Below are 60,948 nucleotides of genomic sequence, written 5' to 3' on the forward strand. Positions count from 1 at the left end.
TGTTTACCAACGACAAACTCGTTGGGTTTAAACTTCTGGCTGGCCACGTCTGAGGGTCGTCACTGCCCCACTAGGGGGGGAGTGATCTGTAGCGGTAAATAAATCCCCAAAATAAATAGCTCTGTAAGTTTTCGACATTGGATGCTGACCATATGTTTTAGTGGACTCATCTAGCTGAAGGCGCTCGGTCAGGCATCCGCACCAGATCACGTGTGGTAACGCCGTGCTCAACATCAACCGCAATCGCTAGCCAGATTAGATCAGAGAATTCCGATATAATGGTCATCGCCAAATATACTCTTCCGGTCTCCTCGACTCTGTCTTTTGATTTCTCTTGGTGGGAACGAAATATATTAGAAGGTGTTACTGGTAGAAGCGTTGTCAAACACTGAATACCTGTGACATCAACACCACCATTGTCGGATGTCGATAAGTATGCCTGTGTTCTAGAATCTGACGAATGGTGAATATGTGGTCGATGCAGCCACGACCAGGTCTAAAGCCAGCTTGGTTCTCTTGTGTTTGCAGTTCACGAGTCTTAGTTAGGCGTCTGATAATTATCGAGGCTAGTATTTTAGATACTATATTAGTTAAACTAATCCCTCTATGGTTGTCACAGGATGATTTTGACCCTTTCTTATATATTGGGACGATAAGTGATTGTGACCAGTTAGATGGGATAACGTCTAACTCCCAGATCTTAGCTAAAATATTAGTCAACCTAATCGCTAAAATTGGACCACCATCCTTAAAGACCTCTGGAGCCAATCCATCTGGACCAGCTGCCCTTCTCCGTTTCAGATTAACTATAGCCTTTTGAACTTCTGCTAGAGTTGGGGGACCTACTTCAATGTTCCATTCACGCTGTCTGGGAATGGAGGGTAGTTGTAGAGTAACTGAAGACCAGCTGAACTGTTTCCTAAAATGTTCCGCCCATCATTCTAAACATCTGGACTGGGAGCAGATGAGAGTATCGTCTTTTTCCGATATAATCTCACTTACACTAGACTTATTAGTTCCAGTTTCTTTTGTTAGTCTGTAAAGCTGTCTTGTGTTCCCTATAGTCGCCGCCTTTTCCATCTCTTGCTTTCGTTGCCCACCACTGCTCACGGTCGTTCCCTAGACTTTTTCTTAACCTAGATCTGATTTGTTGTCGCTCTTCATCATGTTCGGAACCTGATGGGACGAGTTTGCGAGAATCCATCTGTGTGATAGACTTTGAAGAAATCCACTGGTTCTTTGTAACCCTGTGGTTTAAATCACTGATAGATGTCACTGCTGTTTCCACAGCTGTTTGTATGGCTTTCCAAGCAACAACTGGGTCAACCTCGTTTTCAGAACTACCTAATTGTGACCTCAGTTGTTCCTGGAACCTACTTTTGGTTTCCTCGCTACTCAGTTTGGTTCTAATGGGTCTTTTCACTGTGGCTTTTTTGCTTCCAGTGAGGCGCAAGCAGATGCGTGCCCGTATTAGGGCATGGTCGGAGTCCAAGCAGGTACTCCAGAATGAGCGACAATCTTGTACCGACCCTCTCCCACGATGACTGATGGCAATATGGTCTATTTGAGTCCATCGTTGGTTTGGTGTAGGGGGTCGCCATGTTAGACGATGTCTCTCCTTATGCTTAAAATTTGTGTTTGCTAAAAATAAGCGATTGTCTGATCATAGTTGCAGCAGACGATCACCATTATCTGTTCGCTGCGCCGGTATATTGAAATACCCACCTAAATGCCTTTCTGTTTGGTTTAAACTACCTATCTGGGCATTAAAGTCACATGCTACGAGTACTATGTCTGAACGTTTAGCTTTCTGAAGTTCACATAGCTTTCTGTAAAATTCATCTTTCACATCATCTGAGCTGCAGTCGGTGGGAGCGTAGGCAGAAACGACAAAAAGGCAACGACGTGTGTCCCTATCCTTCTGAGTTCTTAAGGAGCCGTTTGGCAAAAAACAGCACATAGACGACTGTTGACGGCGATCCACTCTAACAGTGCTTGTTCCACCCTCATGCTTAGTGCTATCACTACTCCTGCCAGTCCACGAGAGCTGGCCATCGGGTCACCAGATACATGGAGGATGTATCTCGTTGACCCTCCGTTTTGCCGAGGTGAGGTCAAGTGAATGACCACACTGGGATCCTGTATGCGTGTCTCAGAGACACAGCATACATCAATGGTACGAGATTCTAGGGTTCTAGCCAAGGAAGCCTGTTGACCGATTTGACATAGGGTGCGTACATTGAAGGCTCCAATGTGTAGTTTGGAGCGAGGTTTCAGTGGAACTGGGACAGTGTTTGGAGCACTATAATCGTTGGCTATGGTGACACTTGAGGGGGAAGTCGAAAAAAAAGTTTAAGGTTTGAAGTCGATGTAGGAGGAATAATATGAATTGAAGAGGGAGGTTGATTATGAATACAGTGGTCTCGAGTGCTGTTAGGGTTATGAAGGCGGTTATCACTTCCCAGTTGCCCACACCGAGGAAGGGTTCTTCTGGAGGTACCTGAAAAGGAAATTGGATTAGAGGTGGTCTTAGTGGCCTGAGAGCGTGACCGCCGTGCCCAAGAGACAACTGCTTGAGGCCGGTCGCGCACGGCTTTTTCGTGGGAGGTTTTTGACGTATTAGCTCTTTTCTTCAAGGGGCCTTACCGCCGGAGACGGAAATCCGTGAGGTAAGGTGAGGTGTGCATTTTTAGGGTCGACCTTTTCTGACCCCACCCCTCCATGTGGGAAGGCAGCATCGCTGTCATGCTGGTTGTCTGAAGGAAACACCTTACTGCTGTCACACCTCTGTACAGTCAGCAGTACGACTTCGCCTTCGGACTTTGGGTTTGTTGCTTTTAGTCTTACCGCTCTTCAACCGATCTGTCTGACATGGTAGAACCTTGAGGAACGGTTGTTCCAGCCAGTATAGCTCGGTTGCTTCATCACGATGGGCAAGCCCGACCACCACGTCAAGGTGACAACAACGGTCGGGTAACGACTACTCACAAAAACTCTGTGTATCTATAACTTTTTACGTTAGCTAATCCTCTTTATGTCGTTTTCTGGACCTTATCAACAAATTATATAAAGGTGTTGACGTTTACTACAGCAATCGGGACCACGGATCAAGTTACGAAGTAACAACAGAGCTACCGTGTACACTACAAAACAGATAATGCGACTCAACACACCCACAGCAATTGAAATACGGAATGACCGCCTTTAGTCAGGCCGTTCAAGGTCGTTGAAACGAAACGGCGGACAGATTTGAAGGGGACTACCGTTTTTACCCTGCCGTTTCACATCTTTATTGGAATAATTAATTAAATAAATCAAAGTGGAAGTGATTGATATTATTTACAATTATCATTAAATTTTAAATTGTTGTTTACATAATTTTTCATACCCAGCAATACGTGAGATTGTTCACAGGTATAGAATGGGATATTATAAACGTTTATATCCATCAATTAGTCGTCAGAAGTCATATGTTGCATATCACTGAACATAAGGATAGGTTTCCAGTTTAATCAATGCTATTCTATGGAACGACAAAGAACTTATAAAACAAACGGTTAAAATTCATGATGTATCAAACTCAGTGTGTAAATAGAATAACAGCCAACAGGATGTAGAAACGAGTGCCCCCCTTTTGTGAACAATTCAGTTGATCTTCCAAGTGTCCTTGGGTTTTAACCAACCATCTCTTGTTATCAAACAAATTGTATACACCAAATAAACTTATTCATAAACCTCGAGTATTTCTTTGATATTTGGGGAGAATCTAGAATTGAAATTCATAAAACTGAAATTGGTTCATGATTTACGTACAGTAAGAACTCATGAGAAAATAATGGTTAAGTCTCACTCATCCATATGCATTAAATCTCTTCATAATTTTGTCATCAGTTGCATATGTTGTCAACAGAATTAAATTCCTCTTCTCTATAACAGACGTACAGTAAGTTAGCATTAACTAGCAACATGGTTGTAGCGATGCTGCACAGTTTATAATTTCTCGTAAAATCCTTAACCCCCTAATTCCATATAAAAACACAAAATCCACCCCAAACCTAACACCTTGTCAACGTCGCACAAGACGATGTAAATTGATCGGGCTGTATGATCATGCTACGAGGGATAATCATCCAGAGACAGTTTAAAATAATGGAAGCGCATTTATAATGAGCATGATGTTATCACACAATTTAAAGATCATTCGGTAGATCTAGATGAGTGTGAGGATCAAAAATCTTTGAACAAGATACAGACTAATGACATCAGGAAACATAACGACATCTAATTACAATCCAGGCTATTCGCGTAGCTAAGCACCTGGATGTTAGTCGTGTGGTGGAACACATCCAACTGAAACTAATCACGCAAAAACCAGTCCACCCAAATTTATTCCACGAGATGACGCTGTAGCGGTAAATAAATCCCCAAAATAAATAGCTCTGTAAGTTTTCGACATTGGATGCTGACCACGTGTTTTAGTGGACTCGTCTAGCTGAAGGCGCTCGGTCATGCATCCGCACCAGACCGCGTGAGGGAACGCTGTGCTCAACAACTCCTGCAATCGCTAGCCAGATTAGATCAGACAATTATGACATATTGGTTACCGCCAAATACACTCTTCCGATCTCCTCGACTCTGCCTTTTGATTTCTCTTGGTGGGTACGAATTATATTAGAAGGTGTTACTGGTAAAAGCGTTGTCAAACACTGAATACCTGCGCCATCTTCAACGCAAATGAACTTGAATTCATCCCACGAATGTAAAGTAACTATCTAGCTGTGGCAATAAAGGGTAGGAAGACAAAATTCACGATACCAAACGGGAAACACGTAAGATTGAACCCAACTCTTCTATGGGCATCTCGATTTTGGTGAACAGATCCTTCCCGCTGATGTCATGTAACTAACCCACAACACAGCAAAGCAGCAAAAGTTGTGATATACTTGAGTGTAACAAATCTTATAACACACAGACTAAGAAAAATTATCATGTTACTACTCATTCCACTCACCTCCTAAAGCCTAGAACCATTAACAAGCATGGCAATAAAAGCTTTATCACAACATACTTCATCTCTAATCACCAGGGCCATGCACCTTGACCAAGTCTTTTTAAACCACATGCAAAATATGATGTCGCTTCTCCAGCGCAGCTTCTATCAGAGAGTATTCACATCCCTCTCTACTGGCTAAACTCTCTAAACACCTTTGCTAGCTCACCTTATATACACCGTTCTAAGCCATGTTATTAACAAAATGAACCATCAAAATAGAAACATTCGGTTGCTTTAGGACAATTCTAGCTCTCTACCTTTGTTGCAATAGCTCCATGACAGTACATTCGTGCAGATGTCTTCGAGCGTTAACGATTCCGTTTATGCGTCAGTATTGCACTTAGTATAACCTTTAAAATATTTTCCAAGGTAGCATCGCGTACACATCACAAACCAGATCCAATATTGACATAGTTGTGTTAGAATTCTGGTCGCGATAAGTATTTAAGCAATGCAACATTTTAAGTTCGTAGTTGGTATAAAGTAGAATTGCAGAGCGCTTGATGTGAACTATGACGTTGAGGAAACGCGTACGTCAAGTCTGTTCCAGACGCCAGAAGTTCCCTAACTGTTTCTTAGAGCAAGATTCTGAAAAAATAGGAATGGAGGAGCAGTAAGGCACTTGGATATTAACACTGGACAGTGCATACAGAGAGTAAAGTGTAAAAATACTAATTTTTTTAGTTGTTTCAAATGTTTTTTATCCGATGCCAGTCACACAGTCCTAGTGTAAAAGTCCGAGTTAGCATGTTATACGTCATCGTTGTAGAATAGATATTCCAGCATAAAATTGGAAACATGAGTCTGAATAGTGAGCGTAGGGTGACAACCTCAATATCACGGAATGATTGACTTGTTTTCAATCATAAAGAGGCTGATACAAACAAAGTGTTCTGTCACACAAACATGGATGGATTGAAGTCATCGCCCTCACCATCAATGCTTGCTAGTCAGTAACTCCACCTCCCCTCGTTTTGTGAAGTTAAGCTTATTTGAGCTTCTTTTTGGATACATATCATACCTCGCACAAAGTTCTGTGTTCCACATACTGTTGAAAAACATTACTTCCATAAGTGCCATTTTACAAGCTTATCAGGCAGTTACAAATTATGGACTGTGGGTAAAGCATCAATGCAATGCATTAATTGACCATAATATAAAGGATGCTTTTCCAATCAGAGTACAAGCATTAGGAAAGTATAATGTATAATAGTTGTTTATTAAAGCGGGTGGAAAAGTATGGAAATATATTAGTAATAGATAAGGTAACGAGTTGTGAAATAAAATTAATGGCAAGTCGACATAGTGTACAGGAGAGAAAGGCGCTAATGAGGAATAGTCAAGAAGGAACTCACATTAACTTGGTGCTGATGTTATTTTGTCCCATGCTAACCGGCTGACGGGTTATAGGCTCCATAGATGCAAGACAACTGGTAGTGAACGGTCGATTGTGTAGTGCTCTTGACTTTTAGTTGTAGTAGCACCCATTAGCAATTTGTAATAGGTTGTGTTTATGGACCTACAGATACCGCTCCTGAACGGTGGATGCAGGTGGTAAAAATAATAGGATACTCCTCCGACCCTCAGCAAACTGTAAGTGGTGATTTCCAGGGTTCAGCCACTTGCATTGCTTATCATGTATATTTATGACATATGCAATTGCTTTACACATGGAAAGACATTTATGTTTACCGACGACTACAAAGTAGTATATGTATTCCAACCAAGTCCCAGTTTAAATTTCAGCTGTATAATGTAAAAAGGTCAGGATAAACTTCATTGTATGTGTTCGAACTCGACTGGAGTAGTCCCCATTTATACTCAATCACTTGCGTTCTGTAGGCAGACATAAAGTTGGGAAAATACAATGCCATTTTACAAGACTTTACACGCCTGTATCCCTTATGGTTGGGACGAATTAAACTGCTTTATGGACCGATTCGGAGTTTCCCACACGTTTCATAGAGCCTAACTAAGACAAGCTACATTTAACAATGGGGCATCCAACATCCTACATTGTGAATAAGTAACCGATTGACACTTAGTGGTCATATAAATATTCACCCCCCAAATAGCCTCTGTAATTTCATATTTTACATGTCGTGGTAACAAAGAAGTGCTCCCTTCATTTTTTTGTAATATACTTCGCATTCCCTTTTTATAACTATTAAATAACCATGTTACTTGAGTTTCTTTTAAGCCACATAAATATTGATTGTGTTTCATACATTGAGACTTCGAAACATGTTGTTCCACGACACAATAAAGCAATGCAACTGGAGGATAGTGTGGTGTTCGAATGAACTGATGATTCTTTTGTGCTTGTTGAATGCTTGATTTCGAACTCTAAACATAGTACATTCGTTTGTGATTATCTAGTACTTGATCCGATTACGTTATTTCTGGGATTCTTAGTTTATACTTTAGTTCAAATACTTATAACTATCACATTGGCGTCGCGATGGAGCCTGTGATGGAACGTTGGACATACATCCAGATTTTGACGCTTTTGAGGATTACTTTGAAAGTTTCGAAATCTGGGCTATGACCAAGGAAGATGATGAGGATGCTAATATTAAAGCACATTTTGTCACATTCATCGAAAAAGAAGCAATTAGCTTATTAAAAATTCTGGCTATGCCGAAAAAGCCCATTTCGCTTCCTTATACAACTCTCAAGGATCTACTGCTAGACTATGTTAAGTATACAACTTTCGAATGTGGTAAAGGAGGAAGAGTTCGTAGAATGATTAGTGAGGATATAAAAAATTCCACTGCATTTCGTCATCCCAACCCAGTGCATACTCAAGGTTTGGCAGATAATTCATTGAGGAGTTGCGATGCAGTTCACGAAGATGGGCACAAACTTGGTCAATCTTTGTCCTGTGGCAGGTTCCACTCTTTCAATTCTTGTGAATTTCGTAATTCTAAGTGCTTTAAATGTGGTGATATTGGACATATTCAGTCAGTTTATAATACTACTGTTTATCTTGCTGCAACTAATGTCTTGTAGTTCTGATTCTATTAAGTTGAGTATTTATAATGATCATTTATCCTTATCAACGATTTTAAGAGACAGTGTAGAGTCATATAGCAGTTCAGACTTAATTGAAACTCATAATCCTTGCGAGACAACAGTTCCTAATTAATCAACTTATCAGATTTCTCATGTTATTGTATCAGATATGGTTTTTCCTAATGAATCACTTATTTCTAAAGAAATTCCTTGCAAATCTGAGGAAAATATGTTGAGTGAACACAATTATGATCGAAAATCTGAGGCAGTCTTGATAGATGCTGATTTTTCTAATGAGTCTCTACTCTGCAATGACATTCTTAATAAATTCGGGGAAACTATTACAGAAGAGTCAAAGATTGATGTCATACCAAATATTATTTGTCCTGATAGTTCATTTGTTTCTTGTGAAAAACTTGTTCAATGCGAAGCACGAGTACTAAAAGAGCTCGATTTTGATTACAATTTGGATGATTTCATATCAACTACTGTTTATCTTTATCACAAAAACACTTCTAATGTTTGCTCTAGTCAATGTGAGAAATATGTTTTAAATGAAGCCACATCATTCATAAATTGGGGATGTTAGGATCCAACATTATTTCGTGGAGGGAGATAGTATTGGGAAATCTGTGCTTTAATGTCTACATAGTTGTTTTGGTACACAACTGACACGGCGATTGTACACAATCCCAGGGACCAAGTGAGCTTGTTTCGATTTCGGTTGTTAATTCCAATACTAGTGAGCACATTCTAGATAATACAGAGTTTTCATCAAATACAATGTCGGACAGACGCAGGATGAACTTAAGAAGAAGACGTACAGTTGATTACAGACACTTATACTCCTATTTAAGCTGTGGCGGATGTGGTGTTTGAATGAACTGATGATTCTTTTGTACTTGTTGAATGCTTGATTTCGAATTCTAAATATAGTACATTCATTTGTGATTATCTAGTACTTCCTGATCCGATTACGTCTTTTCTGGGATTCTTAGTGCACATTATAATTCAACTACTCCTATTCATCATAGATAGTCCGGTGGAAAGTCAGAAACTGCCCATAAGAGCGAAAATCGACCATGACAGTAATTCGCTCAGATCACTCAACTGCTTTCTCACGTTTGTTTCTCCTCCTGGAGGAGCATGGGCCAACCACCAGCACTCTTTATCCAAACCTGTCCTAAGCAATCCTATCCGGCTCTTTCAAGTTGTTATCCATCCTTTTCATATCTGCTCAGATTATAACAGATTCTTTTCTCTTGAAATTCTGAAAGATAAATCCTTTTATAAACATCTGGTTATACGCAATATATTTTTACTGTATGATAAAAATGTCAAAGAGAATATCGCAATCAGTGGTCTTGCATATTTGGAGCAGGTAAGCCATCAGATGTTTAGTATAGCACATTGTCTAACCAGCACCCAAATCTCATTATCTTGAGGACATTTTCAGGGCGGTTGTGTAAATTTTGAGGTTTCCACCGAATTCGCAAGAAGTATGGTAGTTTTGATCAATGTTTGGGGAGAACCCCAAAAGTGTTATGAGGTTCTGTGGAAACACTGAGGGAAACTCAAATTTTAACCAAATGTTTTGGAGATTTTCTCCAGACGTAGGGGAATTTTGAAGTTTTCTTGCCATTTCCCCAAAGTTTTCAATAACGGTCTTCGCAAAATCTACCCAAACTGGACAAAAGTTTCCTCAAAATAATTAGGTAAGGACCAGGTAAATGTGAATCGCTTTTTATCAATTTTTCATCAGCTTTCGACTTTTTCATTATTCTGCGTGTAGACGGGTTTGTCACACTCAAGCCTACCACCAGTTTTCTACTTAGAGGTTCTGACAGCAAGTTATTTGATATTAACTAGGAGAATCTGTTTACTGTTTCTGTGATACCCATAGAAGAGTTGGGTTCAGTTTTACGAGTCTCATTATTCCGTATCGTGGTTTCGGTCTCCCCGCACTTTTGTCAGGGCTAGAGGTTTTCTTCATCCTTATGAGATGAATTCACGTCATCTTGTGCAATACATTTCAGAAGACTGATTTTAAAGTGAATAGGTTTAGTTGGATGTGTTCCGTCACACGGACCACATTTTAGTACTTTACTGAGCTAACATCCGGGATTAGAAATGTTTTAATGCTTTTTGGTGAAATTGCAATCCGTATTTTATTCAAAGGTTTCTGATCTGCGGACACATCGGGATCTACAGAGTGATCAGCGTTTGTGGGATGATATCGTGCTTAGTATTCACGCGCTTCAAACTATTTACTATGTTGCGAATTGTCGCCAGCTGGTTATTTGCTGTAACGCTATCATGCAATTCTATCGCTTCACGTCTTCATACAAGACGTTGACAGGACGATCGGACTGGAGTGACTTTTATGCTCTTGTATGGAATTAGTGAGCTAATATTCTTGCTTGAATCAGTAGACTGTTTAGCATCATTGCAACAGCCAAACTAAGACAGGTGGAGGCATGTGGAATTAGTCGACAATTTTCTAAGGCGGGTGACTTGGCAGTTGACGTTCAGTATACCGCATGCTCCAAGGCAAATATCCCTTGACTTAGTTGGATGTGTGAGGTTGGAGGATTGTACGCGACTGCATTGTAGGACGGTAGCATTCTTTCTGCCATTTCTCCAGCCATGAACTCTAAAGTACTTTCAGGCTCAGTGGGTTGTTCAAGATTTTTACCAGTATTAAGGCCCCATATATATATAAGGGGTGATAATTGGTTAATTATACCTTTAGTTTCAGATAGAGAGTTTTGTAGCCGACGGATGTTAGTACTATATCCATCAGTACTTTGGTATGTATGAGACAAACTATGAGGCCCTTTGGTTTCTAAAGTTTTGAATTTCGGCCTTAGTAAAACATGCACTCCGGTAAACTGTGTTGACTTTGCGATACGCGTGGGTTAATTGCCTTTTTTGTCAACCAGTATTACCATAGGCGTACCGCACCAAGAGATATACGGGTTGTTGCATGGATAATCAGGTATTGGTAGTGATAGTTGTGGATTAAACGCACAGAGTTCAGAAGATGAAGGTTTGACATTATCAGGTACTAGATCGTAAGATATGGGGGGTAAAGATCATCACTTTTTAGTTGACCTGCAATTTGGTGAAATGTCTCTTTTTCTAGAGTTCTTGGCCGTAAGTTGAAGTTCGGTGAGTAGAGAGCTCGGTTAGCTAAATATGATGCAGGTGTATGTAGTTATTATTAAGCATTAACCGGGTTAATACTAGGATCGGAGACTACTGCTTACGCCTGTCACTCTTCGTGAAGGAGCATAGGCCGCTCACCAGCATTCTTCATCCAACCCTGTCCTGGGCAATCCTTTCCAGCTCCTTCCAGTTGTTATTCATCCTTTTCATAGCTGATTACATTTCCCAACGTAATGTGTTCTTTGGCCTTCCTCTTTTACGCTTCCCTTCAGGATTTTAAGTTAGGACTTGCCTCGTGATGCAATTCGATGATTTGCGTAATGTATGTCCTATTCATTTCCATCGTTTTTTCCTGATTTCCTCTTCAGCTGGAAGCTGGTATATTCACCCTCGGAGAAGGCTGTTGCCGAAAGTATCCGGCCAATTGATGTTGAGTATCTTGCATAGAAAACTATTTATTAATACTCGTACCACCTTGACGGTGGTTGTGGCAGTTCTTCAAGTTTTAGCTCCGTACATTAGGACTGCTTTGATGTTAGTAGTGAAGATTCTGACCTTGATATCGGTTGAAAGTTGTTTTGAGTTCCGTATGTTCCTCAGTTGTAGGAATGCGACCCTTGATTTGCCAATCCTCATCTTTACTTCTTCATAGGAACAAAGACTACGGGTATATAATGTATTTCAAATATACGGCGCTCAGATATAACGTGAGAAAGTAACGCTCAATAGCATATTTGTATCGCAAATAGTATAACCTAAAGATAAAGACGTGTCAATGTCAACTGCTGGAGGCTTATATAATATACGTAGGAAACGAAGTTCGCGATAGGCATTTATTAACTCGTAAGTGTCCGTCAAAATTATTTTCCCGTAGTAAAATGTACCCGGTATACAAGGTATGATGATAATCTCTTCATAATACAACCTACAAATGAACAAGTCAAGGAATTCCCAAACCACGTGAAGAAATGTTACCACTCTCAAATTTCGTGGTTGCTTGTATAACATGTTTACTAATCATCAATCTTATTACGTTACTCATCGCCTTTATGTGACTAATATAATCCTACGCTTTACGGCCTATGTCACTCAACACTTATCTTGCGTTATACGCTTCTCAACGCTTACACGTTGTTTACGAACCCATAATTTCTACTATGGTCAATTAAAACATTGCATCGATGCATTACCCACAGGCCACAATGTGTAACCAACTGATAGGCTTGTAAGATGACAATTATAGAAATGCTGATTCTCAACAGTATATAAAACACAGATCAACATCTAAGACGTAATATTCTGCCAAAAAATAAACTTCAATGAGCCCAACATCACAAAGGGGGGATTACTGATCAACAAATATTGACGGTGAGAGCGATGACCTCAATCCAGACATTTTTGTAGGGCAGAATATTTTGTTTGTTTCGGGCTCATTGTGACTGAGATCGAGACAACTGAACAGTGAAACTGAGGCTGTCCTCCAAGGCTCGTTGTTCAGACTCGTGTCTCCAGTTCAATGTTGAGTTTGTTAATCTACTAAGATAAACTTCAACATGCTAAGATAGATTTTACATTATGGAAAAGTGGGTGGCACCTGATGAAAAAGAGAAGTAGGAAACAGAAAATAAAAGATATAGTTATTAGCGTTCCTTGAGGCCTCACCAGCTTGATTCACTTTTTATCCTTAATTCCGCTATTTTATGGTAAAATTTGTCTGCGTTTGGGGAAGCCGCTATTAATAATTTGGAGAAATAGCACAAAAACTCAAAAGTGTCGAGGCTATTATATATTGACAAGCCAATCAGGTATAAGGCTACAGGTCCCAGATTTTGGCGCAAAATTCACTCATCCATTTGGTGAAATATACTTTCGGCATTACAGCTTATGTCAGTTCGTGATGAAAACCCTAAATCTAATTCCTCACCTTAATTTTCAAATGCAAATCATGATTCTAATTCCTCACACTAATTTACAGCCCTCATTTGGTCAAACTTATTAAGTGAACACTATTGAGGTCACTCTGGCGCCGCTCAAATATCGTCCACAAATAACAAGCTCATTCCTGGAATTTCTTCAGGATTTTGGGCAACATTAGAAAACCCATCTACGTTCTGTGATCAAACACCGATATTTTTCCGCATTTTGAGAACATTCTTCATGATATCGGGTAATTCCCGAAACACTTGATTATACAGAATGATCTATCGGATTAATAACATGTACCGAAGAGTTATTGTGCATTTACTCAAATGGTTTTAGTTAACTTCGCAAAGTGAACGCATTTCTAAAGCAAATAAATCACAGTTAGTAACCAAAACCGTTCTGTCGCGATAGATTAGCAATTATCGATTAGATTGCTGTAATTAAAAGACATGCGTTATAAACGAGAATGTTTAATAAATTTTAAAAATAGTACAGACTGTCCACTAATAAATAACTTCATCCAATTCTTAACAAATTCCCATGCGTTTCAGTCAAGCACATCAGGTTGATGTTGCATTGTAAGAAACAGCCTTCTTTATTCTAACTTCGGTTTCCCTTCCGACGTTTGAACCCACTCCACACTGTTAAATATCACAATCCATTGTTCTCCATTATTATTTTCTTCCATTTGAAGGCTTTAACCATATTTTACTTAAGCAACAGTAGCTGGTATGCGTATTATCTACTAGATTATCAAACCTCTGTTTGCTCAACTACTAGCTGTTAAGCACTGTTTACGGTTTATACTCGAATGCCTTGCTGATCCTTCATTTCCACTCTTCAAAATCACGCTCTCAGTGGATAAGAATTGAGGTTCTTACGCCTGAAGCAAACTCAAGTTTAGGACGTATGAACATTGTATACAAAGTCAAAAACGTTTTAGCGTCGACATGACTAAAAGCCCTACGTACTGACCATAACGTCCTAAAACCTTTGGCGGCTATTGCATGGCAGTGTGCAGTAGTCTTAAAGTCTTGGTTAACGATGACTCCTAAGTCATTATGTGTCTGGAAGACAGGTAGCTCAGTGTTATTCATCGTGTATGTACCTGTACCTTGATGACCGATATGCATCACAACACACTTGGAAGTATTTATCGGCAACTGCCATGTTTGAGACCATTCAGATAACTTCTTCAGGTCATTTTGAAGTTCTAAGCTATCACTCTTACATCGTATCGTTCTCCATATCTTGACATCGTCAGCATATAGCAAGACTGATGATGATGATAGGAGACAAGGAAGGTCATTTACATACAAGAGGATAGCACTGACCCCAAAACTGTACCCTGGGGCACTCCATTAAGCACAGTTTCCTAGCTAGATAACTTTGAGTTTACCTGTGTTCTTTGTTGGCGCCCAACTAGGAAGTGTTTTATACACATCAATAGAATGCCTCCAATTCCGACATTTCTTAGCTTCTATAACTGCAGGTTATGCGGAACTTTGTCAAAAGCTTTGCTGAAATCAATGTAGGCTACGTCGACAGGTAACTTTTGGTCTTTAAGAGCGCACTAGCTTTCACGAGCGACTAATAAGTTAGTGAGACAAGAATAACCTATTCTGAAACCGTGCTGCTTCTCCGAAAGGATCCGGTTTTCATTGAGGTAATTAAACTGCTCTTTCCGAATAATCTTTTCTAAGATTTTAATAACCACACTAGTTAGGCTAACGGGTCAGTAATTCTCAGATTTATGTTTCGTACCTGTTTTAAAGACAAGACTTACTATGGCGTTCGTCTAGTCTTTTGGTAAAAGACCCTGCGTTGTGGATAGATTAAAGTATATACTTAAAGGGTTCGCAACGAAGTTAGATAATTCCTTTAGTAGCCTAGGATGCAATTCATCGGGCCCCATGGATTTACCTATGTCAAGCTTCTTTAGCAGACCGAAGACATCGAGTTCTTTGATTGTCACGCTATCTAGTGTATGTGTGGGGGATTTGTATGCGCTGACGGGAAGGGTGCTTCTATGGTATTTATATTACTAAAGTAGTTTGGGAACACTCGAGCCTTACCAAAGTCATCTTCCACTAATGATGCGGTAGTACTGTCTCCCCATAGTGCAGGAATATTTCCCCTCCTTTTTGTCCTTTGGTTTATATAGGAATACAAGCGTTTAGGACATTCCATGGATTCCTTAACAGTTTTTTTCTTCGTACAACTTTCTAGATTTACAGAGAGTCGAGGCACAGGTATTCCGAGCTTTTCGAAACTGAGATTTTGTCCCATCAGTCCCCACTAACCTAAATCTATCACACATTTTTCTTCTCTTACGGAGAAGGATGCAGACCCCCCTAATAAACCATGGTGGAGAGTTCGCAGATTTTCTCAGCCTACCGTTGGTGAAATAAAGTCCCATAGGATTTATCTGATTTTCTGTTCGACAAGTTGATATGCGCTGCAGTGACGTATTTTGCCGATGTTAATAGCTTTCGATAAACAAAATGAAGTGTTCAATAAAAATAACCATTTTGTATTCAGCTTTGTAGAACAATGATAATAGAAATACATCATGGCATTGGTACTTACCATAGCAACCAAACAAAGACAAACCGTTACGACCTGGTGTGCGATATTTTCCGCACCTCTTTCTTAGACAGGATGCTGATTATTTCGGCAAACGCCCATGGCGCAAGCGTAGACCATCTGGAATCAGTGGTCAAGTAGATAGCCCGTTGGGATATAAAACTAAAAGCATTGAGATGTAATTGGGAATCCACCATCATGTAGCCTATGAGTTTCGAGTAAGACCAAACGAGTGTCCCGAATTTCACGAGTAGCAAAATTATATATATTCTGCACGATACTTATAATAAAATACAGATATTTACACATACAGCCTGACAAACCCAGCTGGACTTATTTTCTTCATCTATGTTTAGGTTTTCTGGCTATCATAGATGAGATAAAGCCCTATTCTTACATATTCCTTGCAATCAGAGATTCCAACTTGTTGTCATTTTGATTGTTTGTTTTTTCACTACGTAGTCGCCATTGCATTTGCAAACGAAATTTTTGTCTGAATTTGTAATAACTTGTGGCCGTTTTTGCCCTGTTGATATGTCACGCCATAAGACCACCAATTAGGGTCACCGACTCACTGAACGGACCACTGACAGACAAACCAATATGACCAGCCTAGAGTTTGTGTTGGCCATTGAGATGGCAGCTTCTCGCGTAACCCAGCCGATTTAGTTAAGGACGCAAATACATGTCCCCGCTACATGAATTATACATTTTCAAAGATACTTGGTTTATGTACAGGAAAATTCAGACCACATCACACCACAAAGCAGATAATAACATTTGTACAAGATCAGGTCGAAAAGTGACTATGAATGTGAGAAGCTGTAACTAGTAGATTGAGAATATCATGAGGATAGTAAATCAAAAGTCAAATGAAAGGTTATAGTGGGAGAAATGTAACTATTTATAGTTTAGTTTCCTGGCTCTTATACATTACGAATATATGTATGATATTAGTCCATGAATAGTTCTAACAAGTTGCCCATAATTTAAGTTTCTCTGTGATATAACATAAGCACTTTTCCAACCACCAAGAAGCAAATAAACGTTTGTCGGAAATACTGTTTAAGATATATGAAAAAATTTCCAACAAACTCTACTTGGTTTTTCTGTGCTTTTCGTGTTTTTGTAAGTTATCACTCCGTCTTGTTAGGTAGTTAATTGATATTTTATAAAAACCTTGAACCCACCTGAATTCGATATCTCATTATATGATAGAGGTAGGCTTTTCAATAATGTAATACTGCGTGACAGTGTACGGAAGTGGAAGCATTACCCTCCAGGCACAATATTAATGTGTGTTTTAATTTTTTTGGACAATATCCTGAGTTCTTTACTCATACACATAAGACGTCTTCACAATAAATAAAATAATATTACGTACTAATCTCCGCCTCCAAAATTCTCTGAGTTGTGAAAAAGTAACCATTGAACCTCAGTTTATTTTCTTTTGAGATTTTTCAGTTGTTGTCAAGTGCTATTCATGATCGTGGTGTTCGCTCCGAGTTCATATAGAGATATATCCTTTGGCCTGCAACTATCTCTTTTGACTTAAGGATTCTAAGTCACAACTTATCTTTCGGTCCAGTGTATTGGTTTCTTCACTGTATGTTTTATCCACCCTTGCTCTCATTTTTTCTTCCCTATCAAATGACTGCGAATTTATCTTCGGACAAAGAGGGTTACTTTTGATTCAGTGGACCTCACTCGATCGTCCTGTGGCGCGTTGCGACGAAATATGATTTATTAATCTTAATCTTTTCATCTGTAGAAACTTTCTTTTTCAGTAATATTTTTCAAAACTGCGCCTGACATTGTTGGCAGTGAGATATTTCTGTGCTTCTCACGTGTACAACTGAAATCTTTCCTTTGTATTTTGATGGATTATTTTTTTCCAGTCTGTTAGTACTCATTATTCAGCCAATTTTAATGACTCTAGCAACTAACAAGTTGTCTTTTTATTGCTCTGTGGCTATTCGAACGTCTCTCTCGGTCTTTAGGTTTTGCCAGATAGCCCACATACCCAAAAGGAATGCCGCTATTATTGCATGAAGTCGAGCTAGCCTTGCACAAACACAGCAATACCGACTTTTATCTTATGGAATCACTACACTCACATGAGTTTTTTGTCAATCAGTTTAGCGGTCATCTCTCGTAGGCCAATACACAACCGGGGTTTTTCAGACGCTGGGCTCGTCAACCATACACCGAAACCTCGTTTTTTTGCTAGGGCCTGGGACTTACAGAAGACAGAGTCCATCCTGTGATAGAGTTGTCGAAAAACAGATGCGATGAAATAGTTGCTTTCATAATACTATTCGAGGATTTAATTAAGTTGGCAGTACATATTACAGATTTGTATGTTAATTCCTGAATTCTTATGGGCTTTTTAGCATCATACAGTCCACTTCCACATCCACATGTTCAGTTTACTGTGATGTCGGATGATGAAAGCAATTTCATATCATCTTGTCTATACCGTTAAGGTGATACAACGGTAAGGTTTCAGGTGATGTCTTGTCAGAAGACTCCAGCGAACGTCGTCCTACCTAAAACAAAGTAGTTATTGAGAATACCAAAAGTAATATGAATGAACGTATTCTGGTAAGTTAGATTTCGTTGTCTTAAGGATTTCACAGATATTCGGAGTTCGTCAACACCTTTACATATCACACCTTTATAACAGAAGTATGCCAATCCATCCAAACCAGAATTAGGAAACGAGGTGTTTTAAAGATTTATTTGGAGCGCTATCGACATTTAAGAACCGTTTAATCTCGGCTGGTTAACAAATGCAAGAGAAGCATAGCGCCACGTACATATTCGAGATCTGGTGCGGGTGCGTGATCAAGCGTCTTCAACTAGGTGTTTTTAGTAAGACATATGACGTCGGCATCAAAGTCGAAAAGTTACAGAAGTATTTATACTGGGTATCAATTAACACTGCGGCTTGTGGGGGTACCGATTTCTAATCACACGATCTTTGAAGCCGTGCATATAATTGCTGAGAAGACTTACATTGAATATTTAATAATTAGGGAAGGCCAAACATTTTATAAGCGAGAACAAGCGGGCGTGGTCGCTCTATGTAACCTCCTGCTGTTTGCATTGAATTTATTGCCTTCTTACCAGCCCAAACGTGTTCTTCAGAAGTCGTCTTATAACGTCATATAACTGATTGTCACAATAATTTGGGTTATTGTAAACTGTGATGTGGCTTCCACATAGAATCTCATGGATTGGGTGGTCAGACTTTGAAAATCCACGATTTTGAGATTATGCCAAATATTATAGTAACCAAGGCAAACGTGTCAATGCCGAATTAGACCACAAATACACAGTAACACCCCTTTTATTAAGGTAGTGATGGTTTTAGGACGCTGTCATACAGCTGTTCATGTACAACAAGCTTCACGTTGGTAAACACTCTTCTGACAGCTTGCTACGTTCAGAAGTACTCCATCCTTTTTATCTGATATAAGGAACTACGTACTACTATATGACGATGAAACATTTTTATGATGAAAATTTCTATTCATCATATTCTTTTTCGGTTTTCCATCATTTCCACTCGTTCTGGAAAAGAAACTTATAAATGCATGTCAAGATGCACCTGTGTGTGTGTAAGGACACAAAACAGTCTGTATATGAGTGCTGCTAACATGCGTTAGTGTAGAAACAATTTTCGTGCAATGCTTTTTCTGATGTTTTTAGGAACGAAAAAATTATACACATACATATGACCACATTAGAAAGAATCATGTTTGTTTTTTTGAAACAATAATACAAGCAAACGAGATGAGGCGAAATTTCAACCAGTATCCTGCACGAAGTTATCGTTAATGTGTTACGGAAACATCACCCTTATTCCTGAATGCCTCGTTTTAGGTCGATTTTCGGATGCCAGCCGAGTTTAGTCGTAATGAATGAGTTTCGAGGAATGTATGGTAACTGTGAGGTTTGCGTGGTTCGAATCTACATGAGGAAAATCAACATTGCTGACGTTATCGTTTGTTCCATTTTTATCAGTTACATAGTATTTGGATTTGCAGTGAAGGACTTCAAAGGGTCCTTCTTATGCCACTTCGAGAGGCCGTCAAAAAGAGTCGCGACGTGCAAAAACATGTGTACTATATCGTAAGGCACGTTGAACAAAAGCACCAGTTGACTGAGGTCGAGTAGAACGAAGTTTGATAAAACGCTAAAAAATAAAGTTTGCTTAAGAACGCATAAAATCTACGAAAAAAGGGCTCAAATAGCTTCGACAAAAAAGGAGACGGCCATTTATGTATCAGAATACTGTTTTCAGCACTATATTTTATAATGACACATAATCCCATACTCCCAGCTACTTTCTGAACCACCTCCACATGGATCAATTTTCAACCATCAATTGCACGTCTCAACGTAACCTTCATAAAGCGCGCCAACTATGATGCCTGCAAACTGGCTTGCCTCATGTAACAAACTTTTATTTGAGAATAAATTATTATTATTACTGTAACACATCGTTTGTAAGCCTGCGCGTGTAAGTGTGTAGATCCATATTCAATGAAGAAGATAAAGAACCCACAACTCCTCCTAGAAGTCTGAACGTCGTTCCGAAAACGAGTTGTAATGCAGTGCTTTCAATATCAGCTTCCACTGCATTGAGAATGTCGAGTAAAATGAGTGGAAGAGCGATAACTCATTATGAAACATATATAACTGAGAGCGAAACCTTAAATTGTCGGTGTAATCAGTCTATTAACCCGTTAGCTTGTTGGTGATTTGAACTAGCGTCCACAGTCTGTAGTGCTAGCCAGAGAGGCAGCCAAAATTTGCTACCCATCCTTCGATGAAGAAGCGAGTTGATGCCACAGTAGTCGTGTCCTTGTTAGCTGATGTTTCTAGTCATCGTGTGAAACGATATGCACACGTTAAGGGGTTAGAGCATCCATTCGAATCTGGAAAGAGTCTCATCTAATTCAGATGAACATGGTCGAAATGAGATTCCGGAGTTTTTAAAGAACCTAGAGGACACTTGTTGTGCCTAATCACCTGAGGTTTGTGGCACCTCACATGTGAGCGTACCCAATCTCTCTCGTCATTATTCATGTCAGGCCAAGAAAGTCGTGTCGCCATAAGCCTGATCGTTGCTCGAACGCTTGGAAGAGGAATCCTGTGTAGTTTATCGAAAATATCGCTTCGATAACGTTTTGGTACGGCCGGACGATCCTTACCCGTAGATGTGTCACATAGTAAAGTTTCTGCACCTGTTTCCACCTGTTTGATCCGTAGGTACAGGGGTTTTGAAGGTAACTGGTGCTGAAGATCAGTGTTTTCTTTCCAAAGGTGGACGACCTTTAGAAGGTCGATTTCTTGGCAACTGTCCAAGGACATAATACGAGAAAAAGCGCCTGCCACCACATTGTTGCCCCAGAAATGTTTTGTAGTTCTGACTTAAACTGCTAAATATAGGCTAATTGTTGGGACTCTCGAAAAGAGTACCTGCCCGAAGACAGGCTGAGAAAAAAGTAAAACGGTTACGGGCGGCTATTAGGGTGAATTCTTAGCCTCCCACTGGGTATCGAAAATGCCGTATAGCAAAGCACATGGCTAGGATTTCCTTTCTGAAATCGCCATACTTCAACTAAGAGTTTTGAATCCGTCTCAAGAAGATTGTCTAAGGTTGTCAGATGATGTTTACCCACTGTTGACGGATTGCGTCTACGGCGATGTTATGGGTGCAAGCATTGTTGATTTCACAATCTGTAGCGGTTTTCGTATTTAGTAAGCAGTTAGACGCTAGTCGCTGATGTCCTTTTCAAGGGCCATGTGCAGTGGAAATGTAAAAGGGTATTTAGATAAACGGATAATTCCCAATTCTATCGTGTGACTGAATCCGCTTTTTGCTATCCATAGCATTACAGAAGCTAGACGGCGCGCTTTCGGGAATACAGGTCGTTTTAGAGTCGTAGTGTGGTGCGTAGCATTGCTGGTTACGTAAGGTAGTCTTGATCGCGATTTGTACATTTCGGGGTGATCTTCGGCTATCTGTTGATAGTAAGGGTATGTTATGTACCTGACAATGACTGAGGAGAATCTGCAACAAGAAAGTGAAGCTACACAAACAGACAATTCAGTTTTGTTATCTACTAACCTCTGTTTGAGTTTCCATGAATAGATGATTGCGTTGTTGCTGCTGTTCAAATGATGGGGATAGAAACATCTGCATGAACCAAAATCTACTGAATGTATTTGCGCTTACACACGTTAAGATAAACGTATCGTTTTTCGTATACGCAATCGGTTTCCCATTCGACACTTGTGGGTTGAAGATCGGTCCATTCACACGTTTGTTACAGTTTGCGGAGACAGCACTATCTTCTGCGACAGTTTCGACGAGCAAGTGAACTTTTGTCGTAACATCAGCGATTTGCAGTAGATAGCTGTGATCGCTAGGTACGATCACCCCTGAAACCTGATGGAGAGGAAAATTCTTGAGAGGTTTCCCGTATTGGACAGTTTAAAGATAGGTAAACTCGAAGCGTTCTGCAACTTCCACAAGACTCGTTACACTTGGTGCGTTATCTGCCTTTCATAATCTGTAGACAGATCGTTCTCGTGAAGAACTCCTCCCACGAGTTCAGGAGAGTCTACAATTATGATAATATTAAGGCAATGAGTTAGAGTATGACAAAAATCTGTGATGTCAAGAAAGCCTAAAAAAGGAGAGCCGTTTTAACAAGCCCTCGTCGAAGGTTTGCTGTCAGTCAACGTTTGCATCCATAGAAACATTTCTGTGGCTGAGCCTTTTTGCTACTTGCTGTCGTTGAAAAATTTGTATAACCTCCTTTAAAGTGACGTAAGGTTGGGAAGCATCACCAGGTGTGACATACCTGTTAAAATAGCGCTGTGATGCCTTTACTGCTGCAGGAAATTGTGCACGTGAGTCTGTGCCCGTGGAAGTCTACTGAACCGGTCTCCTATATCATTGGGCCAGAATGGCATTGACTGAGTATTGGGAGGCGAAAGAGCCTTAATCTGAACAAGTTGATAATCTGTTCAGTCATAATAAAGAGAAGATATACAAATGAGCGAAAAAATATAAAAAGTACAAAATTAATGCCAGAATATATAAAATTCCAACAAGTAACAGACCAGTGGTTTGTTGTTTGGTGTACCAGATCACGTTGAGTCCACTGCCAAGGGTTTCAAAGGTATGCGGAGTTTGACAATGTCTTTACACGTGACACCATAATAATAGGAGTATGTCAACGTAGTCAAGCCGGAAGTCTTTGGTGAAGTGGTTCAAAAGTATATTCAAAAAGCCATCGATATATCGGGATGTGTTTGGTGTAAGCTGGCTAGTAGTGACAACATATGGGTCCAAGTTGCACACACTCATGATCCGGTGTGAGTGCGTGACCAAGCGCTTTCAGCCAGGTGTGTTCAGTAAGACTGTTAAAGTTGTAGAATTATGGTCAACTCTGAAATTAATACTGTGCTAATAATAGATCTAATCGTTACGTCCAAGTTTTTTCTCGTTCTCGTTATTGAAGCACGGTATATCGATCTATTTGCAATTTACGAACCCAAATTAACAATAGATCCAAACCCCAATTTGGATACCAAAGTTTATTCGCAATTTACAAATAGTCGACCCAAATGTCGTTCTTCAATTTTGTAGGTTCCCAGAGCAAAAACTCCCAAATACCAAACCTATGACAAAGAGAAACCAAAATGCCCGAAAAAATGATATAAACAAACAATTTCAAAAATTAAGTGAAACAAATATGCAATGAAAAGCTTTTAATCAGCCAAACGTCTACAGTTCTCCGGTAACACTAATCCTAAAATTGTAGACTTGTCATGATATAACTGCCTAGTCTACAAGATCTTACGTGGAAGTCATACCATCGTCTACACCAACTCATCGTGTCGTAACAATCACCAACACATGATGTAGAGCAAGGTTAGGCCAGAGATAGAACGATATATTTAATATGAATAAAAGATATAAGATAACGTTCAACAAAAACCACACCTGCAAGGCCGAGCCAAGCCATTCGATCAACTGCATTGGATTCAACTTCTTGTTCTCGCCTTCTCCATCGTTAGGTGTTTCTCCGCGTTAAATATTGAATATCTACTTTCCCAGTAGTCTCGTGTTCAGCTTTGAGGATTGTGTGGTTACGGTCCAATGCCACTACAGGGTCACCATCAAAGTCAAAGACCTAAAGAACCATTTATTTTGGGTCCTTATTAACCCTTACACTATGATAAATACAAAATTTGCAATCGCGAAAAGTTCATCAACATATTTATACCACTGCTAAAAGAAAAACAACGTTTGATTCAGAGAAAGAATTCTTGAATCTTCATGTTTTTTCAAAGCTAAAATTACAACTGCAAAGAAATTATAGGAAACAGTATTCCTGTCACGTCTGAACGCTTTCATATATTCAGATCCATGTATTTTACCAGCTTCAGCGTTGAAGGCTTGCTTAACTAGTTCTTTCAATAATTTATCCACCTCCTCAACCTTTTATTTCCATCAACGAAATCACTCAATAATAAAAATCATTTTGCTGTCTTTTCGTCCGAATAGCAATATACAAATTGAGGGTATGGTTAGGATGGATTATATTGCATTAAAATTGTTATATGTGACTTGATTTTTCATCCAAGCTGAAATTTCTGTGGTGTATTTGCAGTGGTATTATTACTTGATAGCTTCGATGCATTGCAGATCACCATCCATCAAAATGCGATCTGTTTTCATAATACTTATAGTAAACCAGTTCAAGAACACAATCCGTCTCTGAATTTCCTGAACGGATCTTCTCCTCAATAAACGTATCCGATAACCATCTTACCATCTTTTTATTTTCACTTAAGAATTTCGCTGCCTCCACACCCATCTAAAACTTCATATATCGTTTCTTGTATTTTACCACACCTACTAATAAATCTTGTCACTAACTCTTCATTTTGAAAGATTTAGGTTTCTATCCACGAATGTTTGAAGTCGTCATTCGCAATACACTTCGTGCTTTGAAGGTTTCTTTCGGTTTCATTAGTTGTCATAGTTTTAAAACCTCCGAGGGATATTTAAAATGAGTTCACTTTGCAACTGTACACAAATTCCTTCAGAGTATATGGACTATGTTGAAAAACATTCAATATTTGAGCTCATGCAAGTATTGTTTTCTCTTTTTACTTTCCAGAGGTTACTTAAACTTCTAATAATCAATCGTCCCGGAGATCCTATATCATATCTAATTAGGTACCTGGAAAAAGATGTCGGAGATGGTAGTTCTACTGAAGTTAAAACACAGTTTTAGTACTTTCCATTTTCATTTTCGGTCCAAAGTCTTCAGGCAAGAGATTGCTGGGTTCCATGTTGCAAGTGAAACTGCAATGCACAATGATTCATGGGGACGACATATACAGTTTATGTCCGGAAGGGAAAGTTAGCCAATCCTTTTTTATCATTTTAAAACTTATTTTCAACTGCTGGTATGAATTCGAAACAATAAAAACCCAATTTTATCTGTATTAGGTTACTTCGACAATCGAAGTGAAATCAACAGCCACAATATCTGGCTTCAGTTAAATCAATGTTATAAATCTCATAGGATGTTCGCATTATGAAACACTTTTCGCAACAAGGCCTAGAGACAATTCAATTTTGGCTTGATGAATGTTTCTTGCGAAATCTCAGTTACAGTTGTTTTTCAAACTAAAATTCTAGGAAAATTTCTACGAAGAAAAATAATGACTTTCCAGTCTAAATCACATATAACGTGCCCCAGTTCACTTAGTTGCTTTAGAATTTAGAACACTTCCTTAGAATTAATTTCTTGTGAACAGTGCCTTTCGTTAGGATTGTTACAACTACATACATTAGTCTTAATGCTCTTGTATAGATGGGTAAATGTAGACTCTAGGTGATTTAGAATATACTCATTAGTATTAGGATTAACAAACGTAGTCGAAATATACTCACTTGGTTTCCGCAAGTTTATTTGATTAACATGTCGGTCGTATGTTTCTAAATCATTGATATCTGGAATTCAAGCCATAGATTTTCCAACACTGTCCTCCTCCACGTTGGATCTTTATATACCCAAGTTACAGACAACGTGACTTTATTTAAAACGTATTTCTCACACTGACTTGAGGATTCCTTTGGAGTGACTTCATGTTGAGAATAAAACAACACTCGATACAAGATCATCCAAACAGTAGTTACGTTTGAATTCACTTAAAACTTATGCTTCACATTAACCAAGTTTTCCACCAGAAACAAATGAATTATGATGACAAATAACATTTGATATGACATCATCAGGATTTGATTCCTCCGAAATATTCTCTTCAAATTTATTAAGAATCTTTTTGAAGAATAATGTGTCATTAGAAAAATCAGCGCTGAACAAAATTGCATCAAATTTCGGATCATGATTTGATTCACTCGACATGTTTTTGCCGTTTTTATAAGAATTTAATCAAAATCATGTGAATCATTAGGACAGCCCATATCTGGTAAATAACAAGAAAAATCTGATAATGTTGATTCATTAGAAACCCTCATCTCACAAAATTTCTGACTTTCATTTAATACACCTGTATTCGTCGTGCTGAAATCAATTATTTTCTGAGTACGGGTCTCTCCAGCTTCCCCGACCAGTATCACGTGAAACACAAGTTTATTTGGTTGGAATTCAGTTTCGGAGTTATGCAAAGCTAACAAGGCTTTATTTAATCATGAATTGAGCTATGACACTTTACGGCCTGTGTCAATAATAATTTCACCAAATGAATCAAGGGAGGTATACAATCGCTTTCGAATATAACCGTTATCTGCCGAGATTGCGAATAAAGATGAATGATCATTAGAAACACTAAACATCATAAAATCCGAACTACAGAGTTTTTAATCACTAGTGGCAAAACGAAGTAGTTCTATAAACTGACTGTATGCGTCCCGTTTTACCACACTTGAAGGATTTGGCATATCAAAACACACATGAATTACGCGAGCAAAATTTACTACAGGATAAGCATTTACTGAACCCGTGCTCACCTCTGTAACCTGATTTGTGGCTGCTCAAACAATCGTTATCTTTAAAACCTTGAGCACGCATTGAATTAGGATAACTAAGTAATGTGTTGGGATTATTGGTGTCCCGGTGAATCACTTTATGAAATTTTACTCTTTCACAGCGTTCAAAATCAGTACACTTAACATGGTTTAGTATTAGTAGTTCTCTGAGAGTTGCGCAAGGGAGTACAACAGGCTTGTCTGAGAAAGCCAAAGTTTCAAGTAAGCTGTAGGTACTCTGTCCGAAGAGTGTGAGGAAATGAGCCCCAATCGTATCGTCCTCAACATGTTTCTTGGTAATACTCCAGATTAAAAACCTCTTCATATAATCGTGGTAAACTTCAGAATCTGAATGTGTATCGATTGTGACGTCAATATGTTGATCAGAAGTATTCGTATTACTGTACTAACTAGGAATTTCTGAAATAGTGCAATTTACAGCAAGTAGAACTAGGTAAGCACAAATGAACGTATTACATTTGGAATTCGGGATCAGCGGTCAATCAAGTACCAAGGAACCATTAGTTCGTGCAACCATAAATAGTTTGCTCTTTTATTCACATCATTTGTTTGCTATTAAAAACTTTTCTACATGTTGCTTTGTAAGTGGAACGTAAGTTTATCAATAACTTCTATGAATTCCAAAACTGTTGAAGAAAAAATGGGTTTTTTTCCAATGTCTTTGCGGTTATTATATTAAATAATTTGTGCTAAGTGAATTATTTACTTGTTAGTTAGGTCGAGCGATTTTTGCAAAATAAGTTCTTTCATGGCCATTTCAAGTACTTATGGGTTATTCTATTTCGTACTCATCTTTAAACGGGATTTACTGCATCCGAAGTAACATAACCTTTGGAAAATTAGACTGCTATAACTGTGTTATGATTTTGCCTAATAGAATGCTTCAGTCCAAAAACTAATTGCTGCTTTGAAGAAACGACTTAACGAATCTGACTGTGAATCAAGAGGTTATATTATTGTCGACTTCCCAAGATGTGAAAAAGAAGCTAAAGCACTTATAAATGAAGGAATATTTCCTGATTATGCAAGTATGAAGTGATAATTACCTTTTATGAAGTGATCTTTGTAGTATTTCTGGATGCACCCTTGCTTACATTAATTGAAAGAGCATCAGGAGAAAGGATGGATCCCGATAATGGAGGTGAGAATAAGAAATAATCCTTAATTTTAGATTTACATCAGATTTATATAATCTATTACATAACCCCCCAGCTGATTTAGCAGTTGAAAGGCGCTTGGTAAAACTTACAGAAAATGATGAAGAACTAATTAAAAAACTTTACAGCGAATACAACAGACAAATGGTTCTACTGAAGAGAATTTATTCTAGTGTTGCTTATGAATTTAATGCAGATCAACCAATCAATGACTTATATCATTCCGTTTTGGCAAAAGTAAACCAATCTCGTCGCAGCGTTGCTCTGCAAACTCCTAAGGTCGTTTTATTAGGCTATCCTGGAGCTGGAAAACATACACAAGCACATTTGCTAGCTAAAAAGTATGGACTAATTCCAGTGGACTGTGGGCAGCTTATACTTCGTGAAGTAGCTAATCGTTCTTCAGTTGGGAACATAATGAAAACTTATGTTCAAAAAAATATTCCAGGTATATTTGTTAAGTCTTTCTTTCTATTGTGTACATTCTTTTGTATATCAGACGTATTCTTTCTTATACAAACTCTTATTCATTAAAATAATCTAAAGATCGACCGATGATTGAACTGTTGAATTGCTGGTTTCATTAAACATATGATGAAAAGTCTTCAGTTTAATATATTACCCATACATTGGAACTACTCTGGGCTCAATAACGTTGGCAAAGACTTATTTATGATGGTAATTTTAACGTATTTTTAATAAAAGTCACTCAAATTCCTTTTTGTTTAGAGTATTTGATGCAAAATACAATGGTGTCAGCATATATTATGGTTAAGAGTTTAAACATGTCATAACTGTTACTTTTATGCTTGTTACATAAACAATTTTTCGAGTGGTATATAACCATTTCTTTTATAATTAGGGTTTGTATATTTTGGTGGTAATTATACCAAATATTGCTATTTTCCATTCCTTTAAAACCTAGTTCCAGATGCCATAGTCTCAGAAGTTGTGAGAAACAGACTGAATAAAATTGATTGCATCACATATGGTTGGATACTTGTCGGATATCCTCGTACACGTCAACAAGCAGAGCTACTGTCATCGCATAAAGTATACCCGACCCGAGTTATTCTAATGGATATACATCAATCTTGTGCATCTGAACGACTTTCTGGACGTAGAATTGATCCAATCACAGGTATATGTTTTCATACAGCATTCGAATCTATGGAAGATGTATGCATTAGTCAGCGTGCTTTGCAGCGTCTAAATGATGAAGAAGATGCTATAAGCCCAAAGCTATCAAGATTTACAGCTAACAGAGATGACATTATCGTATACTATGATTCATGTGTGGTTAAAGTGCATGCAGACAGAGATATTCACACTGTTTTTGAAGAAATTGAGACTGCTATTGTAAATCCATTACCACGTTTTAATTTTGTTAAATAATTTAATATTATATATGTATTTGTGCAGAGAGAAGTTAAATACATGATTTCTTATAAAAAATTCTGTTTTTTCTATATGATGTACTCAGAAAATAGTTTGGAAAAAGTTTAATTTTTCTAAAAACAATTTATATGTCTATATTAAAATCAACATTACAGGATCAAATAGAAATTTACATTAGGAAACCTGACCCAAATCTACTGAAATATACACGAAAACATCATTTGTATGAGATTTTTGAGGTAAGAACTTTTTATTAGCATTAATGATATTTTTTGATGTATAAAGAAATGGTCGAATACTTTAAAATAGTTATCATTGATGAAAATGTTACCAAAACGTACTTAATAGGTGTAAATTCTGTTTAATCCAATGAACAAAATTACGACCAAAGTTTGCAAATATTCCTTATAAAATCAGATAGGGCTGAACTATGTCAACTTGCCTCAATATTTGATTCAAATATGTAACGCATTAAAGGTTCATGTAATCAGCCTTGAAATTCAATATGCCTGAAGGCTAGTTATACTACACGAACTCCTTTCACTCCTGTAATTTCTAAACTGATTAATGGTGTATGCGAAACAAATCACAACTTTCAAGTAATTTACTTAAAGTTATCATTCATATGATCAGTTGAGACTAAGGAATAAACACGCTTCGTTTTTTTCTTGTACAATCTAAGTAATATATTCAAAAATGACCTTATTCTTGTAAACGTGCAACTTTCTAACATTTACTTTAAAATATAGATAAACATAATTTAGTTAAAACAAATTGAATTAAGATACAAAAGTTTTAAATTGAAAAACTTAGTTCAGAAGTCTTAACCTAAACAACCAAGGCATTTCTAACCAAAAAAAATTTTTAAAGAAATTCCCGAAAACCTCTTCAAGTCTTAATAGATTATATTTTTGTATAGCTTAAGAATTTTTCTTGTATTGTGATAAATCAATAAGTGATCTATTTGCACCAAAGATATATTAGCTTTTCTTCAGTTTACATAGAGTTGAAAAGCGAGAGTAAAGTCATATAGACGAAATAGTAAATGTTACATAGACAAAGAATTATTTTGTTGGTAATAATTTTCGGCTAAAAACCAGTTGATTGTTAGGTGCATCGAATAAAATAGATAGGTCGTGTTTGTTGGTTAAATGCTTTGCTCCTTTTGGCCTAAACGTTATGAAACCAGTGCAGGATGATGAACATTGGTTAAACCTGTTAGTACATATCTATGTTAACCAAACTTAGCTTAAGTTGTTTCTAATATTTATGGAAGCTAATTTAATATAAAGACCAAATCAGCTTCCTTAATCTTCTTGTGAACATTTCAGTACATTTTCTGATAAACGAATTTTTATATTACTCTCATATTCCTGGAGATTAAAGTTCTAATTCCTGTTATAATAAGTGGTCTTGTATCTTTAAGAGTTCCCCTATTCTCCAGAAAGTCTTTAGGATGCTTTGAAATTGACTATTTTAGCGATGAATTCTTAATAGTAATTTCATAAATGAGAACTATTGGGTTCCAAGTCAGTTACTCAAACGTAGCTTGTTCATCACAAGATCTGAAATACCTCTACCTACCCCAGACCATACTAAGGGTCCTCATTATTGACAAGTCCCAAAATAGAACGCCAAAACTTTACAGTACTTCATAGGTTTCAGTCGCCATGTAATTCAAGTTACATCGTGACGTAGACTTTCAGAATTTTGTAGAGTTTGCAATAATATTTACACTTCAACAAGTGGCCGCCAATATAAATTCTCAAATTATACAGAATAAAACAAATCTCAGAAAGATATATATTCCAATATCTTATAGAGCTTTATCATCTGTCTACAATTTAAAAACGAAATTACTGATAATTTGAAAAAAACTCAGATAAAATTAAGTAGTTTATGTGTAAGTTGATCTAGGTTTATAATAATAGTTAAAAAAATATGCAAATAATTGTTCAAAAGTTTGTTTACAATATTATATAGCAAATATTTCAGTAAAAAAAAGAGAAATCTTGGAGCTGAACATTAAGTGATAAAAATAAGCACCTCAAATCAATTTATCATGCAAGCTATTCTATCCTTCTATAGATATATGTTTTCCATATAACTATATGTACAAATGTACAGCTTAATTAAATGATTTCGTCGAAAAGAAAATTTTCTTCGCTGAATTCTCTTCTTCTTATTCTATGGCACTATGGGTTAATCTAGTTACTTCTAAAACTCATGCGAAATGATTAAAAAACAAGGTAGAGTTTTCACTATCAATGTATCTCTCTCTCTCTCTCTCTCTCTCTATATATATATATATATATATATATCCTTATTTTATTTTAGTTAGTAATTTAATAATAAACCATTTATAAATACATCTTTCTTTTTAATGTTGTCAGTCATTTCATCATCTGTTGTTTTTATGTTGAGTGTTTAGTAAATGCTTATCTGATTACTATCGTAAACAATAAAAGCTATGAACATTTTTAGTGCATTAAAATTACTGAAGTTATGAATAACTTAATATTAAAGCTAATGAGAATTTGATTACGTGACCAAACACAGGAAATATCAGTATTCTGATTGTTCAATTACAGATAAAACATTTGTATTCACTATCATTTGTTGTCTTCATTAATATTTGTACAACTGAATAATACTATAAAAGATATAATGAAATTATTGTAGTGGACAGTGTTATATAATTTATTTACTTATCAGATGAATAACAAAATTCTTTATGACTCTTTATAAAGGCATACATAATCAACAATACTGTCTTACTATGTTCTGGTGGTTTATTCATAGTTATTATTGATTATTATTGAAGGCACTTTTAAGTGGTTTAAGCGTCATGTTACCAGAAAATCCTCGTAAATGGATTGCAGAAAAACTTCAACTTCTTTACGATATTGGTTTTATGAGTTTAAACTGGTAAGTTGTATTTCACTTTAATAAATTTTTCTTAAAAAAAATTTGAATTTGGCTATGTTTGTGTTTTGATTTATTTGTATGAATTCTTGGATTTACGTGAAAAACTGGCATATCAAGTAGAATTCTACGGCTGTCAAAGCTTTATCTGGCTAACAAATAAAGTTTTCGACAGTTTTATCTTTAATAATGTCGGTTTTGTGGGTGAATATGTTCGTTTTTTCCAATATTTAAATTATAATGGGATTGAACCATGTAACAAAAAATTGGTGACTATTATTACTCTTAAATGCTTTGTAGATTTTCTCAGTTTAAATCAGATACTTGCTCTTTTAATTATTTAGTGTTAAGTTGATAATATTGACAACATTTGAATGAGTTGGTAGGTATTAATACCATGGCTGAACTTGATAGTTCCAAATAAATTGAGCGTTGGGCAGAATGTTAATAATAAATATATTTTTGTCGAAAATACAATTTTCTAGTAATTTGGATATCACAAAACTATTTATCATTAGCACTTGAATGAGTAATAAATAGCGTAGATTCATAGTAATAAGTAATGCTAGTAAATCACTTGATTGCATTTTGAACCTTCGTCATCTTTAATAATTGGGATGTAATAGGTATACTCAGAGATTACTTACATCAAATTATTGTACTAATGAAAATAGTTATTAGAGATTATGGGTCAAAATTAGTTACAGGTGAGAAAATATATAATAAAGTGAGGATTTGAATAGACTTATTTATAAACATGTAACATTGTTGCGTACATTTTCAACCATGTCATATTATATTTCTACCATTTTAAACTTTAATATTAAGGGATACATTTATTGATCCGGATATGAAACCTTCTCATCCATATGTCGATCATGAATTAATGCATTCCCTATTTGGTACATCAAAACTAGAATTTGTAAGTTATACTGAATCTCTAATTTATTAACTTTATATTTAAAAATACACCTCTTTATGTTAACGATGACCGTTATCATCAACTGATATTATTTGAAGAAACAATGGACATCCATTTCGTTTCATTTTAAAACTCTTCAGCCGTGTACATCTACTACCTTTTAAATGAATGAACATACTGTTAACACGGCAACAGAGTCAATATTAGTCCTAAGTTCAAATAAAAACACGACTATTAAAACTCAAAATTGTAAACAATCAACAACTAAAAGGAATGAAGTAATTTGTTTTATAATCGAACATGTGCATATATATATATAAGTGGCAAACTAAGTTGCTCTTCCTCTAGCATTTCACATCATTCTCTTAAAGTTAGTATATACTAGGGTTTATATTGTTGTATTATATTGAGTAGTGATTATCAACGCACAGGTTACCACTATATTGTTGCTATTTTAATGTTTACTTTATGAAGGCGAGTAAATTATGGTACGTCTGTTCGTAGTATTGGTACAAAAGACCAGAGATAATAACAAACTCAATTAATAGTACTGAATGTCGATAACTATATTTTTGAAAATTCATTATATTAAAAGAATTGCAATAGTTTGGAAATCCATTTTGTTAAACTTTTTATCTCATTTACTGCATACTTACTCTTTTTATTATGTTTGTTTAATAAGCTGTTACCAGAAGAATTACAATATCAAGTAAGTTTTGTATTTGTCAAAATATTGTTTTTCGAAAGAATTTTATATACACTTGATTCGTTAGTCTTACAGTTTATCTTATGAAACGTGGAACATATACGCTTGCTAAATTCAAATAAGTTATTTAGACATTTTAAATAACTCTAAAGGTTGACATCATTAAGACTCAAGTGATAGTGAAACGAAATTTTTAAAGCTGTTTAGCCCAGATCCATAAGAGTTCGTCCTAGTACATGAGTAACCCGTTTCTTGATGAAGTTAAAGCTTTTTTTAATGAAAATATATCATACATTTTATTCTTATATGTTTTGATGAATAAGATGGCAATTTCTGCTCTTTATATTATGATTTCTACTTAGAAAATATGTGCCTACTCTTATGTTGTATAACTTTTACCATTAATATTCTAAGAAAACACGTCCAGCTAGATTGGATGTAAGTATATTCCGCTCTAATTATCTACTTTAGTACAACATCATTTTTAGATGTTTGAATTAAAATCTTCTTTGGGTACAAACTACGCTAAACATCCCTACGTTATATGATATCCGCCAAGTAAATGGGATATGAGAAGTAAAAGTGCTTGATAGTGTAGTTTGTCAAATATAAAATTTGAAATTTGCCAATCACATTTCATGTAAAAAATAATCAACAATTCTCAGCTACACAGTGATTTATCGACATCGTATTTATCTATATTTCCAATGAATAGATTCTGTATGTATGAACTTTTGGAGATAGTTGAACTTCATTGAAATCCTGAACCGACTTAGATTTGACTAAATTAGAACGAAGCGCCCGCCCAACGCTTTCAGATTTTCATTGATGGTCTAGCCTAGATCGATTATGAAATTTAATGGAATAAATTTCAATTTTACATAAGAAAACAAACAATAATATATTTTTGAATAGGGTTCAACTTTTGATAAAGTATTTGCTTATCATCATGACAAGAACTTTCATAAAAAAATTTAATTGTCAAATTGAATAAGTCAACTTACAAAGTTGAATAAAAATGATTTCTGTCAAGAAGAATAACATTTTCACCTGCCAGTTTCTATTTTTAACTATCTTTTCTCCCTTGATGCTTATTTATCATTTGATTAGAATAACAGATAAAGATTTTTTTAAAATAACGCTTCATATTAAACGAAAAAGTTTATCATTCTACTGGGAAGTACTTTTCATTGAGGATTTTACAGTTTGGTAATGATTTCCACGATAAAATAATACAATCTGAACAGTTATTGTAATTCAGAGAACGTTGAGTAGTTGAAGTGATTCATCACTGCCTACTTGCTAACATCTCAATAAGCGAATGAAACATGGTTATTAGGATCATACAGTGAGCATTATATCACAGGATTTCCTTCATATAAGCGCAATTTTACTGTCAATTCTATCAGGTAAAGGTTGTTTCAAGTTTACTTGCAATCTGGTCAAGTTTCACACTTCTAGGAATGGGAACTTGTGAAAGATACCACAAATGTATATTCATCTTGTGTGGTACAATTTAGATCACCAGACTGTGATCATATAAATACAAACACCGTCTTTGTTCTCGAAAATATATTAAACATTAATTTTATTTTTTGAAAACTCACTACTAATTTACACTTATAAATATTTTCATGGTGATTGGTGGTATACTTGAGTATACTTTATGGTTTGTCTAAAAATAATGTGGTATACATACATATAACTATGCATAATATACTTTGAATTTTTCTATTTAACGTAAGCCTACACCTGAAATGTTAGCAAAAGCCTATGCTGCTCATAAACAATCAATATTAAAAAAGTGTTTCAGGTTAGTTTTTATGCTTAAATCATGTCATCATTTTCATAAGTATTTCTTTTCAACATGATGTGAATCATACAGTTTAAAAGTTTCAATACTTTAAATCTCTGAAAAGAAATAACCCAATTTATAATACTTTTTCATCATATACTTCTATTATATGATCCGTATGATTTAAATCACTTTATTCAAGTTAAATAAACCAGTAATTTAGATGTCTCGTGAATACAGAGAATAAATAATATGCATATTTTTAGGTACTGGACAATAAACTGATAGTAAGTCAACAAATTCACTTCAAAAACCTTATCTTGATCATTCACAATAAATATAACAATATAATTTATACGAATATTCGTGAAGATTAGAACGAATAGTTTGACAGAAATTGGGTGCCAAGTATAGAGAAGTCAGTATATGTGAAAATTATATTTGATTTTGTTTATTACCTTGAAGAAGTCCAGCCAAGTTAGCTGGACGAAACTTTGGAATTATTTAAATTTCAATCGCTGAGATTATTTCAAATAAAATCTTCATATATATATATATATATATATATATATATATATATAATGTTTACAAAAAATATGATTTTTGCCATACTTAATAATCATTATGATTTATTGGAATACATTCATCAAATTGTGAAGTATTTGACTGATTGACCAAATTAGAATATTAACATAGTGAATTGTAATGAAAAGTAACTACATAGTTTTAATCAACATAAGTTGTAATAAAATTCAAGAAAATCTGTCAACAGGGCTTGATTAGTTATTATTCAATACCATATTTATGTATCCAAACGAACTTGTTAAATCTTTTTAGTTAGCATAATCTTAAATATAACACACTCTGATACTTCTATAAACTTTTTACAAAATTATTTAAATTTTGTTTTTTTTTTCTATCGGTTTATTAATCTGACGGATTCTATCACTCACAATTCTTAATTATCATTCAACTGCGTTTAAGGTTTTACTATAAAGTATGTGATAGTTACACAGATAACTACATATTTACTTCTCCTGTTACCTCTCGTGGGAAAGCATGGGCGGCGAAACATGATTTCCTATCGAACTGTCTTATGGGCAATCCTTTCCTTTTGCTATTCATCCTTTTCATGTCTGTTTCCATCTCTCGACACAATGTGTTCTTTGACATTCCTCTTTTCTGTTTTACTTCAGTATTCTAAGTTGGTGCATGCCTCGTGATGCAGTTTGATGGTTTCCACAATACATATCCTATACATTTCCAGCGTCTTTCCCTAATTTCCTCTTCAATTGGATGCTGATTTATTTTCTCCCACACTAAGCTGTAGTCGATGGTATCTGGTCAACGGATATGGTGTATCTTGTGTACACAATCGTTGACAAATACCCGTACATTTTGATGATGGTTGCAGTAGTTGTCCAAATTCCAGCTCCGTACAGTAGAACTGTCTTGACGTCCTCATTGGCGATTCTGACTTTGATATTTGTTGACAAATGTTTTAAGTTTCATATGTTCTTCATTGGTAAGAATGCTACTCTTGCTTTGCCAATCCGTGCCTTCACATCTGCATCACATCCTCCTTGCTCATTGATGATGCTTTCCAGGCACGTGAAAGTTTCCACATCTGCCAGAGCTTCTCCATCGTGTGATCAGGTTGGTGTTCTCCGTGAGTTATTTGAGAATCTTGCTTTTTCCTTTGTGTATATTCAAGCCTACTGACGCAAAGACTACTGCTACACTGTATTTGTTGTTGTGTATGGGATGGAATAGCTAGGTCGTCTGTATAGTCCGAATCGTCTAGCTGCATCCAAGTTATCCATTGTATTTTGTACTGTCCCTCAAATGTGGAGGTCTTCATAATCCAGTCAACCATCAGAAGAAAGAAGAAAAGAGAAAGTAAGCAGTCTTATCTGACACGGATCTCCACTTGAAATGCATCTGTCAACTGTTCTCCATGCACGAATCGCACTGTAGTCCGTCGTATAAATTCCCTATGATGTTGACGATTTTCTCAGCCACACACCATACTGTTGAAGAGGTTTCCATAAAGTTCTCCTATTTATGTTATCAAACACTTTCTCATAGTGAAGGAAGTTGATGTATAGTGACCAGTTCCATTCAGTTACTCAACGGTGATCCGTAGTGTCGCGGTTTGGTCTGTGCACGACCGACTCTTACGGAATGCGGACAGTTGGTCTCGACGCTGAGAGTTTGCTCGATTCTTCATTCATTTAACACTACTTCGTTGAAACGTTTTTCATGGTATTGACAGTAGTGTGATTCCTCCATAGTTTACACACGTGCCGAGCTCTCTTTTCATCGGTATCTTGATGATATATGCTTTCCAGTCTTTCAGTACTTGTCTCAAATCTTCCTGAATAGAACTTACAGAATAATCACATATTTTCTCAGTTCCATAAAACGTCCCTCACAATGATATACATGAAACCACTTAGTTAATTTTTTTTATCACAATTTATGTTAATAAGTTAGAATGTCACACTATATATATATATAACCGTTAACTTACTGTAAGAGATTTTTTGTCCAAAATAAATGTTTTCAGTGATGTAAGAAGAATATACATGTACAACTTGATGATTATCATTCAACAAGTTTTTTATAGTGAGTTATATAACAGTTCACATATCTACGACTCTCCGTAATCGATTTACATTATTCTTAGTATCTTTCTGTAATCAGTTGTAATAAAAGGCTGGAATCTAATTACCTGAAGTCAATCTTATGCAAACAATGATTGTAGTTAGGGGGCTATTGAATATTTTATTTAGAAGCTATGACTGATGCGGTACAATAATATCGGAAGTTAAACGTATAGTATTAATAACACCCAAAGATTATTACGCAGTCTGTGAATTGATTAAATTAAGAAAAGTAAACCATTAAGTTTCAGCTCATTTGTTTAAAATGACTTTGCTCATCACAAGAACTGAGGGCTCTACATCCTTTTTTATCTATGGTCTAAACATTCTGACCTAAATCAGACAAAATCTAGTTCTTCATAGATTTTAATGATTGTTCCTAGTCTATAACAAAAAATTATTTCAAAAAACTCCCTTTTTCAAAGTTTATTCATGTTACACGATATTCATGCTATTATTATGTAAAACCACTAAAATTCTTTTCAAAAGATGATATGAAAATGCAATCACTTTCCAATAGACTACACACATACATATATTCGTAAAAAGAAAACTTATTATTTAGTTAGTAAAGGATTATCTGTTAGTCCTACCTTACTGATAAAATCCGAATTTTTCACATCGGTGTCATTCGATCAATAACCTTAACTTATGAGCCTTATGTACCACAAAATTCAGAGAGTATCCAGCATTGTTTATGACCTATTTTGAATAATGTATGATTTCCTGATAAAATGGTTGGAATTATACTCTATTATTTTCGAATATGAATTTCTCTATACATGATGCAATGATAATCTATCCAACAAAATGCTAACCGTAGTATTTCAGTGCACATGGGAATTTTCATTTTCAAAAAATACGGTTTGGGAATCTCATGTAAAACTTTCTGTGGATTGACTTCTATCTCCAGAACATTTTGGATACAGCTTGTCACCTTATGTCATATATTTTATGTAACAAATGAAAATTTATGCTATTAATACTTTGTAACCTTGTGATTTTTTTAATTCTAAAAATGATTTTCGATTCTCTGACTGTAATAATCAATAAAATACTGACATGATCGTATATTAATTTAACCAGTTTCAGAATCCTCATGCAGTCAATCTAACCATTTATAAGTAAATAAGTGATGAATTTAATGTTTATTCATTATTTAGTAATTGAAAGAATCTTATAGTTTGAGCATACTTCTAAACATGAACAACCAAAATTTATTACAAAAGAAAATCATACATTGGATCATCATTTATGAGATCTGTGGCGTTCATTCACCTTATGATTTACATCATAGACTGAGTTGGGTTTGCTGAACGCGAGTCTGTCTTTAGTTTGATCGAATGATGGTGGTACGAATGAAACATAAATTCTGTTTAAGTTCATATGTACTCTATCAGCTTAACAGGTTTAGAACAACTGGATATCAAAAGTCGAAACAATAGTGTTTGTGAAGCATATCTTCCATACATCCCACTCAGCAAACAGATCAAGAAAAGTAAGTGGGAATTAGAGGGACAGAAATAATCACGTCAATGATCACTAGATGAAACAATCTTTATATGAAGTAAATAATACGTAAATTATAAAAAACCAATAAGAGTTTAGTTGACAGACACATATAAGACGAGTACTTAGTAAAACGTACATGAGTACTTTTGGCATGATCAAGCATGACAGAGCACATAAAAACGTCATAAAGTACTTGACAAGGTTAAAATGGCGATTTTCATGAGCAGACAAAAACTGATTATTTAGTGGTGTAATAAGAGATACTATGATTCAGAGATACATTGAAAGCCAAGGGGCACTAAGACAATTGCTTTATCTTATGTTCATTTCAACCTTTATTATTCCAGATTCACACATAATAAATTCAAGATTTTTTGTTCTATTTTACAATTCTTCGATTTGTTTTTAAGCGCCTGGAAATTACATTTTATAATTAAAAAAGCACGAGTGAATCATATGTACAAAATAAACTTTATTGCAAAAATAAGTATGAAATTTAGATTGCAAAAGATTATATTTCGAGGATGGCAAGAATATACACAGTTTGTGAAAAGTAAACAAAAAAGTAAGTAATTAAATTATGTATTATTTCATCATTTCTATCTTAATTCATTATTTTCCAAAATCAAGATTATTTCATTTTTCCATTTTAACTGTTTATTTATTACTGATTGTATTCCTAATGTTATCGGCTTGAATTCATATCTTCTCATATACTACACAATGTCTGATTGGAAATTTATTATTATTACGGAGTACATTATTATCTCTGTAAATCAACAATGGTCATATTTATACTGATTATTGATCTAATAATTTCATTTAACCTTCAACTTTATTAACAAGTTTCACAGGTTGAAATCATGAGTCAGTTGAAGCTAGACCACCATTGAAAACCTGGAAGCACTGGACGGCCGTTTCGTCCTGGTATGGGACACCTCAGCAGTGCGCATCCACGATCCCGCACCACGCGGGGCTCGAACCCGGGACCTACTGGCTTCGCGCGCGAGCACTTAACCACTAGACCACTGAGCCGGCATTCAACGGTGTTAATGTCTAACTTCAACCAAGTGTATAGCATGCTACTTACTTCTATATTTATAAATGAGATTTATTTTGTTTTTGATAAGAAAGGTAAATTCATATTTTAAATTATAAGATGGTATTTGGCTAGAGCTTGACTTTCTCTTTTGATCATTGATTTGGACTACAGAAACTGATAAAGATTAATAATAACAATAATAATAGTAATAATAATAATATTTAAACAGAGCTTAGTGATGTCAGGGAAAGATATTGATTAAATTAAGATAATTAACTAAAAAATTAAAAAGATTAATAATAAGATTCTAGTGATAAATTAACTTCGAATTTTTGCGAAACTTTACTGCTCTCATTTATCTGGCAAAATCCCATTTGAATTAACAAAAAAAATGCATGATATTTCATAATTACAGTAAAATATCATAATTTTTTTTCTACATTGTTAAGTGGCACAATCATTAATAACACAAATTAAAGACTTCACAGTGACAATGTTATATTTTAAAGCCTGGCGGAGGAATGTTGCAGAAGCTCGGAAAACAAGGGATTATTTTTCAGTAAGTTAATGTATGTATTTAACATTTGTAAACACAAATTTGATTATCTTTATTGGTACAAGCAAATGACCTTCATTTGTAAGACTAGTTGACAATATTGGTTTTACATATGTATAACAGTACCATAGATCTATGATGAAGTAATAGATATTATAATAGGTTTGATCCAGGGATTTAGTAATGGCAGATATTGTTATAACCGTATTTAGTGTCTTCAATAAGAATATATTGCCGTCTAATTAAAACTGACATTACAGTAGAGTAAAATGTTTCAATGTTACACTGTTCTCTATCTCTAACCATAGTTTATTTTAAATTAAATAATTCCAGACACCCACACATTTCGGGGAAAATGGCCAAACAAATTGCGGATAAATCTTAGTACTAAAAAGAGTTATGAACGGATATTGTGGTATCCACAAGATTATCAAGTTATTTGTAAATGTTTTTGTTAATTGATTGTTTGAAGAACAATCATTTGTACTGCTCAAGCTATATTTTCCATTATTAACTAATTAATTTTAAGTCAACATGCCTAGCAATCAATAGAAAATATTCTTAGGATTCTGTAGAAGTTTGAAATATATAATGTCTGTATCACATTATCACAAAATACACTGAGTTATCAGCATAAACGAAGACACTGTTACACAATGAATGTTAATATTTCTTTCAAAATATTTTGTTTTATTCGACTGCAAAGCCGAGTATTTTCACCGACAAATGAATTACTTAGATATAAGACATTCCGTATCACACCAAACATCTAAATTGACAAACTAACAAATTAGATACAGCCTAATCTAAAATGGCATTAAAATATTTCTGAAAAATGAAATAACTACGACCTCTTAATGTCCAAATATGTTAATGTTTTCCTATTTGTTCATTTTTAATGACTGTACAACCTTTTTCTTTTCTATCTGCAGAAAATGCAAGAAAAGTCAGATGATTCAGAGTCTGAAAATCAACTACTTACTTTAGGTGGTAAAATAAGCGATGTTGAAAATTATCGTGACCGATTTTCTGAATTACCTGACACCATACAATATAAAGTATGTTTAGCCGTTCCTGTATAATAGATTTAAATAATGTGGAATAATAAAATATGGATACATTTTGGCTTAAATCAAATTAGTTACATTGTCAGTGTATTTATCTACATATCTAACCACAACTCTTCAACCTGGATTATTGTTCCAATTTACATTGAGTGCACTATATTAACTCAACTTGAATGGTATAAAATTAGACTTATAGTAAATTAAAATGATTCGATGAAAATTACTGTCTCGTTCTTATTCACTCAATTTTCCTAGTAACCTTTTTTCGAAGCTTGTAGTCATTCTTCAAATATAGTTCGTACTTAAATGACGAAGTATTTTTCAGTAGGAGGTAACAGATATAGAAGTGTTCATAGATGTGTCTATTATTTGAAGTCATATATATTTATAAAAAAGTAAATAATACTTCTACGATTAGATGTAATACATACACAACCAATGGACGCAAATCGCATGATATAATTCTGGTTTACTTCATTGAAATCCCTATTAATTTATTTTTATTTTTAATAATAAATTGCATACTACAATGTTTATTGAAGAAGTGTGTTAGTAATCGTTTTCTAAAAAAGTTAAAATACATAAAATATTGGACTGTTGATTGTAAACATTTTCTCATTTGAAAAACAAAAATATATATATAATTAATTCTTACTACTATTTCGCTAAATGTAATCAACATGGTAATGTACACTAAACTAGAGACTTGAGTACCTTAAGCCTTATGGGGACAATTTCATCTATTTAAAATCTAAAACTTGATCCTTGTAATGGATATTGTTCAACCTCTTATAAATATGGTTTTGAATGTTAAACGCTAATAAATAATGTAAACGTAATATTTTCAGCATTTTAAAAATCTTCTATAAAATTTATTTGTATCCCGTTCCATTAAACTACCGTAATCTTTTCGCTCTTAATTATGAGAAAGTGATAAGATTTTGTATTATCAAAATTATCAGATCACTGAACGAGTTCAAAAATACTCTGAAGTATTGAGGAAATCGCATTATTTACTGATATAATATTTTGTTCTAATTTTGAACTTACATAGATGTACGTTTAAGAATACCCTCAAGATTCAATTTTGAACTTGAATTCTGACTTTATCTCTGAAAATTACTCGACTGTAGACTCTTTAAAAAATCTTATCATTAAATGTATGAAATATTTAAAAAATGTATTTCTGTTTCATTCTTTTGAAAATTAAGTTTCTCTTTCTGTGTGTAATTGATGCTTTAAGATTTGTTGACTTGTGAATAAAGTAAACTACACAAAATGCCGATAAGGAAGTTTAGTTTAGTTTTGTCTTCATAATATTTGATTTAAAAATTCAAAAGTCAAAAATAAAGTTTACTCATTAAATTTCATTTCTCCTTTGCTTTTCTTTGATTAGATATTTGGCTACTTAACACCCATAGATTTAGCTCGAGCTGCTTGTGTATCTCATTATTGGTGGTCTGTAGTTAGTGAAATGGATAAGAAAAATACTTTGGATTTATCGTGCTTTGGTAAAAGGTAAACTTATTATGTCAACCATAACGTATGTATTTTAAATCACACTATAGTGATCGTGTCAATAAAAATTTAGTTAATCATTAGTTTTATGGCTCTATGTTATTAGATATTATTGAACTATATTCACCGTTTAAAAAGTTAGGTTATCTTCACAATAAACATTTATTGGTGACAAAATCGTTGAGAATCATAGAGAATTGGAAAACTGTTCTTTCTGGAATTGTGACTTCTTCAGTAGTGTGCACATACAAGCCTACGCGAACATGAACTCATTATATTTAGGTTTGGGTGTGGTTTATAATATTTTCAAACACTTTTACATCATTTAACCTTGTGACTTCATTTACAAATTCATAAATGCGATTCACACATTTAGTCAATATGAACAAGATATTTTGTTTGGGTATAATAAATGTAATTGACAATATATTTTTAATGAATCAAAGGGACCAATAATTGAGACTAACTAGCACAAAGGTTGGTTCCACTATATACATAGCGACAAATGACTTGTTAATTAAATTGATGTACAAAATGTTTTAAAACTGACAGTTACCATAATGTTACTCCAACATCATGATTTTACTATTATATATATATATATATATATATATATATATATATATATATATATAATATACCGACCATAAGTAGATCTCATAAACTTAATTAACTTATCAAGTCCCAGCCATATTTGTAAATGCCTGAAATTAAGTTACTGTAATATACTGACATATTCTCCTTTCTCCTTTTTGATAGGTTAACAGAAGAACTTTTATTTAGGCTTACAAGAAGACGTCGAATGTATCTGCGTCATATCAACTTACGTAATAGTAGTCTGTGTACTTTAAATTCGTTTCGTTGTTTAACTAGTTGCGCTAACTTACAGGACATCAATTTATCCAAATGCACTGGTATCACAGTAAGCATAAGTAAGCTATTCATTACTGGTTTTAATTTATCAATAATAATGGGTTCCCTTGATCGCTTTAAACAAAGGTATAAAGTATTTGATGACCTTATGATAACGGTAATATAACTTTGAAATTTGAATAAGCTTTTAACATTCTTTTTACATCAGTATATTGATTTTGTATCTGTTATATCTTATGACCGCCGATTAGAGGGCAGTAAATTATCAACAGGACCAATGACGCGTAAACCCGTATGAGCAGCCCAGAGTTTGATTCGCCCTGCTTAGCGCCTAGCCCATCCAGTTAAGTCCAGAACACAAGTCTCAGCCTCTGCGATATGAATCATTATATTTCAAACATACTGAGTTTATATATCAATCAAACAGACCACAATGTACCAATAAAATATGAAACAACATCTTTACAAGAATTAGCCAGATGTGGGTCAAAATAAAGCTTATAATAAGAGGAATATGAATATGTATAGTTTAGTTACTTAATAATTATACAATAGAAATATACGTTTAGTATTGGTTCATCAATAGATCTCAAAAGTCACCATTCATTATTCTTGTCGGGACATAACAGTATGTGAAGCTGAAAACATGTATTTTTATAGAACTAATGCTTGAAATGTTCTTTCTGAAACATAGTTCTGTTATTCTGTAAAACTCTTTATAGGTATATTTTATGGTTCTCTACTAATTCAATCACAGTTAGAAAATACAGTTTATATTCAACTCTGTACATGATAGAATTTTTAAATAATAAAAACGTAATATCGAAAGCTGACCAACCTACAAGTAGTTTTAAAGTATGCTAAATAGTGTTCATACAAAAAATTGGTTATTTAAATGCCTTGAGAAGTGTAAATACTGCTAATCGTTCACATGATAGTCGTGACTGAAAAATTGGAGAAATAACTCAGATAACATAGTTTAACTCGATCCATTCACTTTGTATCATTTTCTAAAATGTTCATTTCAATATTATTAAACCTACCTCAATTTTCTAATTTACTTCTCTTTATTTTTTCATTATCAATAGTACTACTATATTAATGTGGATCTTTTTAGCTCTGTTTTTTTTGTTTAAAAGTTAAGTGTGACAATTTTAAATATTGTTAATTGCAGCCAATTTTTATTTTGTCAACCGGTGAAATAATATGTACATCAATGTACTAACAAATTAATAATCTAACTTTTTATCTTTTTTTTGTGGGATTCCATTATTCGACAAATATGGAATACCTCATTAGGAAGATATGGTATTTTCAAAGTCTCAAATACATTCTTTTAACTTTAAACTTAAGTGTTTATTTACGAATTGTTAGTCTACAAGTCAGTAGTCATCGAATTAAATAAGATAAAAAATATTAACGTGCAAATTAAATTGTCCTTACAGTTGAACAGTTTGATCAGTTTTTCCCTCCTTTTCTGATATACAACATAATCATTTCACTGTTTATAGATCGTGAACATAATTTGTTTACATAATTGTAAGTGAAATGACGAATTATTAAGAATATCATTCATTTTCTTAAAATACTAAAACGATGTATGTTTTCGATATCTTGAATACAGTATTTTTATTTTCTTTTTATCCTCTTTAGGATGATGCAGTTCGTATAATAACTGTTGAATGTAGTTTACTTCTTTACTTGAATTTATCATATACTCAAATTACTGATGATTCAGTTCGTCACATAGCGATGTGAGTATATAATTTTACTTTAAACTTACAACTGTGTTTCGAACCTAATAAAGATAACAATGTGTTTTAATATTTGTACATATTTAGACATATATTCCTCATCAAATCAAGATAAATTTGAATGAAAACTAAAGTTTGAACCTCGATATTTTGTTCGGTTACAACAGCAAGCACCAAAAAGCATAAAAATTTCAAATATCCATGGTTAAATTTAAAAGTTCGTATCAGAAGGGGCTTTGTGGGGATTGTCGCAATCTCAATAGTTGAGGTCATAAGCCAATCGAAGCTACACCATCAAGAAAAAGCTGGAAGCACTGGATGGCCGTTTTGTCCTGTTGTGGGACTTTTCAGCAGTGCGCATCCACGGTCCCGCCTCACAAGATTCGAACCCAGGGCTTATCAGTTTCGCTCGCGAGCGCTTAACCATTAGACTACTGATTTGGACGGCATCCAACGGTGTTAGTGTTTAACTTCAACCAATCCATGAAACTAAGCGACACATCCACTACTGTATTCAATGAGTTAATATCTCACAACAGACCCGGTTGAACTCCAATAGTTACTGCTTCTCACTAGAGCTCCAGGATATACCCCTTGAATCCAGTCACTAGTGAGCATATGTTGATTAGTATTAGAAGGAGTTTTGTGTAGATTGTAGGAATTTCAATAGTTGAGATCCTGCGTCCTGGGTTCAAATCCCGCGATGCGGGATCGTGAATTCGCACTGCTGAGAAGTCCCACAATAGGACGAAACGGCTTTCCAGTGCTCCCAGGTTTGGTTCTTCGTTAAATATATAAGTTAATAAAAAAACTTGTTGATATTACCAACATGTGATTTTGGTTGTTTCTAGAGTGATAACTTATAGATAAACAGAAATCGCTTTTGTATTTAAAGAAACTTAATAGTTCCCATCAATCTGGTAGTTAACATTTCTCTAAATGACATTGTAATTAGTTTTATTTCAATAAAGATTACGACATGTTATCTTATATTTCAGACTATATAATTAGCTATAATCTAGATTATATTTAAACAATGTATTTCATATATTTTGATATGTTGACAAACACATTGTTGCACGGATACATACTTGTAAATAAGCATCCAATCTATTTGATATAAAACTAAATAGATTAAATTAAATTATTATTATTCTATTCAAACATGTAAATTCAATATACTTTCAATATCTGTTCTGTAATAAATATACTCATGTTATTTCGTTTTGTTTTTTTACATTAAATGTACAACCTCATGAAAATAATTTTTTAAATTAAGCAATACAAAAATGTTACAATATTTGAGTTTGGCCTATTGTACACGATTAAAACAAATTTGCTCAACTTATTTCAATCAATTAGAAAGTTTCAAGTCATTAATTTATTTGGATTTATCTGGATGTATTTACGTAAGAATTTCTTTTTTTTTTCTGGTATATATCAATTTAAGAATTCGTTTTCTTTGCATAGATAATAGAGTTTTATATAGTTATGATTATAAATAGCATTTAATCTAGCAAGAATGTAAGACCGTTCAATTCACCATTTTTTTGCTTTTAAACACTAAAACAAAATCAATCAGGTGAAAAACAAAGAATTTAAAATTACATTAGCACCATTGATAGTAAAATTCAGTCAGTAACAACATAGAACTTCGTACGTATATCAGTTCGCGTTGCCATATCACATTAGCACAGAGATGCAGTTGTCTTTATTCAAATCTCGAAGTTGTAGAGGTAGTAAGAGTATAGTAAAATTGGAAATATATAACTCAAAATAAAAGAATAAGATATCTGCACATTGCTTTTTAGATAAATATGTAAAACGAATATTTGAGTGACAATTTGAGTGATTCTAAGACGTGTTACTTAATGTTTTTCTAAAACCTGCTTTTTATGATTATCTTGTGGATCAAAAATACCGTGTTCATCTCTGGCAACAGTCATATATGACCAGCAATAAATTCATTGAATAATGCAATATCTTATTTAAACACCACATAACTTGATTTCAGGCGGCATTCAAACTCGATAGCGTTTAGCACACACGTTTATGTTTATATATGAGAGTATAGTTCTTCTACTTCAAAACTGTTAACTGACATTATGAGAGAAAAATTTCAAGTGTATTGAAAAATTCAGAACAACTATTTAATCTAACGTTATATGATATAATTCAGAAAGCATTTCCTTAATCAAATAAAGAATTCACGTTTACTAAATTCATTATTAATTGTATTTTGAGCGAGACTATAATTTATGGACGAACCAATCAGGTATAACATAACAGGTCTTGGATTTGGGCGCGAAATTCACTCATCCATTTGTTTAAATAGAGTTTTGACGGTTCGTAATGAAATCCATGAATCTAATTCTTAACCTTTACCATCAAATGTAAATCCTAATTCTAATTCCTTACACTGGTTTATAACCCTCAATTAGTCCTAGTTATTAGGTGGACACTCTTAAGTTCAGTTTAGCGTTACTCAAAGGTCGTCCACAAATTCTAGTCTCATCGTATTTTGAATATAGTTAATGATGGTCTATGAAACACTTAAAAACATGATCTATTTTATAAATCTACCTATGTATTCTCTTTAATATTGATAAATGTTTTTTTTAAAAAAAACGTATTTTCATTTATCTGTGATCTTACTTTATCAGTTTCAGTTTTTAGTTGTACAGATATAAACATCTTTGTTATATGTGGGCCATACAGTCGAATAATGGTCCATGCTGATCCTCATTGTCTGGATCATATTTCGTCTGTTGATTGTTTAGATTTATCAGCTAACATATGAAATGTACAAAATAACTAATCTTTTAAACTGTAAAACATAAATTACCTTCTATGAATAACTGTATTTTAGTCGTAAATTCCTGAGTCATTTACAAGATGTTTTCTTTATCAACAAGTTAGTAGGTTACCAATAATTATTATGTTTCACTATAGCAAATCACAAACGTCAATCTTGCATCCAAAACCTTTAACAGGTCCATGTGATATTTTTATAATCAACGTCATAGGTTTTTCTAAATGGAATTTAATATTATTTGTCTATGTTACTTAAGATGACCACAACTTATGACAGATGGTTGGGAGCAATTACTTTATATATATTTACTATTGAACATCTTCGAAAATAAGGTTCTGTTGTGCAACATTCTTTCTGTATTGTATCATTTCTTTGAAATTATTTTAAACAACACTTATTCTGACTTACTTTTTCATGTTAATAAAATATTCAAGGTGGAAAGAAAAGTGAGTATTAAAATCTGCTTAGTATGTTCCACTTCATTATATTTATTCCAAATCAGATACTGTTTGATTCTTTATGTGCACATATATAGTATTTAACGGAAAAGTGTACTGGTACACTTTGTATGAATATGAAATCAAATTCTAAGTATTTTGTTGGTAATTATTCAAGATGTGTATTTTGAAAAATATCTTCTTCATGGTACTCAATGAAAATAAATCGTAGTATTTTGTACCGTAATTCATATCATTTATAAATATGTATCTATTACTCAAGATGAGGATGGCTTTTTTTATTTGAACCTAATAACTTCAGATTGAGTCGGCTGGTTTACAAACAATTATTAAAAGTGTGACACAAGTGGAACATTGGATACTGAACGATCTTCCATGGATTTCAGATACTGATCTTAATGTAAGTATGAATAATCAACTCTGTATTATTTCTTCAGGACATTTCACTAGTTGGATCATCACGTTTCTGCTAGATAATTTTATTATAATTTTAGCTTGCAAAACGAGGTGAATTAACCAAACGTATTTGAGCTGTACAAAAGGCTTTAATAAATAAATATGATAAAACTGTCTGAGATTTGTTGAACTTATATGTCGAAGTACATTACTGTCATGTCCCCTACTTGATTATGGCAGAATACGATATGCAATCAACGTCACTCGAATGTGTAGAACTCCACAGTCGCAAATCAGAAGATGGAAGAAGCAATTAAAGTGATTATTCGGTAAGAATCTAAAATGCACAGAAGAACATGGATATTTATAGTTATTAGTATTTACTATAACATCATTATAATTCAACCGGCCGGCAAGGAGACAAGTTATTCCAGCGTTCAGTCGTAGCATGCCACGTTGATATTTTAGAAGGCTATAGCAGGTTCTGACTGGATGGGTTCTTTTCTGCTCCTTTAAGGCTTCTGAGGGCTTCTCTGTGCTTTACGAAGTCGTCCCAATAATCACGACAAAGGTGATATCTCCAGACAATATTAAAGAGTGAATGTTCCTTGTTTGCTTTTCCGGGCTTCTCTAGTAAATAACACACAGCAACTCAAAGTTATGACTTACTAACTATCTAATGCATGTAAACAACCACTCTACCTTCAGAACATGAACGAAGGACTCATATTCTCATTCAAATGTCTGCCCAAGACATTAGATACAGGGTAGGTATGGGGAAACATACTTTCTTGGTGACAAAACGATTTGCCACATTCGATGACTTTTTATTTTGCATACGCATTCAATGTAAAAATCATTTTCTTTACGATAGCCATCACCGATAATTGAATGGCCGAGTTTCAACCCCAAAAAGTCTAAGTTGTTTGACAAACTCTTGTTTAGTGGTAAACCCAGAACCAACAGGTTTCTATAAATAGCATTATCAGCCACATGTTTTGACGTAGACATGTGAAGTGACATAATCACTGTGAAAAGACTCATAAAATTGTATTTGATTAAAATTTACAGATTTCATTGATTTCATAATATTCTATCAGCTGGACATGTAGAACTACGTTTTGGATTGGTCCAAGAGAAAAAGGAAAACGGTACACCGAAATGCAATTCCTACCAATAAGAAATTAGTTCCCATGGGTTGATACATAAATAGTTCAAACAAACAGTTATGGGTGGAAAAGGACAAACACAGAATAACTAAAGTATTATGATGAGTCGGCTGAAAATGTAGAGTTTAGTGTCAGAATGTAAAGTAAACTGATTGACAGGGTAGTCAATGTATAATACTATTATAGTGATTCGACCACAAAGCATTTAGACTATTTAATTTCCCTCTCTTTGAAGGTTCTTGGATCCAACTGTTCAGTAATACACACGTTAGAAATAGTCAATAATCAAAACGTAATTATATCCGGTTTAAATTATCTTTCAAAAACTTGTCTTTTCCATGAAAAATCAACTCCAGTCGATGGTGCTGTACAAATAAACAATAAGCAAAATAGACCAATCACATCTATTGGTTTAATTCATAAACATGCTGATTCAACTCTAAATAATTCAAATTCAACTATTAGTTGTTTAATTACGGATTGTGGTCTACAATCAGTATGTGGGAAAAATTTAAATAGACTCCTTGTTTCAAATATGAGTTCAATAGATGGATCTGGATTGAATAATATTGTACCAAATGATAATGTATCAAGAAGACATTCTAAAAGTAAAGCTCATCGTTTATCGAAACTGAATTCTGGATTCCTTGAAAATGGTAGTTTAAATTTACTAGAAATTTCATTCGTTGATTGTCCAAAGGTGAGTTACGTCTGATGAAATATACTCGGCTAGTATATATAATTTTCCTACTCTCTTTAAATCAACTGACCCTATGAACTGTTTAGGATTGTGTACAAAAATAAAAATTCAAATAACAGATTTTGGAAGGCAGCATCAAAAAAGTATTTGCCTAAGAATGAGTGGATTACAACAACAAAAATCGTACAAGTTACCACAAACGATGCACTGATTTAGTTTCAGGACATAAGTTCAGGGCAAGTCTGACAATGAACTTTCACGTTCAGTGTCATCTGAAATGTCAATACTTTAAGAGATATGGCTAATCTTTTATATCAATCGTGTAGAAATTTATAATCAGTAAAATTAGAATCCTTGAAATCTTATTAGTCAGTAATTGGAAACATCTGAAATTTCTTAAAGTTTCGAAAGTACACTTTTCAAGAAACCTTAATGCTATAATGTTATTTCGCATTCTTACTCCTGTTCTACTCAGACGTTTCACTAGCTTCAGTTTGTCTTCTATAAATATAAAATAGAAAGTATATATGCACAAATTTATGTACTACTTACTTGGTTTTTTCATTCATTGTTGCTTCTAGATGAATGATATCCTGCTTCAACATTTAATACCTTTGCCGCATTTAACTGTTTTAAAGTTAAGTGGATGTGAAAGTCTTACAGATCAAGGTATAAAATTATTAACTGATGGGGCATACGCGGATAATTTAAAAGAACTGTACTTAGCAAGATGTGACAAATTAACTGATAAGGCGATTCATATAATGAGTGCACGGTGAGTAATGATGCTACTTACATTATCAACTACTTATGTTTGTTTTAATAACATGAGGTTTAACTACACTACTTTAATACGTAAAGTGGAATTTTTAATGTAATTTGCATTTTACATAAATAAACTTTGATTTTTTTATTTTAGACTACTTAATTTAGCTTACTTGAGTTTGGCATCATGCCCCTTGATTTCTGATGGAGCCTTCGAACTCCTAGGTCAGCTACAAAAGTTATGGCAGATAAATTTAAATTCTACTAAACTTGGTGATCGAGTAAGTTTGAACTTGGACGGAAATTTTAACTTTTCTTTAATCACGATACGTCAGATTATTAAACATTGACGGCACATTCCATATCTTCTTAACATAATAACCCATCCCTCATCAATCAAATCGACGTGGTTACCTCTGTGTTAATTAGGAAGTTTCGCAATGAGTAACTTCAGTGGTCTGTTTAAAAGGTATAACTAATTCGCTGATTTTTGTTAAAAAAGCATGATATGGAGTCGTCACAATACTAACCTTTCAGTAATCGTTTTTTTATCTACCAGATAATTTACTAACCAGATCGGCCAATAGGGTTTTGGTTTCACTCTCGTCTTCAAATGACTCTCCAGACTGTGACTTAAAGGCAAAGTAGACTACTAAATTGATTTCTTCATCAGTTCGTTGCGTTCCATTCTAGCAGAAAAATCAGTGTTAATTAAATAGCTAATGTTAGTGAACCGTATTTAGTTATTTGTTTAGAATATTTCTTTTATCCATTAATTATAAGAGCCTTGGATTTCGGTATATCTCATCAATCAACCTTATTTTCGCTTTCTTACAGGGTTTGTCGGCTCTTGGATCACTGCCTAAATTACATGAACTGAAAGTGTCTAAATGTACCGCCATCACTGATTTAGGATTGCAAAAGTTTGCACATCTTGGTATAAACTTGGAATTTATTGATTTATCATTTTGTCACGTAAATTAAGTTTGGTTTTAAATGATTTTCTAAAATTGCAATTTTTATAAACCATTTAGAATTTGACAAACAATGGAATTAAAACACTAGCATTTTGTTGTCATTTCCTTACCAGTATTAATTTAGCTGGGTGTAAGCTGGTAAGTATCCGTTCATTGTTACTTTTTTTCACTCACTATATCTCTCTTAAAGCTGACAGATATGGCTGTACAATATATTTCCGGAGTATGTCATTATCTAAAGTTTCTTGATTTGTCAGGTTGTGAATTGATCACGTAAGTTTAAAACAACTTGTTTAAAAAATATTGATATATGCAACTCTGCTAAATATATTTTTACACATGTTTAAAACAATGTTTGATAATTTTTAGCACAATTAATGTGTGGCTTAATTAAGTTTCAAGGTTGCTGAATAACTTGAGAATTTACTATGTTTACTCATTTTGTTAATAGTTTTCATCATTTTATTATCTATAAGACAAGATTTTGACGTTAAAAACATCTGAACAACGAACGTCCTAATAACTTGATTTATCTATTTAAACACGTAAACATTAGTACAGGAGAGCACCAAATAGATATGCACCACATAAATCATTCGATTTGTGTAAGGCCTGAGATACTGTCCGGGCACCCAGATCGAAACAGTTGGCTTTCTTGAGGGGTCACACCCCAAGCATTTCACCTAATGGTCTAATCCACAAAGCAGTGGAGAGACGTAAGGAGATGTGGTCACAAGGTAGCCGGTGACCAATAATTGGTTCATACACCATTTGTTACTTCAGGATCCTGGAGCTCATGTGTACCGTTGGTTTTGAGACAGAGTTTTCCAACTCGTGTAGGTGGATCATCTGTATCCACTAACCTGGTTAAAGCGCTGGAAGTTCGCTTTTTGTTTTCTCAATTTCACAGAAATCGTCCCTTCCATGAGAAGGCAGTGAGTAGTACTTCGTTGGTAGTGGTTGTATGCACGTGGCCATGTGAGAGCATTTCGAGAGGGAGAACTGGCTCTTTATTTTTAACTGTTAACCCTATTTCAATAACCAGTATCCTTGATGAAGAATAATTCTACCTCTAAACATTGATCAAAGAAATAAAAGTCATGAATATCTTAAAATGATGTAATTATTTATACTCTTCTTATTTATAACTTTGTGCAATTATACCTATATTTTACCAAAGCAAAGATTATAAATACCGTAAAAATTGACTTTCTGTTAGCAATTTTCCGAAACTCTTTTATTTAACATATATATAAAAACATTTATACATTTGTAGGGAAACATCTTTAAGTTTTTTACTGAAAGGTTGTAAAAAACTTGAACATCTTCGACTATTATACTGCAAGTCAATTAAAAAGTAAGTTTGATTAAGAATATATTGATTATTTTATAGATGTTTGTTGTATAATTATCATTTTACAGTTAATAGATTAAAGCATCTTTTTGGTTAATTTCATGTAAGATGCAATGTCACTATAATGTCTGATTAGGTAGTTGATAATTCTCTATAATAAAATTTCCTTCCTTCAAAAGTATATAGATAATGACTAAACATTTGATGGAATTGGATATTATTACAATCAGACTCAACTAATTGATAGCATGATGCTTTTGTCAATGATATTTGCAAAAGGTAATAAATTGATCATTTACTTTAGATTTCTGTTAATATTTAGAAGATAATCTTGACATTATTCAAAAATGTTTGTATAAACAAAGTGAAAAACGCTCCGGTCAAGTTTCAGGTCAAATGTATCACTTTTAAGACTTTCAATATTTTAAGCACACTTCCAAATGACATTAATCATAGTGATGTCAATTACCAAAATATCGCACTAAAGACAGTGTTTAAGTAAAAAAAAATATATAGCATAAAATAAACGTGTTCAATAGAAAAATAGTGTTCTAACGACATAAAACATCTATTTAGTTTGTATGTATTACAGAATAAGCAGTTACTCGTTTACCTAATACACACCTCCCATGAAAATCATTGTTTCACATTTTAAGTTTTATATTATCATTATGCATCAAATATTGTAGTGAATAGAACACGAGTGGGGACAACCGAATATATTTAGCACAAAATTACAGAGCTACTTGGTAAAATAGAAAAACCATATAGCAAATCGTTAATTTGTAAAATATCAATCCATCATATCAACCTGAACTGTTCCTGTTGCAAACATCAATCCAATATAATGTTAATGTATGAAAAATGATTAAGACATTTTAGGATCAATTAAAACTTTACCAACCAACCAAACCGTTAACTTTTATAAATTCTAACTTTTTTCTTCATTTGTTATCATTTGGTTGAAAATAGTTTGCAGGGCATCTTGAACTGAGGTTTCATGCTAGTTACTATTCATTGTTATCATCTACCTTTAACCTACAGGAAATAGATAGTCTTCGTGGAACTCGAACTAGTTTGACTCAGTTTTTTTAATATTTTTAGTAGATTCACTACATTATAACTAAATAACTAAAAGTTTCCACATCGTTCTAATCTTCTAAACATAATGGAATTTAATAAACATTCCTAAAGTTAGTGATACTCAGATAAATCTCATAAATAATCTTTAAGAAAATTATTTTCATTGAATGATTCCATTTACAATAGACAAATTAAATGAAATAAAATATTATGTTCATTGTATAAACGTAATTGAATGTGTAATTATGAAACATTTAATAAACTTATAAACTATTTCCTATATAACACATAAATTTCACAATTGAATATGATGTATTATACAAACTACTTTTTATTTAGATATAAATTAATTCGATTAACAACTGGAAAAATTGAAAGAATTGAACATTCAATGGATGAGCCTCCAGCTGAATTTATTGGTTATTTAATAAAAGAAAACGCATAGCAACAATGATTGTATTCAAAGAATATTTATTCATTTATTTATTTTACGAATACTTTTATGATAAACTGATTTTTAATGAGATCAATATTTATGCAAATCTATTTATTTATGTTTTATCTAAATTCTGAATTTTGTAGATTCCATATGTAATTTCAAAATGAAATTTTAAGAAAAAACATTTTCAGATATTTTGTTTTCCAAATTTATCATTGAATGTTTTCAACTTGAGAATTTACTACAAATATACTATTTCAACCATTTGATTCGAGTACTGACAGTGAATGTGACATGAAATCGATAAAGTTTATTAATGTGAACAAAGTAAAGAATCCAACAGTTAGGAAGGAAGTGATAGTCATATTAGAACAATAACGGAAAGATGGCAATTTTCGATGAAGCATACAAGATCCTCTTCTAAACTTTCATTTGTCACATTTCTGCATTAGGTTGTCCAAGTTTTAAAGTTATTATTGCTGTCTAATATTCTGTAGTTATATCATGTTGAACACTTCTCTATCAAACTTGTTATCTTCAAAAATATATCACTTAATATGGCTGCATCATTCCCTTTACCTTTGATATATTTTATAACGAACTACGATATATGGATTTTCTTAACTTAAGAAATAAAGCAGATTTTTAGTTTCCCCTTTTTAATATCTACCCTTCAATTTTATTTGTTTTGGAAAACCGTTAATTTGAAATATCAAATTCGGTTATTCATTCTAAACAAAGGTACACTGGTACACAGATGTGAAAATAGAAAATCATGCAACATCCAAATGACTCAGCAGATTTTATTGTTCCGGAAAACTAGAAATTAATGCAGAACACAGATTCGGAGATAGAAAATTACCAATATATAATTGCTTTGGTTTGCGGAATGTTTTGATAATGTTTACCTGTTTTCATATCAACTTCCGAAAAATGGACTATTTTATAGACAACTATCAGAAGGTGTTTCGTACTAATTTTATTGTGTAATGACGTATTAATCAATATCGTAGATTCTTGTTTTATTTCAATGCTAATTTGCTTTACTCTGAGAACATACGATTTCAGTAAAACTTCGACGGTTTCCACATACGTCTTTGTTCGGACAAAATTCGAGTATATATTGACGATCAAAATGAAACTAACGTCACTTTAGTAATGTCATATATACAGCAAACTGTCTCAGTAATTCAAGACTTTGGAATTTATTCACCAACAATTAAATGGATCATTACTTAAAAAATATTCCTAAAACAGGGCGCTCAAAAAAATTCATGTACTTTGTCCTCAGTTATTTAAGCCAACATTTCCCACTACTAAACTGTTTGGCGATTCACTGTCATTGATCCGTTTCCACTCTTTCCTACTGCTTTTTTTATTCTACCTCCACCATAAGTCAGGAATTAAAGACGTTTGGACTTGTTTTGTCTACATATATTGATACCCTTATCGTGTATCTTGTCAAAATTAGAGTTTCACACATTGCGTCCCAAATAATGGTATTCAGATGTAAGGTCCACAAATGCAGCATGAGATGCCTAAATAAAGCCTTGCCAAGCAACAAGTAGTAAAAACGTTTAAAATATATATCAAGGTTCAAAATAAACGATAATTTTTTATTTAGCACCTTTAATTTCCAAATGGTAAACCGATAAATAAGAGAAATTAAAGTAAGCGGCATATAACCACATATTTTGCGAATTCTGAAATGCAGACTGACCTCAATAATTATACATAAATTGGCGAGGAAAATCAGTGGCCGAAACACTTATTCAGTAGAATTTATCAGTCATGTTTGATGAAACGTTTATCTCAATAATCGTCAGAGAATATAGAGTGCGCAAAAAATAACAGTAGAAGCATTAATTTTTCGAACTTACGCCTTTGTTCTTTTCAGCAAATTTGAGTTTTCATGATTCTCAACAGGCGAAAACTTAAAGTGCCACATGTCCCCTTTATTATTTAAACAGCTCGTCCATTATGCTTTCCAATGCTATCACAAGAATACCACATGCCAATAGTCATCTTCAACCTCGTTCTCCACACTTAATAGATCTATACACTATGTTTAGACTCTAAATTGAATTACGACGTTGTAAAGTACTCTTTTTATAAAGATTTGGTTCACATTAACTACTTCGAAGCTCCGGTACGTTTTCTGATCGTGTTTATATATATATATATATATATATATATATATATATATATATATATATATATATATACGGACTCTATTAAAGTATTCTAATCTTTTGATTTTTTGAATCGCATATAGTTAGCCATTTTAAATCTATTTCCAACATGCTTTTAAAAAGGCTATTTTATATTTCACGTTACACTATTTACTATCGTTCAGTAGCGTGAACCCCACACAAACAATCTGACCCATACATTTTGCTCTTATCAGATAAATGCTTCTACCCATTCAGAAAGTCTTTGTTTTTCATTTCGCAGTTCGATTTCAGTTTCTTCCAATTGTACTTGTATGAAAGTTGCCTCCAATAACTTTTCTACTGGCTTATCATAAATTTAGATATTTACATGGCAAGGGCTAAATATTATAGATATTTGGTGGTGTGAAATATCTGTAATCTGCCATATTAAATTCATCAACTTTTGCAGTATGGTCATTTTGAAAACAAAGTAAAGGATCGGCAAAAAGCCCGAAAATCTTGTATTATTACTAATCATGTTAATTTATTTCCAGTTAATCCTGATAAGTATGTCACTAATTTATCTTCCATTGTATTATCTGCCAATGAAAAGGAAGCACTTTCTCTTGGTTTTAATTCCTCGGTCCCTATAACGCAAATGTCTGAATTAGAAATAAATGCCCAATTCGAAAATCTATACGATCAACTGAGTACTTTAGCCCCTACGTCTTTTAATAATCATAGTTGGTGTAAAGCTAAATTAGTGGATATAGCACACAAATTTCATAATGCTGGACCAAAGCAGAGAAGCATATTAACTTCTCAGCACTTTAAATCATTAAATGAACTACCAAAAAACCCTGATAGTGTCTTGTTGAAACCTGATAAAGGATCAGGCGTAGTTATCATGAATAAATGTGAATATTAAAATAAGAAGTTATCCATCCTCAGTGATGAAAGTAAATTTATGCCTGGTGTTGAATTTGGAGGTATTGGCAAACTAAAGGGAATTATAAATTCAAACCTAGAAAATTGAAACACACGAATATTATTAATAAAGAGGAATTTAATTTCCTAAAACCTTCGGGTTCCGAGTAACTTCATTTATATGGACTACCTAAAATTCACAAACCAAACATTCCTTTACGTCCCATTTTATCAATGTACAGATCACCTATCCATAACCTAGCTAAATGGCTAACAAAATTGTTGGACCCTATCCGAAGACATCTATGTAAGTATTCTTTTAAACTGGTCGATCATTTAAGTGATATTAATATCACAGAAATAACAGTGTGTTCATTTGATGTGAATTCCTTGTTCACAAATGTACCTTTGATTTACTATTATTATGTACTGACAAAGTTCATTTCACTTTTGAATGTGAATACTTTCGTCAGATTGATGGTATTGCTATGGGTAGTCCGCCAGGACCATTATTAGCAGATGTGTTCATAGCACACGTTGAAAATCTGGCTGATGACCTAATCGAAAACATGTCACTTTATAAGAGATATGTAGACGATATCTTAGTTGTTTATGGAAGAAATGAGGATATGTACTGTTTATTAAATAAATTTAACACTCTTCAAAACCATATCAGTCTCTCTTGTGAAGAGGAGAAGAACGATCAGCTTCCCTTCCTAGATATACTTCTGAGTAGACGAGAAGATGGCTCAGTCAAACGATCCATTTTTAGAAAACCAACGTGGACAGGTCAATACCTTAGTTATTATAGTTATTTCCCCGTGCAATACAAACATGGTGTGATAAGGTGCCTTTTCAACAGGCTTGATCTTATTTGTACAAATGATGCCATTGATGATGATGTTAAGTTGCTAAATAAAACATTAATGGAAAATGGCTATCCTCAGAAATTCATAAATGGAT

At 34.2% G+C, this 60,948-nt stretch overlaps 1 protein-coding gene across 4 annotated transcripts; it reads left to right on the top strand.

The window, feature by feature from the left end:
* Positions 1-24,668: 24,668 nt before the first annotated feature.
* On the top strand, positions 24,669-57,816 carry AK8_1 (Adenylate kinase 8). Of its 4 annotated transcripts, XM_051218203.1 has the most exons (27): positions 24,669-24,930; positions 24,958-25,042; positions 25,075-25,202; positions 27,736-27,886; positions 27,928-27,999; positions 28,041-28,463; positions 28,941-29,652; positions 32,238-32,341; positions 33,167-33,260; positions 33,943-33,969; positions 35,712-35,779; positions 40,350-40,504; positions 41,431-41,540; positions 42,470-42,595; positions 44,001-44,122; positions 44,882-45,044; positions 46,649-46,749; positions 48,029-48,158; positions 50,324-50,422; positions 51,823-52,287; positions 52,869-53,062; positions 53,207-53,333; positions 53,890-54,027; positions 54,087-54,167; positions 54,220-54,302; positions 55,306-55,386; positions 56,806-57,816. In XM_051218203.1, exons 7-27 carry the CDS (start codon positions 29,542-29,544, stop codon positions 56,909-56,911), a joined length of 2,685 nt encoding a protein of 894 aa, XP_051074048.1. In that variant the 5' UTR covers positions 24,669-24,930; positions 24,958-25,042; positions 25,075-25,202; positions 27,736-27,886; positions 27,928-27,999; positions 28,041-28,463; positions 28,941-29,541; the 3' UTR covers positions 56,912-57,816. The 4 variants fall into 4 exon arrangements, with proteins under 4 accessions (XP_051074048.1, XP_051074047.1, XP_051074046.1 ...); XM_051218205.1 differs by lacking the exons at positions 35,712-35,779; positions 46,649-46,749; positions 48,029-48,158; ... (7 more) ...; positions 55,306-55,386; positions 56,806-57,816 and having other exon boundaries at positions 24,669-25,042; positions 44,882-46,139; XM_051218206.1 differs by lacking the exons at positions 35,712-35,779; positions 40,350-40,504; positions 41,431-41,540; ... (12 more) ...; positions 55,306-55,386; positions 56,806-57,816 and having other exon boundaries at positions 24,669-25,249; positions 25,293-27,886; positions 28,947-29,652; positions 33,943-34,056.
* Positions 57,817-60,948: the final 3,132 nt, after the last annotated feature.

This window comes from Schistosoma haematobium, chromosome 1 (assembly GCF_000699445.3).
Source record: "Schistosoma haematobium chromosome 1, whole genome shotgun sequence".
NCBI classification, from domain to species: Eukaryota; Metazoa; Platyhelminthes; class Trematoda; order Strigeidida; family Schistosomatidae; genus Schistosoma; species Schistosoma haematobium.

Excerpts from the sequence above, each read along its gene's own strand:
- AK8_1 (XM_051218203.1), top strand. The coding sequence starts at position 29,542 with ATGTCTATATTAAAATCAACATTACAGGATCAAATAGAAATTTACATT. Across the intron at positions 48,159-50,323 it reads ATTTATCTGGATGTATTTAC|ATTGAGTCGGCTGGTTTACA; the intron begins GTAAGAATTTCT and ends TAATAACTTCAG. Across the intron at positions 54,168-54,219 it reads ATTTAGCTGGGTGTAAGCTG|CTGACAGATATGGCTGTACA; the intron begins GTAAGTATCCGT and ends TCTCTCTTAAAG.